The 70,880-nt window shown below is 48.5% G+C and overlaps 8 protein-coding genes across 8 annotated transcripts; 5 read left to right on the top strand and 3 right to left on the bottom strand.

Moving 5' to 3' along the window:
* Positions 1-37,725: 37,725 nt before the first annotated feature.
* Positions 37,726-39,293, top strand: PtA15_4A118 (uncharacterized protein; the record flags this gene model as incomplete). The annotated part of the gene is made up of 5 exons (XM_053167969.1): positions 37,726-37,797; positions 37,909-38,298; positions 38,428-38,587; positions 38,697-38,854; positions 38,946-39,293. The coding sequence occupies 5 exons, from the start codon at positions 37,726-37,728 to the stop codon at positions 39,291-39,293; spliced, it is 1,128 nt and encodes a 375-aa protein (XP_053019225.1).
* Positions 39,294-40,358: 1,065 nt separating this feature from the next.
* On the top strand, positions 40,359-41,103 carry PtA15_4A117 (uncharacterized protein; the record flags this gene model as incomplete). Its single annotated transcript, XM_053167968.1, has 3 exons — positions 40,359-40,446; positions 40,560-40,647; positions 40,713-41,103. The coding sequence occupies 3 exons, from the start codon at positions 40,359-40,361 to the stop codon at positions 41,101-41,103; spliced, it is 567 nt and encodes a 188-aa protein (XP_053019224.1).
* Positions 41,104-42,388: 1,285 nt separating this feature from the next.
* On the bottom strand, positions 42,389-46,228 carry PtA15_4A116 (uncharacterized protein; the record flags this gene model as incomplete). The annotated part of the gene is made up of 12 exons (XM_053167967.1): positions 42,389-43,690; positions 43,763-43,948; positions 44,024-44,104; positions 44,175-44,288; positions 44,369-44,392; positions 44,462-44,622; positions 44,699-44,733; positions 44,805-45,042; positions 45,131-45,519; positions 45,596-45,697; positions 45,919-45,939; positions 46,125-46,228. The coding sequence occupies 12 exons, from the start codon at positions 46,226-46,228 to the stop codon at positions 42,389-42,391; spliced, it is 2,757 nt and encodes a 918-aa protein (XP_053019223.1).
* Positions 46,229-46,572: 344 nt separating this feature from the next.
* On the top strand, positions 46,573-47,124 carry PtA15_4A115 (uncharacterized protein; the record flags this gene model as incomplete). The annotated part of the gene is made up of 2 exons (XM_053167966.1): positions 46,573-46,913; positions 46,956-47,124. 2 exons carry the CDS (start codon positions 46,573-46,575, stop codon positions 47,122-47,124), a joined length of 510 nt encoding a protein of 169 aa, XP_053019222.1.
* A 563-nt stretch (positions 47,125-47,687) lies between these two features.
* PtA15_4A114 (uncharacterized protein) lies at positions 47,688-52,203 on the bottom strand (the record flags this gene model as incomplete). Its single annotated transcript, XM_053167965.1, has 18 exons — positions 47,688-47,756; positions 47,837-48,499; positions 48,563-49,336; positions 49,417-49,554; positions 49,634-49,792; positions 49,883-49,903; positions 49,972-50,150; positions 50,219-50,300; positions 50,370-50,662; positions 50,723-50,791; positions 50,865-51,045; positions 51,102-51,212; positions 51,281-51,351; positions 51,412-51,516; positions 51,575-51,736; positions 51,810-51,834; positions 51,932-51,967; positions 52,087-52,203. 18 exons carry the CDS (start codon positions 52,201-52,203, stop codon positions 47,688-47,690), a joined length of 3,255 nt encoding a protein of 1,084 aa, XP_053019221.1.
* Positions 52,204-52,474: 271 nt separating this feature from the next.
* PtA15_4A113 (uncharacterized protein) lies at positions 52,475-52,759 on the top strand (the record flags this gene model as incomplete). Its single annotated transcript, XM_053167964.1, has 1 exon — positions 52,475-52,759. One exon carries the CDS (start codon positions 52,475-52,477, stop codon positions 52,757-52,759), a length of 285 nt encoding a protein of 94 aa, XP_053019220.1.
* A 7,521-nt stretch (positions 52,760-60,280) lies between these two features.
* PtA15_4A112 (uncharacterized protein) lies at positions 60,281-60,713 on the top strand (the record flags this gene model as incomplete). The annotated part of the gene is made up of 2 exons (XM_053167963.1): positions 60,281-60,566; positions 60,643-60,713. 2 exons carry the CDS (start codon positions 60,281-60,283, stop codon positions 60,711-60,713), a joined length of 357 nt encoding a protein of 118 aa, XP_053019219.1.
* A 5,333-nt stretch (positions 60,714-66,046) lies between these two features.
* PtA15_4A111 (uncharacterized protein) lies at positions 66,047-70,268 on the bottom strand (the record flags this gene model as incomplete). The annotated part of the gene is made up of 6 exons (XM_053167962.1): positions 66,047-66,118; positions 67,590-68,041; positions 68,130-68,183; positions 68,273-68,567; positions 68,630-68,856; positions 68,927-70,268. 6 exons carry the CDS (start codon positions 70,266-70,268, stop codon positions 66,047-66,049), a joined length of 2,442 nt encoding a protein of 813 aa, XP_053019218.1.
* Positions 70,269-70,880: the final 612 nt, after the last annotated feature.

The following is a 70,880-nucleotide window of genomic DNA, read 5'->3' as shown; positions in this document are numbered from 1 at the left end:
CAGGTGACAAAATTCACAATAGGTGACGACACACCCGGGGTGCGAGTTTGGATTTTGTCAGCGCGACAAAATCTGGCTTACGTCAGCCGTTTGCTGGCGGTGTTTATGCCTGATGTGTTGATTCTGACCACTGGGGATTACAACATTTCAACACATTGTAAAGCAGGGAATTGTAAAAATGGATACAACCTGAAATTTTATTACATTTACAATTTGTGTGGTATCAACACCACAATTTAAACTAGAATTTGTGTATTAAATTTTGTAAATCAGACCCAGGTCATCTGCAATTGGTATTTTTACAGTATGCCATGTTACAATGCCTATCACAGTGTATGCAAATATGTACATAACATACCAACAAATAAAATTTACCAAACCTTACTTGACAATGCCTATCAATCATAGCCCCAGAAAGCTTATATTCCTCTGGCAAGCTTATATCTTCAATGACCCAAGTAGGGCTAGAAATCCTAGAACCAACTATCATCCGCTTGGCCTGACACTGACACAGCCATCTAGGTTTGCGGCAATTCTTCACCAATTTCTCATATTTCACACATGTTTAAGCTTGTGTTCCCACACCATGAACCTTAATGACATCAATCACCTGCATCGTACCCAATAGATAGGCTACAAGCTTAATTTAATAATACATACCCCCATATCCAGTGCTATGACCCGTAAGAAGAGAAACCCAGGATCCACCAACTTCCCCAATCCCAACCCGCCACCCTGTCCTTCCACAACTTTGCCCCTCCCCCCTTTATATCTGCTCTCCCCACAACAGCTGATACCTACACCGGTGTGGTGAACAAAAGTTGTCCCTGCGTAGAAATGTCAGGACCCTGCCGCTCCAAGAAGATTCCCAGGTAAAGTTGGGTGATCTGGAGAAACTCTGCTCCACAGCTCCGCCGCGTTGTAGGGCTCTAAGTGGGACTAATAAAGTAAAGTACGTAAAACAATCTAGCTCCGCAAAAGTAAACACTAAAATAAAGCTCCGCCGCATAAAGAAGATAACTCCGCAAAACCCGCAAGGAAACAGCCGTAAAGCAAGCCCAACCCTAACAAATAAAGCAAGTCTGCAAAGTACGCAGAGTAAAAGAAGCACAACAATTATGCTTGTCAAAGTTGGAATTCATGCATGCATAAATGCGTAAATCATAAATTTATAAAAATTCTTTGGCTGGGAAAGCCAAAGATTACTTAAGCAGATTGGTGAGATCCCCTGCAAACAAAGTTTTATGAATTTATGATTTATGCATTTATACATGCATGAAATTCAACTTTGACAACCATAAATCCACAAAGTAAAGTAAAACCGTAAAAAAGAGAGTCTGTGGGGAGTATGATGCATAATCCTCCCTCCCCCACTGTGGTTTCATAGAGAAAAGGAAGAGAACTAAAAGATATCCTCCACTCGCCTCGGCGCCTCCCACGCAAGCCATCCGCTAACTCCGTTCACACACGCATACTTGTCATCCGCCAAGTGCTACACACACTTGCAAGTAATCCGCCAAGCTCCACTCTCACACCAACTCCTGTTGTCTCCGCCGTGAAACTCCTCTCTCTAGCTTCCATGCCCCTGTCTAGCCTATGATGTCAGGATCCCACACGCCGCCGTTCTGGCTGCCACGGCTTCCCCCAATCACCACCTCCGCTATCCAGTCCGCGCTGGCCTGCTTAGTCTGAGTCCAGTTCCGCCGTTGGACTCCGCGCTCCGTTGCCTTCAGTTGCGCTCTGCTCTGCTCCGTTCTGCACTGTTTCCGCACTGCCTGTGCGCCGTACTGATTGCTCCGTGGATAATTTGAAATGTGTTCCAGAATTGATCACCACACCGGCAAGACAAAGATATCCCAAACCCCTTGCTCCCATAATCTCAAAGGCTCAAATCTGGAGGCTCCCAATGAGGTCCTCAATTGGCAGTACCCCCTTGCCATGGGCCATGGATTTAGTACTTACATTGATCATGGCTGCAAGTTGGATAGAGATGGCCCCGCCACACCTGGGTACCCACGGCTTTTTTTGGGCAAGTGGGAAACCTGCACCTGCAGAGTGGGTCAGATGGGTACCTGCCCCTCAAAATCAACTGGAAGGATACCATTCTGGCCAAAGAGGTTTTGTAACCTCTCCAACTGAAAGGAATCTTTCCGGTGTGGTAACCCTGTTCCTGTTCATGCCACCACTTTCATATCACATAAACCCTTCCAAAATAAACAATTATTATTTCATATTCAGATTCTAAACCCCATTTTACCCCTAGTCACCACTCATTCTACCTAGGATTTCCAAATGGATCAGCAGTTATTGGCATTCACAGCGTTGGCAGGTATTTTCTTCATACATATCCTCAGTTTTATTACATACATCATTCATTAGTATCATAGCTACATAGGACTGCAGATTATTTCATAGATTCAATACACATCTTCCCTTCATATGATATCAGCATTACATTCCTTCATTGTTCTTGTAGCTATTACCAAATGCTCATCTTCCTTATCTACATTTCTTGGAACTTATATCTGTTACTTCTGCTCATCATTATTTCATCTTCTACATATTTAAATTTAATATTCACTCCTTGATCATTGTACCTTCATCATTACTGCTCATCTTCAGATATTGTTTACTATGTGCTCATCATGTATTACCCTCTTGTAGTACTTCTCACATACATAAACACCCATCTAGATGTTGTATCCCCATCATGCACTTTCTCCTACATCCCCTCTGTAGCACCTTTTAAATCACACTTATATGCACTTTCACCCACTACACTCTGTATGCACCTTCCCCCACATACACACTGTAGCTACCCTTTTACACACCCCATTTAGATACACTTTCATCACCCTAGAAATATATCTTGCTGTATATATCTCTTCACCTTTTTACCTCAGAGCCTTGACCCATCTCACAGTGTCTCAAGGGCTTCTGCCTTTTCCCCCTCATCTTTCACTTCTCTACTCTCCCTCAGTAGAATTGATATAAAACTAAACCCATTAGTGTTAAAGCCATCTAAGTCAAAGATATCATAGGCCACACCTTTTTATTTTTCTTAGTGTAAAGTCAAAGATATCATAGGCCACACCTTTCTATTCTTCTTAGTGTAACCCTCTCTCTATCAGCATTAGTCAAGAGGGCAGCCTCACCAGCACCTGTAGCCTCTTCTACATTATCAGTAGTGTAGTTGGCTATTTCCCCTCATAGCTCTTTCCTGATCTTTAGGAGTTCCACAAGTGGTTTCCCAACAGTGGCCTGATTAACTTTAGATTTTAGTACTAGTTACCTTTTCCACTACCACTTTATATTCCTATCACCTACAGAAATCCTTTCCACTCCATTCCTCTTCCAGTGCATCACATCCCAAAACTATAAAGCCCCATCAAAACAAGTTTCTTCAGTTTTCTTTCTCCCTTTTCCTTTTCCCCTTTTCAGAACTCTTCTTCCCAAGCTAATTACCTTTTGTAGAGACTGTAAAATGAATATGTGTCTGGTGAGATTCAAACTCACAAACTCAGCTATGCTGAGACACATACTACAGTGCTGCCTCTTACCAACTAGGCTAAAGACGCTCATGGCTGCCAGCTGGGTGGTTGGTTGGTAGTGCTCATGGGTCAATCCAACAGCCCTCCATACTGTGGTGATACATCATGGTAGCAGACTAACAGACAACTCAACACCTTTCAACATGTCTTTCCACTCCCAAGATGCTGCTCATCCTATCAGTAACAACCTAGGAGAGACTGCCAGTAAAAAGCCAGGAGAACTATTCAGCAACAACCCCTTTCCAAATGCTCCAGAAAACAACACGTACCCTATTGGACCAGCCAACCCCCTTCCTGAAGATCCATCCCCAGTTAACCCTTTGCTCCAACCAACCAACACCTTCAATCAGTACAGAGGCAGCACTGGCACCATGAATCCTCAGCTCCAACCCACCAATTCCTTCCATCAGTATAGGGACAACAGACCTGAATCTTCTGGAAGCTCTCATGCCCTAGGACTCTAGAAAAGGATCTCACCTGCTCCAATACACTGTATTGGTATTGGATCAAGTCACCAAACCAATCCAATACATGGTATTGTATTGCCAATACATTCTGATACAATTCAATACAATTGTATTGCTGGGAGGAGCCATTGGATTGAGTGTCAATTGCCCAGAAAAGGTGTTGTTTCTTTAGATACAATACCACCATATTGTATCTTTTTTTCAATACAATACATGGTATTGAATTCTGATGTATCAAAAAAACAATACAATATGTTGTGGTGCTCCATCCCAAGCCACAAGTAGTATTTTATTATCTTCTTTTACATATATTCATCATTACATTGCCTATCACCCCATAAAACTTCACAAATACTTCATTATCATTGCATATTCAGATTCTATGCCTCATTTCACCTATAGTCACTCACACATAGTACCCCTTTATCTTTACTGTTTCAATAGTTATAGAGAATATAAGATTTACAGAAAACCTAAAGTCTTCATTAGTTACAACACTCATTTTATTAGTAACTTACTTAAATCATTACAGTACATTCCTCTTACAGATATTTTCTCACATATTAAACCCTTTACATACATTGCTCATTATGCACTATCCCTATTGTACACATTACATCATTGGATCTGTGCTTACCTCTTTCAGTAGTTCTCATCATTACGAGTTGTTACTATGTTCACATCACCTTCCCTATTTGTACAGTCTTTTCTTCCCATAGCCAGAACCCTTCTCCATTTTTACAGTCTTTATTGTGAAGCCCCCGCGCGCCGCTAGGTTTCACAAGAGGTATCTGTAAGGGTCCAGTAGACCCTCACTGATGAGATGGGTAGAAAGGGCGCGGGGAGCGGGCTAGAAGCCGTCTGGGAGGTTTCTAGGTCCAAACTGTGGGGGACTGGATTTCAGGCTAGCCGGGAGAGAGGAGGAACTCTCTGCGTTAGTCTAAATACAGGCAAATCATGAAGAAGGAAATCGAGGAGAGAAGAAACGGGGTCGAGCTTACCTAGCCGGGAGAGAGGAGGAACTCTCTGCCGGACTAGGGAAGCGAGCAGCTCGGACTAAGTAATTCGATGCGCGGGGGTCACGTAATCCCGTGACCCTTCGTGTGGAGCCCCATTGATGAGGGGGGCTTCACAGTCTCCCCTCCTATATGAAGATGAAAATAGGAGGCAGAGTGGGAAGAACATTGGCGGGGACTGAGTCGGGGCGAGTGAATAGTGGGAGGAAATTGATAACCGTGAAAATCAGGAAGGGCCGTTTTGATAGAAGGAAACAAGGAGTATAGGCGACGGTGACAAAATGATTGGGGGTTTGTGGCATTGGGACCGTGGCGGCGCGACGTTGCCACCATTGTTGTCAGTTTGCGCGGTCGATCTTGAATGTGTCGTGTATCAGATGCGATGTTGGTCTGGCATTTGTCGGGGACTCTTGTTGAACGGGGAACGGGGTCGATGGTAGTAGGACAAATTAGAAAGGTGGGAACTGATGAGTGGAGGGGAATGAATAAGAGATCAGGGGTCTTGGGTCGTGGAGGAGGTATCGGTCGAGTCAATCGAAAAATCTGTGGCGGTGTCCGAAGGCCTGTGGGGGTGAGGACGCGTAAGCGTTGCCCAGCATGAAACTCATGAAGGCCTCGAGAAGCGGGAGCAGGGGAAGGAGCAGTGGAAGGGTTCACGTACTCCGTGGTCCCGTGGTTGTCAACCGGGAACCACTTGTCGAGGATTGATTCCACTTGGTTGTCGACTGCGTGTACGTCCATGAGATCGGACGTGTCGGTGGGTTCTTCCGGGAGTAGATGCGAGTCGTCGTCAGATTTTGGGGCTACTTGCTCTTCTTGTTTGATTTCACTGAGCGGATCATCACCATACGACAGTGTTGTTGCTTCGAGTTGGCCGTCGATCGCCGAGATCAGGGACACTTGGGACTGTTTAAATGGGGGGGCTTCATCCATGCCCGCTACCCCTGCCGGTTTGCCAGTGGGTCTGCCCGCAGCTGCGGGGCCGGGCTGCTTTTGGTGTGCGCTTGACCAGGCCCGTGGGGCCACATAGTTCGGCGGCTTCGGTGGGACTTGAAACGCCGGCGGAATGTAAACTCTAGATCGATCGGGGGGGCCAGGACAAGCCCCCGCGGGGTTGCCGCAGTGCTTCTTGCAAAAATGGCACTTCCCTACCGAGTCGAGATAAGCGTGCATCCGCCATAAATACAGGTCGGGGTCTAAACGGTTCTGGCCTGGTTGGGAACCAGGACCAGGAGGGCGAGAAGAGGTCGCGCGGGGTCTGGGGAGCTCAGCGTAGAATCCGTTTGTTCTTTGTTCGAAGTCGCCATAAACGAAAGGTTTTTGTTGAAGAAGTTGAAAGTCTTTGACCTTCACACGGAGTGCCTGTGGCAGGCCAAGGACGACGAATTCGGCTAAAGAGTAGTCGTCGAAGATGATCAGGTTTTGAAGCGTTTGGGCTCGATTACTGAAGTCTTGAAAGCTTTCATTCGCTGTCATTTCGAGGCGGACGATTGATTGTCGTATATCAGCGCGCCAGTCCTCGGGTAGACAGAACCCAAAAAGTCGGTTCTTAAAGTCGTTCCAGGTCTTGCCGAGGAACTTATGGGATTCATTTTCATAGAACGCCAGTAAATTGGTGTCGTCGATGAGAGAGCCAAGAACGAGAATTTTATCGTCGGAGTGTTTGACTCCTTTTGTTGAGAAGAATATCTTCACGCTGCGCATCCAGGTTGAGAGAGTTCTGCATCTTGTATCGGACCTTTAAAACGTGGGCCGTCGGATGTTCGGAACTTAGCGAGGTCAATGCGATTGTCAGCAGGGTTTGATGTGGCCGACGGTGTCTCTTTCTTGATTGAAGATGACAACGCAACCTTCTCCAAAGCCTTGATTCGTTCGCGATCCGAACGGCGCTGCTCCTCTGCTCTAATCTGGGCCTGCTCGGCTTGCTGTTGTGCCATCTGCAGCTGTAGGGCTGTCGTCTTCTGGATCGCCATCATGGTCTTAAGGCAATCAGCAATCGAGATATTGTCCCTCTCTTGGGGTGGAGGGTTTGGCTCGGCCATTGTAGTTCGCTGAAGAAACAGAGACGGAGGAGAGGGTGCTCGTGGAGCGGTCTGAGGGCTAGTGCCACGTGTGGGCGATGGTGGAAGAGGGACTGAGATAGGGTTTGGACTGGTGTGGAGAGCTTCAAGTCGAGCGCGTCGACGGGCCGCTCGAAGGATCTCTTCTGGATCTGTTGGTGGAAGGAGGGGCTCGTTAGCTCTCCTCGTGGTCATTAACCAAGCACGAGTGCGCAGACGATCGGTCGTCGGGGAGGAGAGGGGCTAAGGGTGTTGGCGCAGGATCAAGGGGTGGGGCGTATGGGTCCGAGGGCAGAGGGCGAAGACGACGACGACGAGAATCAGATAAGATCGAAGGCGTCAGGTCGCACGATCGAGTACAAAGGTACTAAAGGATGGCGAGGTCGAAGGCAGAGATCGAGGCTCCAAAGAGCGAGGGCGAAGGCGAGGTCAGAGGGTGCTGGAGCTGGGTGATGGATCAAAACTGGCGAGGTCGACGAGTCTGTGCGAAGTCGGTGATAGGACCACGATGGTTGGTTTGTTTGGAACAAGAAAAAAAAAGTGTAAGGGTCCAGTAGACCCTCACTGATGAGATGGGTAGAAAGGGCGCGGGGAGCGGGCTAGAAGCCGTCTGGGAGGTTTCTAGGTCCAAACTGTGGGGGACTGGATTTCAGGCTAGCCGGGAGAGAGGAGGAACTCTCTGCGTTAGTCTAAATACAGGCAAATCATGAAGAAGGAAATCGAGGAGAGAAGAAACGGGGTCGAGCTTACCTAGCCGGGAGAGAGGAGGAACTCTCTGCCGGACTAGGGAAGCGAGCAGCTCGGACTAAGTAATTCGATGCGCGGGGGTCACGTAATCCCGTGACCCTTCGTGTGGAGCCCCATTGATGAGGGGGGCTTCACAGTATCACAGGAACCCCATCCGGCCACGTATATCTTGTAGCTCTCATTTCCCCCTCCTAGCCGGCAGAGATCACCGCAACCATATCTCTCCCGGCTAGGTAAGCCGTTTCTTTCCTTTTCCCTTCCTCTTTACTTGTTTTCTGTCTCTTCCCATTTTTGTTCATGTACTTACGGAGAGATCACCGCGACCATATCTCTCCCGGCTAGATTTGTCCCCTCCTATCAGCAATACAGACCTGTGAACTAGAATCTCGCCTCGAGGTTCTCCTCTGTGTCCCCCACTCGACGAAAAGTGAAGGACTCCCCTAATTGGAGTCCTTACATTTATTCCCATAGCCAGAATTCCTCTTGACAGCTCATCTTTCAGATTAACATAAGAACTATCCTTCCCCCCTCACTTGTACATTATGCAGAAATTATAGTAGAAATTACTCATCACCTATTGCTCATTGATATCATTGCTGTTTCCCTTGAACCCATTGCTATTAAACATTACCCATTGAACCTCTGAAACACCCATTGCTATCAAATCATTGCCATTGCTTTCTCCTCTCAATCACTGCTCCAACCCTCTCACCCTCAGTAGTCAGTAGTTAAGCTCATATTACTAGTTCCTAAGATCAAGTAGAAATCAGCCACACCTTTTCTTCTTTTTCTTAGTTTTAATCTCATCCCCTCAGCATTAGTCAGGAAGGCAGCCTCATCAACACCCTTGCATAGCTTACATTAGTATGGTGTTGCTATACATCTCCCTTCCAAGCTCTATTCCCCCCTTTGAGTAGTTCCACAACGTACTGGCCAATATTGGTCCCATATTTTATTGTTTCACCGTTGTCAGACAGTTTGTTTCTTTTCTCAGAGGGGAGGCCATCAAGGAAGAAGTGGAACAAATGGAAGCTTACAGGATTCAGAACTAGGAGGACCTCAAGAAGCAACTACTGGACAGATATGGATCCCCACTTCCTTTGGTCAGATATACTAGGAGGGACCTCACCCAATTGGTCAACAGCTCAATCCAGGCTGGAGGAATCATAACTTCAGAGGAATTCAGGCTATTCAAAAATAAATATTCAGTCATCACTAATTACCTTTTGAGGATGAAGCAGTGCTCCCACCTGGAGGAGTTCAGAGAATTTCTATTTGATGCCCTTAGCCCAGAACTGGAATCAGCTGTCACCAAGGAACTCATCAAGTGCAATGAAAAGCTGGCCTCAGAGGATGGAGGAATGATTCTACCCCCAACATCAACCATCTGCTCCTTCATAGTCAGAGAAGTCGAATGTAAAGATTGACATCGGGACCCGGGTACCCGTGAAGGGTACGGGTACCGGGTGACAACTTTGCCTAAATCAGACACCCGGACCCGTACCTGTACCCGCCTTGGCGGGTACCGGCGGTCTCCAGGCGGTGTACCCGCGGGTACTTGCCCTCCATATTTACTCATAGCTGCTTTAGAGTTGATTGCTAGCATAAATATATATATATAATAAAAATTACCTATTCATCATCTAGATGAATCACCTTTTTTCTGGCCTTTAGGCTTTGATTTGCCCTTCTCCTTTGAACTTAACTTTTTCTCCATCTGAATCCCGCTCTTCCAATCAGCCAAGAGCCCTTCCTTGATCAATCCGTTCTTGGAATAGAACGCGACAGCCATCCCCCTGCTTAATGATCGAGCTGACAGTCGGTGTCTCTTTGCCGACACATAATCACGTCCAAGGGAGAAGGCCCTCTCGAAGTCAACTGATGTGGCTGTAAACTCGGATTGGTCAGTGCTGGTAGCAATAGATACCTTGAAATGTCGAACGTACCTGGACAGCTTAGCACATCCAGTGCCATTTGCACCAGGCCCCCGTGAGTATTTCCAGATCGCTTTTGGTCGATCCACCATTTAAGTGGATTTACTGGTCCGTCGCCTTCCAAGACTAGCCCCCCCGCAAGCCAGACATCCAATGTGTCCGATGAGCTGCGGCCAGCTAGCATAGTCATCTTGGGCTGATGATATTTCAGATCAATCATGGATGTTAGTAAGAAGAAAAATGGGAAACTGTCGGCTTGATTAAAGAAATTATAAACCTTGTTGTTTGAAAATGACAATGACGGTGTTGTAGAAATCGGTAAAGGCTTGTAAAATGATACCCACATCTCCCTGGTCAGTCAAATCGCTTTGTCTATCCACACCGGTTCCCAGTTAGCAAGCTTGAAATATTCATCCCTGAACAATGGGTGAAGGACTGAATTGAACGGTTTAGTTCAAGGGAAATTCAATGGACACATACTGAAGGAATAATAAAACCTACTAATAGCAATCCTATAAAGCGGTGAGGCATCTGTTAAGCTGTAATACTTGTTCGTAATTTTAAGTCCAAGTCTACAGGCATTGCGTAAGGCAGGCGGATAAGTCAAACTAGTAATTGCCGATGACAAGTGCTCGGTGATTTGATCAATAAAGACCACAATATTTGCTAATCAAGCTGAGCCAGTGACCGATAATTGAAGTGTTATCTCATAGAATATTTTCAGAACATCGGCCATGTCTTGTGCCAATTCAAAATCACACTGATCCAAGTAGTACCTACGCTCGACTCCATGTTGCTTATGACGCTGCCACTCAATACTTGAGGGGAGAGGAGAGAAATCAGTCTGACCATAAATATTGTGAACAGGAGATTGTGAAAGACTTACATTGCATCTTTGCATCTGATGATGCTGGCGAGTTGGGTGTAGGTTGAATTCCATCGGGTACAAACATCCCTTTTGATGGTATGAGGGGTGGCGCAGTCCTTTTCGCCACATATCTCAATGAAAAGCGCCTTTGAGTTGGGGGAATACCTAAGCTTTTTTGCAATCGCACGAAACTAGAAAAATTGAAAGCCAAAACAATCAGCTAGACTCCAATGATGCAATTGAAAGCTATGCCTCTCACTTTTGCCAAGCTTTCTTTGCAACAATCAGTTGTGTAGCGGTCGGAGGTTTCTTCGTCGCTAGCCTGTTTGATATTCGCCAGATCGAGTGATTCACTTTCAGAATCACTCTGATGCTCGTCCTCGCTTGAGTTTGATTCTTCATCGTCCGAGACTGCATCTCTCTCGATGGTGAAACTAGTATGAGATATATGAGATAAAAGCTCATATAAGTGTCTTGAAACAATAACCATAAGACTGCAGGTTGGACTTACGGTCTTATTTGCTCCACTGCGTCATCAGTACCTGATCATTCCAAGTCGGTTGAATCATCCCGAGTCGGAGCCGATGGTCCTTGGCTATTTGATTTCTTTGCTCCCTTCTGAGTTCCAAACGGTCGGAGTATCCCTCCGGCAATTAAGTTCAGCACATGGGCAAAACAACGTACCCACTGCGGTTCCCCGTTAAAGCAAGGCCACTTTTGCTTTTTAAGCTCCTTCACCATCACTCAATTGTTCGCTGCATTGTTGCTGACTATGCCGCATATCTGAGGTCAAAATTGGTTGTTGATCAGCTTGCGATTGAACAAAAAAGAAGAAAAAATAACAGAAAAGCAATTACCTTATCCTGAATACCAAACTTGTCCACTACCAGGCGGACAGTCTCTGCTAAGTACTCACCGGTGTGCTGATGGGAGAGCCGAACAAAGTCAAGAGGCATAGCCTCTAGCTTTATATCAACCAAGCTGAGATCGTCCAATCGGTACAAGACAACACCAAGGATGTTGAAACCATTTGGTGACTGCCACGCGTCCACTCCCAAGTATAATGCCCCAGTGTGCAACTAAGATATAAAAATGCAAGGTAATTCTTGTGTCAAGTATAAGAAAATTATGTATTTAAGAAAAAGAAATACTGATGGTAAGAACAGACTTGTAATTCTGTTGAACAGCAGTGTATAGCACATGAATATCCCTCGAAACTGTGCGGCTTGACGGTAAATTCTTGACAACGACTGGATGGAGGATAGCCCAATGGCTGTCATTGACTAGAGCTGAAAAGGGTCTGGCAGCCTAGGCACACCACACAGCACAGAGCTGTGGAACCTATAAAAAGAAAATATAGTCAGTTATCTTCATTTTATAGTTACTAAAACATAAACTACTTACCTCTTTGGGTTCAATATGGCCAGTTCCCTTGAATCCAAGACTTGAGAGTGTATGATTTTTGTTTTTTTTGTTTTTTTTGTGAAGACAATTGGCAGCATTTTTGATCGAGTTACTACAAGACAAGTCGGACGTTGAGCGATTGATTCTGATTCCACATCTGATCAATCGGCCGGATATCAGCTAGTCAGTCACAAACAAACATAGAGAAAGGCTTACGCTTTGCATGGATAAGCAATCATCCGGCGGCCATGCTTGTCCAGTTGCTGGGATAGCTCCGGTTTCATATACGTTTTATAGCTCAAGCTAATTGCTTTTTCAGCAACGGTGATTGCCTTTCCTGAATATATAAAAAAAAGAATGTTGGATTTCTATCTCACTTCCTTCTACCTCATGATCCTCAAACCAGCTGTCACTCCTATCCACACTTCAAGTCAACCACATCCTCTCCTTTTAGCTCAAGTCATGCCTCCCTCCTACCTCAGCTTGTGACCTCGATCCCTGTTCTGATGTGTTGTATAGCTTTCCTGATCTACTGTGTCTGTTATGTGCGTGCGCGCTCTGTCTGTGATAGTGAGAATGTCACCTGTTTCCCTTACCCGAGTTCCATCACTTTCCATCACCTTCCATTGTTTTCCTTGCATATTCATTGTGTTCCGAACCACAAGTCTGCCCTGTGTATTTAGCCTATATCTGCCATAGTCTAGTTCAGCGCAATCAACCTCATTGGTTCTTCCTCTGTTTTTTCCGCGCCCACTATCCGAGCCGATCCGGTGAGCACACTCCCCCTCACTGTACTCTCTCGAGCCCAAAGGCTCATCTCTGTGCCCTATTCGTACTGCGGTCTTCTCGTGAAATCCCTTCACGATTAACAGTCGAACTCCGCTCCGACTTTTCTTCAACCTCTTCCCACCATGTCATCAGAATTGGTCGTCCGCGAAACAAAGATCCTCCTCACCAACAAGAACTATGCGCTTTGGCTTCTTCCGATCGAGGCGAAGCTTCACAAACTCAAATATCTGGATGTTGTCTACAATACCGTCGCCATTCCTGACCCCGAAAAAGACAAGGACAACTTTAAGCTGTATGTCAAATACAACGAGGACGCCTACGCCGAGATCATCCAGCTACTCAGTCAGGAAGTTCTAGCCTATGTCAGTTCTTCTTTACCCGACACCGACAAGTTCAACGGCCAAAAGTTATGGTCACTCCTCAAGTCCAAGTATGCTGGCGACGACCTCACTGCCAAGACCACTGCTCTCAAACAGTTCCTTGCAGTTGATTACAACAATTTTCTCTTGTTCATGCCCTCGATTCGATCCGCCAATCAAAAGATCAATCTCTCACGACTTGTCCTTGATGATCAAGTCCGAACCATCCTCATGCTCGACAAACTCCCTCAAGAGTTTCATTCCTTCAAGACCAACATCTCGATGAATTTCAAGACCATTCGATCAAGTCCTCAAGAAGCTTGAAGATTTTGCCGCCCAAAATCAACTCAATACCAAGACTTCACCTGGATCGATCGCTCAGACCGCTCTTCACACTAACGCAACCGGTCCGATCTGTCCGCACTGCAAGAAATCCGGCCACCGACCCACCAACTTTTGGGTCAAGTTTCCCGAGAAGGCGCCCGGCCCAAAGACCGAGTCAGCCCACTTGACTGTCGACCAACCTCAAGAGGCCAAACCAAAAGGCAACTTCACCTGGTTCTGTACCCCCAATGGCGGACGCTACAACATCAACAACGTTGAACGTGAATTTTGAGAACGTCAGCTATTTCTGATCGCATTCTCTCAATCTCGAATCGGCCTTCTCTCCCTTTTTCTTTTCTTCTTCAACTGTCGACTCGATGCTCTCCGATCAATCTTGCCTTCATTCCTTCACCCTCTTCTTTCTCTACATCTCCTCTTCAATCCCTCAACTCTTGAAGTCAATCATCTCCTCAATCCTAAGTTCGATCTCTCTGCAACTTCGACTATTCCGGTCCCAGGTTCATTCGGCATCAGGAACGGGGGGTGTTGGATTTCTATCTCACTTCCTTCTACCTCATGATCCTCAAACCAGCTGTCACTCCTATCCACACTTCAAGTCAACCACATCCTCTCCTTTTAGCTCAAGTCATGCCTCCCTCCTACCTCAGCTTGTGACCTCGATCCCTGTTCTGATGTGTTGTATAGCTTTCCTGATCTACTGTGTCTGTTATGTGCGTGCGCGCTCTGTCTGTGATAGTGAGAATGTCACCTGTTTCCCTTACCCGAGTTCCATCACTTTCCATCACCTTCCATTGTTTTCCTTGCATATTCATTGTGTTCCGAACCACAAGTCTGCCCTGTGTATTTAGCCTATATCTGCCATAGTCTAGTTCAGCGCAATCAACCTCATCGGTTCTTCCTCTGTTTTTTCCGCGCCCACTATCCAAGCTGATCCGGTGAGCACACTCCCCCTCACTGTACTCTCTCGAGCCCAAAGGCTCATCTCTGTGCCTGTAAGGACTCCGTTTGAGTCCTTCACTGGTCGTCGTCGAGGGGCACGAAAGACAAGGCAAAAGCCTAAGAAACCGTCTAGTACCAACGTAGGGGCTGTATTGCAGGTATCTAGCCGGGAGAGAGTGAAGCTCTCTCTATGGTAAGTATCACTAGAACACCTAAGAGAATGAGAAGAATGGAAAGTAGCTTACCTAGCCGGGAGAGAGTGAAGCTCTCTGCCGGACTAGGGAAAGAGTAGGAGGAGACTAAGTACTTGTTTAGCTTATGTAATACTGTGACAACTCTTGTGAAAGGTTCTTGTAAGACTCCAGGGATGGGGGCTTACAGTGCCCTATTTGTGCTGCGGTCTTCTCGTGAAATCCCTTCAAAGAAGTAACAGTCAGAGATGGGAAGGAACCAGTCAATTGATCAATAACAGCAAATTACTGACTTAGCTCCTCGATGTCACTGGTAGGCCGCGGGGTTGGTGTGGGAGTTTCACAGTTGTCAGCGGGGGAGGTCTTTTCCTGAGTGGATGTTTGTGGATGGGATCGAGTTGGAGAGGATGGGACGGATGATAAAACTGAGCTGTTATGTTTTTTTTGCTTGCGGGTTGGGGCCATCGTGAGGTGAGTGGAATGTTGGATATGAGATGTGACGCCTGGCTCGGACGGATATATGTATGTACTCCGGGGGGGCAAGGGCCCCCAGGGGGCTTGAGGCGGGTGTGCAAGGCGGGCACCCGGGTCTGACCACCTTTGTCTGGAAAATCAGGCACCCGGACCCGTACTTGACACCGCCTGGCGGGTGCCTGGCGGGTATGGAGGGTACCCGCCTGACGGGTACCAGGTACCCGCCGTGGGTACCCGATGTCCATCTCTAGTCCATTGAGCATCAGTCATGGAAAGGAGGAAACTCTTCAAAATGGCATTGAGGCTTAAGTAAGCCGGACGGCCTCTCATGCACTGTACTGCGGACCGTTGATGACTTAGGTTTGAATCTCAATGATGAGACCCACAAACCCTAACGTAGACTATATATATCAACTTAGTTTCTCTCTGTTGTTCCTTATCATCTTCGTTATTGTTTTTCATCTCACAATTGCTCAATTCAAACCTCTCCACACCTTCCATCCTCCTAGGGATGAAAGTGGGTCGGGTCGACCCGGCGGGTACCCGACCCGTGTCGGGTCTGGGCACGGGTTCGGGTCGGCTTTTGCCTCAAAAACCAGTTTTCGACCCGACCCGCCACAGACCCGCTAGATTTTTGGGTCGGGTTCGGGCAGCCCTTTTGGCTGTCGGGTCAACCCGCCGACCCGATTACAGACCCGCGACATTTGGCAGGTGCCCGCCGGCGGGTGCAGGCCGCGGGCGCGACAAAAATACTGCGGTGCTGCGAATTTGATTAACCCCCGCGGGAGGCCAACACTCTAGTCCACGGGGGCATCAGCACTGAATTCACTCAGCAAAGGCAGTGTCTTACCGGTACCGGACAACTCAACATGCCCAGGACGCGCGCCCAATTGCAAAAAGCACCGGAAAGGCCCCTCAAGCGCAAGAAGCAGGTTGAAGCTATCTCTGACGATGATTCCAAGTCCAATGATCCGCCAATCAATCAAGGACAAGAAGGAGAGGACGAGTCGGATGATTCTGGATCCAAAACCGACGACCAAGACGATATCCAGGTGACCAGTCAACCGAATGAAAAAGAAAACCGTAGATATGCAACTCAAGAGAAGCCTACAGCCTCCAGAATCGATTCCACCCAAACCACGTCGGCCGGGGAAACCACTTCGACTCAAGGCCAAAAAAAGCAAAAAACGACCAGCGAGATTTGGAATCACTTTAAGCCTAGTGGCGAAGGTTTGTCGTTACTTTCTCATTCATCTGATATATTATATATTTATGTTGTTTCTTTTGTTTGAACGTTGACACAGTCGAAGACAAAAAAGCGCATTGTCAATATTGCCAAACTACGCTGTCCGCAAAAAGCTCGTACGGAACAAAACACTTGTGGAGACACCTCGAACGATGCAGCGGTTATCATTCCCGAAGCAAGCAGACTTTGCTGAAAGTTTCAAAGCTTTCCACTCCAACCAACTGGGTTTTTTCTCAACAGAAGTCGTGTGAACTCCTTGTAAAGATGGTTATTACGGACGAACGGTCATTCAAGTCGGTTGAAAGTAAGCTGTTCAAGCAATTCGTTGCTTCGTTACAACCTCAATTCAAGCTGTATAGTCGCATAACTGTCAAGAAAGACATCATCGAGATGTATCACTCAACGAAAGCACATATTGCCCTTGAGATTGCCGAAGCCAATCAAATTGCTTTAACAACAGACCTCTGGACGACTTCAAACCAAATCCCGTTCATGGTGATCTCGGCCCACTTCCTCTTGTCCGACTGGACTCTTAAAAAACAAACCATCTCTTTCAAGGAGCTTCCACCACCCCACACGGGATTAGTCATTGCGGAGCAGCTCTTCTCGGCCATCGTTGAATGGAAGGCTATCGATAAAGTCTCTTTTGTTACTGTCGATAACGCCGCTGCCAATGATGTTGCTGTTGCTCGAGTCAACCAATTACTTCAAGACAAAAGCCGATCCCCGCCACTGATGGAAGGAAAGTTCTTCCATGTGCGATGTGCCGCACACATAATCAACCTGATTGTGAAAGATGGTTTGCAAAAACTTTCGACGGCCATCACCAAGATCCAAGACAGCGTCCGATATATCAGAAGCACCCCTTCACGAAAGCGACAATTCCAAGAAGCTCTTGAGTTGACCAACATTGGAAAACTAGCGCAACCAATACTTGACGTTCCCACACGCTGGAACTCAACCTTTCACATGCTCAACTCGTCCATACCGTACCGAGAGGCGTTTGAAAATCTGGCGTTGCAAGATGCAAATTATAACAACTGTCCTGATCGCAGCGAGTGGGAGGAGATCTCAATGATGAAAGATTTTCTTTCTATATTCGACACTGGTAGATCCATTCTTTTTCGTCATCCCTATGCATTTCATTCTTACTGATGTTGAATCCTTCGGTCTCAACTATTCTGCTTCAGCCACATTGAAGCTATGCAAGACTCGTTATCCAACAGCCCACATCCTCTATGTTAACATAGTTAGAATCAACAGGAAGCTCAACGAAAGTCTCAGTTCTGGTCCAAAACAAATGTCCGATCTAGTTAAACCAATGCAAGCGAAGTACAATAAATACTGGAACAACCCTGAAGAGTCGGCTGCAGTTTTTCTTGTCTTTGACCCACGCTATAAACTATCTCTCATTGAGTTCCTTCTCCTCGAACAATGCAAATCTGACCTTGACAAAACAGAAGTTCAAATAAAAATCAATCACATATCAAAAAACCTGTACGACTTGTTCAACGAGCTAGCTTCCAGCTTGAAACAAGCATCTAAAGCTTTAGCAGCATCTCCAGCGTCTCAAGATGTCTTATCGAGCACCGATGACCGTACAAGGTTGGATTCTCAAAAGAAAACCTTTGATGATCTAGAGAAAAGCCGATTCAAGGAGTACCTCGCCGGTAAAATGTCAAAGACTGTTCAATCAGTAACAGCGACAGCAGAACTTGATCTCTACTTGCAAGAAGAAAATCTCCCAGTTGATACTCCATCGTTCGATATCCTTGATTGGTGGAAGTTCAACTCAGTCCGATTCCCAACACTTTCAAAACTGGCCAAGTACTTCTTAGTAGCCCCGATGACTTCGATTGCATCCAAGTCAGCTTTTTCAACTGGGGGTAGAGTGCTCAGCCCTTCTAGAAACCGACTGAACCCCGAAACGCTCGAAGCCCTTGTCTGTGGGCAAGACTGGATTGCATCCGACGAAGGCCTGTGTGACCAAGAGCAATCTGATGATTCTGAGTTTGACTCCGAATGATGTTTCCTTTCTTTTTTTATGAATAGTCGCTTTATTTTCCATTAAAAAAACATACAAGAAGCTATTGAGTAGATAAGATTTTACAGAAATGCATATTATGCATTGACCCGTTATCTGACCCGAGACCCGACCCGGCCCGACCCGAACCCGAATTGATCAAAAGCAGGGTCGGGTTTGGGCAGTGTTAACCAAAATGTGACCCGACCCGCCCCGACCCGCAATTATTTGCGGGTCGGGTCCGGGCACTGTTTTCCGACCCGAACCCGACCCGGTTTCATCCCTACCACAACCTGACAGAGGATGTTGCAGTCTTTCGAGCAACGTCTGGAGAAGAAGTTCACCAGCCATGCGCCTCAGCCGTCGGGCAAGGTACCTCCATCCGAGCGCGGCCCGTTGGTTTGTTACTATTGCCATCGCGAAGGCCACGGGACTGGGCGCTGTTTCGAGCTCAAGAAGGACAAGGAAGCCAATCTGGTCGAGCAGAAGGGCAACAACTTCTTCTTGCCTAACGGGGCACTCATCCCTTTCGATTCCTCGCGGCCCATAGGTCACGTGGTCGCCTCCTTTCAACCCCCTCCGACCGCAAGTGTAGTCACTCCGGAATTTCGCGCTACGTGTGGTTCTCTCGAGCCCTGGTACCCTCCAGTTGTCACGTCTCAATCTTTTTCTGGATCCTACGAGGCGGACCCGGCGCGAAAGAAGCATGAGGTGCCGAAGCCTTACAAGGCCCCTGCGGTTCCTCTTTCTGCTACCCGGAAGCCGGATAGAAGGTCTACGGCGCGCGCTCCTAATCCTAACGAAGAGGACTCAGATATGGAAGCTGAACTCTTTGAGAGGGTTCCCGCCTCTCCGATTGTGGATCCTTCACCTCCCGAGCTGTCTTCTTCTGAGCAGCCAGTCAAGCCTGCTAGCGCTGCGCCTAAGGTGCGTTTCGAGCGCGGTATCTCCAAGGAACATCCGAACGCCGTCGAGGGCGTGCTCAAGAAGATCTCTGGGCTCAAGGTTCCTGAATTGTCAGTCTCGGAGCTCTTAGCGGTGTCCCCGGCTGTGGCGGAGGGCATGAAGCGATGGGTATCGCGCAAGCGAGTCGGGGTTGGTTCGGAAGAGCTTGTAGCAGGGCTACAGTTATACAGGGAGACATAGTCCCCCTGTACGCTCACGACCACGAGGAGACCACGTGGACTCCTGCCGGTCGCAGGAGGTTCGCCGGCTCCCCATGACGCACTACCGGGTTCGGCCTCGCCGGCTCCCCATGACGCACTACCGGGTTCGGCCCGGAGTTACGATCTGTATCCCATTCTCTCGTCATGTTTTAGCCGCAGGGGCTTGGCGCCCCTTGTCTAGTTGTTTTGTCTAGTTCAGTTTCATGGCCACCATTTAAGGTGGCCTCTTTTGTAGGGGTTCTCCCCAGTTCGCCCTGTCTCTTGAAAATTCAGAGATCAGTTCGTTTTCCTTTCCTTCGCGCCTCTTTTCGTCTGAGCCTCTACCAGCCTGAAGAGCCCCGCTTCAGTGGTAGCGAGAGCTAATATTACGATCCAACAAAAACCCTACTCTTATAAACAATAGAAATTTTTTTTACTCTTTTACATTCCACACCCGTCGCAGTTCGCTTTCCGATCATTTCTTTCTCGGAACACTTTCTCGTCCCCGGCTGCGTACTCTTATCGCGGTTTAATAATTCGACCCCACCGCCTTACCCTCGGTTAGTCGAGCTTTCCTTATCCCACTTTATTAGTTCGTGTCCTCCGTGGCCAAAGCGGCAGCGTCCCGTTGTATCAGAGAAGTTCTACCTGTTTGGAGTAGTCGACCAGTTAGTGGTTGACACCTCTGGGGTTGAGGCTTAGAATCAAGCATAGTGCTCTAAGAGAACATATAAAAACAGAACATTGGCTTACTTTTGTTCGTGGTTTTTTTTGCGAAGTAGATGTCGAACCTAGGAAAGGTCGCACATAGCCCGAAGGGCAAAGGAACGGCGGAACCGAAGGCCGAAGTCGAGGCTAACCGCCCGAACCCTCCTTTTAACGGCAGTTTTTACACTGGCGCGGACGTGAAGGAGATGTCGGACCAACAACGTCAGTGGCTCGTCGACCATAACTCCTTGTGCGACCAGTCAGCGTTGAACCTGTTACAAAATGGCGAGGGGAATTCAGTAGGTTCCTCCTCAGAGACCGTTGGGAAGTTGGAGGCAGCCCTGACGACCGCCTTTAAACAGATGAAGGTCGACCCACCTCAAGAATCCGCGCCGCCCGACGCTCGAGTCGGGTCCCAGGCTCAGCCCGCCCACCAGTCGGCAGGCAACCACCAAGAATCCCTTGAAGAGGGCGACGAGTACTTCAACGACCTCGGAGAAGAATTGGTCCTCGAGAAGGACCCGATCAAGGCCCTCAAAGGATGGCCCGAGAAAGATAACCCCGTGTTCACGGGTGGCCCGGGTGAGAGTGGCCCTGACTGGTTAGAAACCGTCGCGATGCTGCTCGAAGACCGCTGCATTCACCCCGCTATCTGGCATCGAGTCGCCGGCCTTCGCCTCAGTGGCAAGGCTTTTCGAGATTGGCGGGCTGCAGCGTCAGCCGGGACCCGTCCTAAATCCTGGGCGGAGTTCAAAGTCTGGCTGCTTCGCCTCAACGCAATAGGCGTTACCCCGGCGATGATCGCGGCCGAGTTGAATAGGTTGAAGCAACAACCGAACGAGGCCGTCCAGTTGTTCTACGAGAGGTTCTGCGAGTGGCAGACCAAGGCGAACGCTATCGGCTTCGCATACGACGAGCAGACGGCCTTCATCCAACGTTTGAACACCGGCCTAAGTCGAAAGGTCTCAGAATTCGTCAGCAATCAGTTGATCCTCGGCACCCTGATCAACATGGACACTGTGTTCATGCACGCGGTCACTCACGATCAGCGATACCGCGAGTCGCAAGCGGCGCCAGTAGCCGGCGGTTCGGGATCGGGTAAGCGCCGAGCCGAGGGAGACGGAAACTCGTCCAACAAGAAGAAAGGCGAGTTCCCTTGTCATAACTGCAAGGAACTCGGCCACCGGGTCCAGAAGTGCCCAAAGCCCAAGACCGAAGCCCAGTTGGCTTGGGAGGCTAAGAACATAAAGCCTAAATTAAAAAAAGAGTAGTCGGTGGTGAATCGTCTCTCCCACCGACTTTAGCCGTAGTTCCTTCTCTTTCTTGCAATTTAAACACCATTAAGTTAGAGAGAGACCTACCTGAGCCTCATTGTGAGCAGAGCCACCGTGAGTTAGAAACAGCTGAGATTGCTGATCGCCCAGGCATGGGGACAGCCGCTTCGGATGAGTTGGAGCCTGCCGGGGAGCCGCCGGGCGTCGCCACCGATGTTGTAAGTGATTGCCTGTGTCTTGATGGAGACCACGCAATGGAGTTGAGCAGCGTTGAAGCCCAAGGGGTCCGCGCTGAGTTCCATCATAGAATTGAGGGCCGTTTGGCCAGGGTCCTCTTGGATACGGGCGCTGGATCGTCCTATGTATCTGCTTCTTTCGTCACGGACCTCGGTTTACTGATCAGTCGTTCTCCCGAGTCCTTTAGGGTTACCGGAGCCTTCGGGGATCGGATTCTTGATGACAGATTAGCTACTGTCCGTTTCGTTTTAGCGGAGATCAGCTTCGCGGTAGTTTGTCGACTGGCACCGTTGTCCAGCTACGACATTATTTTAGGCCGAGATTGGATCGCGAGCAATGTCGTCTCAACAGACTGGCGTACCAATACTTGGAACCTACAAAGCCTGACAGGTAACGTAGTAGAATTTAGCTTAGCCTCTTCGTCATTATGTAGCACGTTGACTCACGAACTTGCCGTGATGAGTGACGACGATGAGGTGCTCCTCCCGCGATCGATCCGCCGCCACGAGTTCTACGAGGGCGCTAGGGAGTCGTTCGTCTGTCTCATAGAGTCAGAAGGAGTAGAAGGCCCAAGGGATGAACAGCCAGTAGGCTTACCTACGGCGTTCGGAACCGACGCCCAGTTATCAGAATCTTTGCAGTTGATAGTGACTCGCTTTGCAGAAGTCTTCGGACCAATATCGAAAGTCTCGGATAAGCCGAGGACAATCGAGCACCTCGTCCATACCGGCGAAGCCCAGCCCGTCCACCAGCCGGTGAGACAATTGTCCCCGGCGTTATTGGGTACGCTGAAAGAGCGGCTGGCCGGCCTCCAGGAGGCTGGTTTTATCCGCCCATCGACCTCTCCATGGTCGTCGCCTATAGTAATGGTCAAGCACCCAACGTCAGGGAAGGTGCGGCTGTGTGTGGATTACAGAAAGGTTAATTCCCTTACCAAGAAAGATCGGCACCCGTTGCCGATAATCCAGGAGTGCTTTGATGCGCTCAGGGGCGCCAGGTTCTTTTCGAAGATAGACCTACAGCAGGGTTTTCATCAAATGAAAATAGCTGAATCTGACGTACCTAAAACCGCTTTCGGAACCAAGTACGGCCATTTCGAATGGTTGGTGATGCCGTTTGGGCTTGTTAACGCCCCTAGTACATTCCAGAGAATGATGACGCAGCTGCTCCGAGAGTTTATCGACGAGTTCGTTCAGGTATACCTCGACGACATCTTGATTTACTCGAAGTCGGGAGCTGAGCACATCAAGCACGTCGAGCGAGTTCTAGAGGTCCTCCGGCGTGAGGAATTGAAATGTAGTGGAGCGAAATGCTCCTTTGGGTTGAGAGAGATCCAATACGTCGGCCATGTTATCGGATACAATTCGATTCGGCCGATGGACGAGAAGTTAATTTGCGTACGCGAGTGGCCCAGACCTCAGACGGTCTTCGACGTGCGCTCGTTTTTGGGCCTCTGTGGGTTCTACCGCAGATACGTGAAGAATTTCGCTAAGATAGCGGCCCCGTTACACGACCTAACAGCAGGCGGCGTAACAAAGAAGCAACCAGTTCAGTGGTTCCCGGTCCAAGAAGTGGCTTTCAAGCAGTTGAAAGAAGCACTCACGAGCGCACCGGTACTCCTAATGCCGGACGTTCTCAAGCGCTTCATAATGGAGACCGACGCCTCGGATTTCGCCGTGGGAGCAGTTCTGTTGCAAGACGGAGAGGACCTTGTCCTCCACCCGGTAGCGTTCGAGTCTTGTAAGCTAAACAAGGCGCAGGTGAACTATCCGGCGCAAGAAAGAGAATTATTAGCGATTATCCATGCCTGGAGGAAGTGGCACGTATACCTGGACGGAGCCGTAGAAACGACGGTTGTTTATACTGACCATGCTTCGTTAGCCTATCTCTCCACGCAGCTCCTGCCGACGAAACGCCTCCTTCGCTGGATCGAGGAATTCGCCGAGATGGACATAGAAATTCGCTACAAGAAGGGAGCTGATAACATCGTCCCTGATGCGCTCTCACGAAGGAGTGACCTGGCGCTGATGGAGGAGGTCACGGATAAGCTGCACGAATCCGACTGGCCCCTCATCATCCCGTACCTGTTAGAAAACAGGGACTTACCAGAAGGGATCCCAGAGCGATTGGTGACCCGAGCAGAACAGAATTTGAAGTTCTTCGAGTACGATCCCGCAGCTGAGACCTTGATGTATCTGGGCCGGCCGGGGTTGCCAGAAAGATCGCCCTTCGTGGCGTTCGCGTATCGATTTGATCTTCTTCGGTCTGTCCACGACGATCTTGGCCACAGGAGCCGGGATTGCACCTTGCAGATCCTGCGGGGTCGGGGTTGGTGGCCGAAGAGGTACGATGATGTTCAGAGTTACATCCGTACGTGTGAGTCCTGCCAAATTCATGAAAGGCCACACCCAAACCAAGAAACTGCCCTGCAGAAGCCTCTGCCGGCAGTCCTTCCGTTCGAAAGATGGTCGTCAGACCTAATCCAGATGACGGAGAGTTATAAGAGCCACTTTAAGTGGATTCTTACTGCAATCGATCATTGCACTTCATGGCCGGTAGCGGTCCCTCTGAAGGAAGCCTCAGCGGCTGAGATCGCTCAAGCAATTTTTGATCAGATTGTTACCCCTTTTGGGGTACCTAAAGAGTTCCTCACAGACCGAGGGTCTAACTACCTCTCGGCAGGATTCCAGAAATTCCTGGCAGCAGCCGGAATGAAACCAGTCCGAACGTCAGGGTACCATCCACAGACAAATGGTAAGAGCAAACGGTTTAATGGCATATTAGAAGCCGCTATCTTTCGCTTGAACAAATCCGGGGACCCTTCCAAGTGGGAAGACGTCCTCCCGGCCGCCCTGTTTTCCACTAGAATTCACATTAGCGATAGCAGCGGGTTTTCCCCGTTCGAGTTACTCTACGGAGTAAAGCCGCGACTGCCCCAAGATCGCAGGCGTATGATCGCTGCAGAGCCAGCCATCCCAGGCCAGAGCGAGCTCAGAAACCGTATTGAGCAGCTCAACAAGACCAGAACGGAGGCAGCCGGCAACACTGCCGTGCGCGCCTCGAGGAACAAGACAGCCTTCGATGAGAAAACCCATTTTGCACGAGACTTGGACAGTCTTGTCGAGGGCCAAGCCGTGAAGCTCCGAAATGAGAAGCATACCAAGGGAAGCCCGAGGTGGTTCGGACCATTCACCATCACTAAAGTATTAGACAATAATGTTTACATCATTGCTGATCACGACGCAGTCGAGTACCCAAGACCGGTTAACGGCAACAGTCTACGACCGGTAGCACTCCGGTCGCTCATTGTCAATGACATGTGGGCCGCGCCACCCGCTATAGCTCAGCGGGAAAAGCGTGCCGATGCCAAAGTGGCTCGGGACTTATTGAAGAAAACAAAAGTCTTAGCAAAGACCAAGAGAAACACGTCGGCTTCTGCCGAGGTGACGAGTTCAGCTACCCCAACACCCCCGGCTAACCCGCCGGCTCGGAGACTCAAGCTCCGGTTGGGCCCACCACCATCAGGGTCCGGGACGGCCCCCGTTTAGAGGGGGGGATGTTGTAGCAGGGCTACAGTTATACAGGGAGACATAGTCCCCCTGTACGCTCACGACCACGAGGAGACCACGTGGACTCCTGCCGGACGCAGGAGGTTCGCCGGCTCCCCATGACGCACTACCGGGTTCGGCCTCGCCGGCTCCCCATGACGCACTACCGGGTTCGGCCCGGAGTTACGATCTGTATCCCATTCTCTCGTCATGTTTTAGCCGCAGGGGCTTGGCGCCCCTTGTCTAGTTGTTTTGTCTAGTTCAGTTTCATGGCCACCATTTAAGGTGGCCTCTTTTGTAGGGGTTCTCCCCAGTTCGCCCTGTCTCTTGAAAATTCAGAGATCAGTTCGTTTTCCTTTCCTTCGCGCCTCTTTTCGTCTGAGCCTCTACCAGCCTGAAGAGCCCCGCTTCAAGCTGAAGGTTTCGTCAGGTACTTTGGCTGAGGGCGTGGATTTCAAGGCGGGCGGGTTCGAGCCTCGTCTTTACTCGTGCCCGTTGGGTCACTTGCCGTGCCTGGTGGGAGACGAGGAGAGTAGTGCATCTCCTTTGGTGGACTCTGGATCCCAGCTGAATCTTATCTCGGACGCGATGGCTAACAAGTTTAATATTAGCCCGCGTGTCAATTTTAGTTCAGCAGTCTATGGGATCGGCAACCAACCATGTGAATTGGTCGGTGTCGCTGAGAACGTCCCGCTTCGCATCGGGAAATCCATTGTGGGCACGTGCCATTTCTGGATCACTCGAATGGTTGGACCCATGATCTTGGGGAGGCCTTTTCTCATGGATTTCGACGCCACGCTCAGCTTTTCGGGAGAGGTTGGCGAGAGGATCTTGCTCCCGGATGCGAACGGGAGAAGGATAGAGGTCTCCCTCTGTGCGACAGATTCGGGACGATGAGAGCGCGACTTCCCTGGAAAGGGAAAGAAGGCTATTCTGACGCGCTCAAACACGGCGCGCGACGACCCGGTCGAGGGGCGTCATTTTTTATGAGTAAAGTTGACCCGTCGAGTGGCCGTGTTAATCTGGGATCTCGCCCACGCGCCGCTGGGTCAACTCATCACCAAGAGATTCACCAGTCTTGCTTTCCTTTCTCACTCAATAATCAGAATATCAAATCTGAAAAACATGAAGAAAATACAAAAACCCTCAAATACACATCATCAGATTTCAGTTCACTTCTTGTTCCCGCCTTTCTTGGCGCGCTTTCTCAAGGTTCCTTCCTGTTCTCCGGCGCGGCTCTTGGCGCGTTTCTTTTGGCAACGGTTTAATGGCGCAGGGTGGAATGGAGGATATAGGGAATCTATGGAGGTTTGGGAGACAGGAAGTAAGTTCCTCCCAGTTATGCACCTCCCAGGGCTCTACTGCATCGTTGTTAGCACTACATGCCACATCTGTGAGCCCCACTGGTTATTTGCCCCGATTTTTTGTTCCAGATGGATTTTCAACCTCTCGACCGCGTCTCCGTGAAGAGAATAAACTAGATACGTCCTATGGCGTCCTCCGCAATGAGGGTAATCTAGCTAGACTCCGCAATGAGCCTAAACTCCCGAGCCTCCGCAACGAGGAAAAACTAAAGATCCTCCGAAATGAGGTGAAACTAAGGTTTTCTTTGGATTGTGAGGAGGGCGTGGTGGAATTCGGTGTCCCGTGGAGGCAATTGGGAATAGAAGTAAGTTCCTCCCAATGTGCACCTCCGAGGCGTGATGCTGCGCAATTTTTTGAAACTCTACATCCGGCCACACTCGTGAGCGAAGCCCTTCCGTTTGGTTTTACGTTTTCAGATAAGGCGGCTTTTCGAGATCGCGCGGAGCATCGCACGTGGTGTTTGATGGAGCACGGGCTGCGTTATCACGAGCAGGCGGCACTGGTGGATGCATGGACGCGTGGGGAGTTCCTTTCCTTCGCCGCGAAGTACAAGCCGGTGGCGCGCAAGATCAAGCCGGTCAACCAAGCTATGCCTCAAAATCTGAACCCTCCTCTACAACGCCCGCCTCTTTCGCGCGACCCGTATCGCGGCCTTCCCCGTTCGCTAGCCTGTCCTTTTGTTCCAAAGGGGCGCGTCACGGAAGAACGGCTTGCTGTTGTCAACTTCGGCCCCGAAGGCTGGCTGTGGCCAGCTGAGTTGGATTTGCTCAAGAATGTTTTGGCGGAACGGAATCTTTCGATAGCGTTTACGTCGGAAGAGAGAGGTTTGCTCAAGGACTCCTACGGGTTACCATACATCATCCCCGTCGTGGAGCACGAGCCGTGGCAGAAGCGCAAAATTCCTATTCCCGCAGCTAAGTTGGATGAATTCATCAAAGTCATCCGCAAGCGTGTCGCCACGGGCCTCTATGAGCAGTCGACGTCAAGTTACTCCTCCCCGGTCTTTTGCGTCCTCAAGAGCAACGGCAAAATACGCGTTGTACACGATCTTCAGCCACTGAACAAGGTCACAATCAAAGACGCCGGCGTTCCACCGGCCACTGAGGAGTTTGTGGAGTCATTCGCAGGCCGTGCCTGCTACGGGCTAGGTGACATTATGGGTGGCTACGATGAGCGCGCGTTACATCCAATCTCTCGACCTCTCACCACTTTCGACACCCCTCTTGGTAGGTTTCAGCTCACGCGGTTGCCCCAGGGAGCAACGAACTCGGTTGCGGTCTACCAAGCGCAGATGGTTTGGATTCTCCAGGACGAGATTCCGGATCACGCGGGAATCTTCATCAATGACGGCGGCATTAAGGGCCCCGTGTCTGATTATGGTGGCGAGGTTCTTTCGTGGCATTCCGGCATACGCCGCTTCATCTGGGAATACGCCACCACTTTGGAGCGCATTCTTTTTCGAATCAAAGAATCAGGGCTGACGGTCTCCGCATCCAAGCTGGCGGCCTGCGTGCCTGCACTGGAGATTGTAGGACACGTTGTGGTGCTCCATTGGCGTGACAATGCCAAAAGCACATTGCAGAGGTATTGAGACAGCATAGATACAGCTATCATTCATTATAAGAGGAGGAAGTTATATATAATACAAGCAGTGTATGTGTTGATGGGAGGAATGGATTCATTACAGATACAGACAGATGGATGAGGGATAGTGTTAGCACGGACGGAACGGCAGACTAGGATCATGTAGGATGGACGGCGTGATCAGGGATGGAATGGAGGACCATGACTAGGTAGGATGGCAGGGAGGTGGAAGGATGTTATCAATAGAAGAGGTGGAAGGTATTGGGAGCACATGGCTCAACCAGGAATGGAAGGGAGGATGGTGTGGTGTATCAAGTAAGGCAGTGTTATAAGGGTATATTACTTGTGTAAGGGTATATTATCTTTATAAGGGTGGTATATTACTTTATAAGGGTCTAGGATTCAGTATGATGGGATATGGATGTAAGTATTAATTAGGGAGGAGGAAGAAGGAAGGATGGAGCAAGGTGGGAGGAGAGGCTTTGACCCCCAATATTCTGGATGGAAGAAGGCAACAGCTGGACATGCAGGCATATGGTAGGTTACGGAAGGTTGTTTGGGTCACCTAACAACACATGATATCATGCAGTGCAGCATATGCAGGCAGATAAGGTGTTCAAGGAGCCTGCCTGCAGAATCAATTACATCATTCTTTGGCAGGCAGTGCAACACATGCATATATTGCTGTGCAACTGATATCCCCTCCTGCAGAATCCATTACCTAATTGTTTGGCAGGCAGTGCAACACATGCATATCTTGCTGTGCAACTGATATCCCCTGCAGAAAATAGCCCTCACAAGGACTTCCCCTGGAGCTAAATTCCCTCACCCTTCAATATATAAGGAGGCCTCTTTCCCCCCCTCATCAGATCTTTTCCCCATCAGCCTACAGAGGTTTGGTCACAGTGGTTAGTTTAGTTACAGTGGTAGTTTAGTGGTATTTTAGTGGTAGTGATAGTGGTAGTGGTAGTGTTAAGTTTGAGTCAGTAGTAGTAGTAGTAGTCAGGAGCTCTAGTAGTAATTAAAGTGCCTTATCAAGAGATTGTTAAGGAAGAGATTATTACCAACTTCATCAACAACAATTATAACAAGTAGTAGTAGTGTAGTAGCAACCAGGAGCTCTAGTATTGATTAAAGTGCCTTATCAAGAGATTGCTTAAGGAAGAGATCATTACCAACCTTCTCATCAACAACCCAACATCAACAACAATTGTATTTTACATAATTGATCCCACTGGATTACATTATCCCTCCAGCATCAGAAGTTGTAACAGATCTGCAAGAATAGTGATTTGAGGAATCTAGGTCTGATAGAGATTACTATACAAAAGTAAGATCTATCTTGGAATCAGCCACATCTTTATAAATATTGATTACAAGACTCTTAGTTATTTGCATAGTACCATTAGAGGGGCAGGTCTTTCAAACCACCCATAAGTTGTAATAGCCTTTCAACCTATTAGCAATTTATTTCCCCCTCAGAGGATATTTTCACCAATAAACATTTAGTGTCCCACAAGAGTCCCTACAACGTTGTGTGTAAAGAGGGTCGCAGGATGTCGAAGAGCAAGGTGAATAAAGTTCTCTCCTGGCCGACTCCCATCAATGCATCAGAGGTTTGCGGCTTTCTTGGCGTGGTAGTCTATGTCCGGATATTCATCCCTTCCTTATCCGAGATCTGCCTCCCTCTCCGGCGCCTGACGCGCAAGGATGCAGAATGGATCTGGGCGGCGGAGTGCGAAGAGGCTTTCCAGAAACTCAAGACCATCGTGGGTCAGGATATCGTCTTAGTCAAGATTGCCTACGGACCCGACGCGGGCAAGATCAAACTAGCGGTGGACTCCAGTTTCCACGCCGCCGGAGCCGTGCTCACTCAGGAGGATTCCAACGGCCTGGATCGCCCCGCTCTTTATGAGTCCTTGCTGTTTTCCGACGTGGAGTCTCGGTACTCGCAGCCCAAGCTGGAGTTGTGCGGCGTAGCACGGGTCCTCAAGAAACTTCAGACGGTCCTTTGGGGACAACACTTCGAGCTTCAAGTTGATGCACAATCCCTCATCCAGATGATTAACGCCCCGAGTCTACCCAACGCGCCGATGACGCGCTGGGTTGCATTTATTCAGTTGTTTTCCTTTGATATCGTCCACCGCCCGGGCAAGTCATTCACGATGCCTGACGGCCTTTCGAGGAGGCCCATGGATGAAGATGAGTCCATTCCAGAGTCTGATTTCGATGAAGACGAGCCGCACATTCGACCTTTAGCCTTCTGTCTAACTGCTGCTAATGGCGAGTATTCAGGCTATCAGCAGGGATTTTGGAGACAACTCGAGCAATATCTCTTGGATCTCGAGGTACCGGATGGCATGCACATCGATGACTTTCGGGCACTGAAGCGCTGTGGAACTCCTACCGTGCCAGGCGGTAGGCAGAGCGTCGAGGGGAAAGGTGCTGTTGAGGCTGCCCTCGTGGTGGTCCGGATGAAGAGCAATGAGGATCAGAAAGTGATAGCGTTGGGGGGGGGATTTTTGAGAGACGACGGGGATGGAATACCGTTGGCGGTGGTTGGTTTGTTAAGGATCAGACGATGATAAGGGATCAGGATCAGAGATAAAGGATCAAGAATAGTGCTGGGGATACTGCCAGCGGATCAGAAAAGGGTGATGGAATTTCTCTTGGATCAGAGCAAGTCCCATGCCGTCCCATCCTCCAAGTTCGAACTCGAACTTGGACTCTGGGGAGTGACATGTCACAGGACATGTCATCACATCCCTAACTACAAACATCAAACAAGAAAAGAGGAAAAGGAAGAAACACCACAACACTCAAACAAGAAACAAACCATAATAAGAAAGGAAGAAACCAAGGAAAGGAACAGAAAGAGCAAAGGAGAAAAACAAACAACACAAACAACCAAAACAAAACCCACATGACTCATGTGTTAGGACCAAGAAACATGAAAAAGAGCATAAAGAAAAATAAGGGGAAAGAGATCTTGAGGATGAATCTTGAAGGATATTGAGAATGAGGGGCTTGATGAGAATCTTGAGGCTGAAGAGTTTTGCTGTTGGGATTTCTGATCTTGATGGATTCAGGATTTTGATGATCTTGAGGGCCTGTACTGGTTTGAACACCACAGCGCAAGTCTGTCAATTTCTTTGTTCAGGCGGGCTGTCTCATGAAGCGGGCCTCCCCGTGCCCGCGGATTGTGATCACCATTCCTTCAAAGCAAGACGAAGTACTCAAGAGTTTGCACGAGGGTTTGGGCCATCGTGGCGAGGTGGAGACGTATCGACTAGTCTCGGAGAGATTTTGGTGGCCGTCTTTGAAGAAGAGTGTGGTGCGCTGGTGCAAGAGCTGTGAAGCATGTCAGAAGCGCGACCTCCGTCGGCCGATGGAGCTTCGTGGACCTACTGGCGAGAATTCCGTGTTTGGGCGCGTCTCCATGGATGTCATCCATATCAAGGCAGCTGGCGCGCAGTATCTTATTGTGGCGCGCGACGATTTTTTGGGTTGGGTGGAGGCTAAATTTTTGAACACCCTCAGCTCTGAGTCCGTAGCCACGTTTCTCCACAAAAATTGGACTATGCACTACGGTTTGGCGCGCTCTTACTCGACCGACGGCGGCTCTGAGTTCGGCGGGAAGCTTGCGGAGATGCTGCAAGAACTCCCAGGCCAGCACCGCGTCTCAACTCCCTATTATCCTGAAGGTCAAGGAATGGTCGAGCACGGCCACGGTCCCCTCAAGGCCGCCCTTGTCAAGCTAGCCGGCGAAAGCGGAAAGAATTGCAGAAAGTACCTTCCCCTAGTCTTGTTTGCCGATAGGATTTCAACTAAGCGCTAGACTGGTTACTCCCCGTACGAGATCGTCTTCGGCCAAAGGGCTGTCTTGCCCATTGACCTTGAGATGGAGTCATACCTTGGGATCGATTGGGATGAAGTTCAAGGTACAGCGGATCTTTTAGCGGCACGCTCTCGACAATTGGAGCGTAGCGAGGAGGTGCGCGAGCTAGCGCACCAGAAGATGATGAAGGCTCGTGAAGAATCCATCAGGTTTTGGGAAGAGAAGTCTGCAAGTCGCCTCAGGAGGCCGTTGAAGCCCGGCGACATGGTGCTCGCCTACAACTGCGCTCTTGAGGTTCAGTGGGGCAAGTTATTCGCAAATCGTTGGAGCGGCCCCTTTCGCGTGGTTCGGCAGGTGCGCGGCGGGTCTTACATTCTGGAGGAGCTCGACGGAACACAGTTGGCGCGGCGCTTTTCAGCGGACCAGGTCAAGAGGTATTACTCCCGCGGAGGCATAGGAGACCAGAAGTAAGTCCTCCCAATGTATGCATCTCCGGGTAGCTACTACTGCTTTTCAAACCCTACTCTATGCCACATTTGTGAGCACCGCGGTGGTCCTTGGTCTTTCCTCTTTCCTGGCTTTCTTCTGGATCTTTAGGCGCGGGTTTTTCTCTCAATTTCGACGGCAGGCGCGGAGCAGTCTAGGGACAGACTGCATTTGGGGAGGAGATGTGGTGCGCTATCTGGTACACGCGGTGTCAGGATCAAATTGGCGATGGCGCGCGGCTTGGCGCGCAGAGGTTCTTTTCCTCTATGTAGTGCGGCAGTTTTTCTTTGGTCTCTTCCCTGTCTCTTCCTTGTTGCTTTTCTTTCTACATTTGTCTGTTGATTTTGTTTCTTATCTGCGCGTGTTTGGAAGGTTTGGTTGTGTGGTGGGTTGGTTTTGTCTGAGTTTTTTGGTTTTGTTTTGGTTTTGTTCTTTTTTTTGTTTGTTCCTTCTTTCTGTTGAGTTTGTTGCGCGCGTGGGTGTATGATGAAGGTCCCGCTGTGTGCTGCGCCCGGAGTCTAAGTTCTGTTCGAACTTGGACGATGGGACGGCAAGGGAGACACTCTGAACCATATTTTCCATTGGAATTTTATTGATCTTGGCTATTCATTGCGATCTTGAGGATTCTCTGAGCTTTATCCATCCCGCCGACTTGCGGGACTCTTATCACGCACGTGGCGTAGCTTTGACAATCCCTCCCCTCTCTGATCCCGCCTTCCGGCGCTCCTCGACGATCTTCCTCGTCCATCCCAGTCCTCTTCCCTTTCTTTCAACAAACTACCCCGCCGACGCGCGCTCAACGCCGTCGTAAATCAAACACCCCATACCTCATCGCTCTCAGATCCCCCTCTCTTTCTGCGACCATTCCCGGAGGGCATTTCCCCAAACCTTTTCCCCTCCAACAACTGCCGCCGCCTGGCACGGACGGAGTTCCACAACGCGCGCAAACTAAAAAAAAAAGAAAAATAACAAAAGTTGAATGAAAAGAAAATTAACAGGAAAACAAAACCATCAACAAAAGAAACAAGGAGAAAGAAGGGAAAAAAAAAGTGGGAAGGGAGAAGGCCTGAAACGTCTTGAGGATGCGCGCCACGCCGCGCCATTGAAACTTGAGAGAGCCTTGAGGGCTGAAGTCTTGAGTATTGATGTCTTGAATCTTGATGTCCTCTGGCGCGCGCAACGCGCAAAAAACTCTTGATCCCCACGCGTGTACCAATCTGTCCACCACAATGGCCATCTCTATTCTGGGTTGCCAAAGGGAGAGTTCAGCTAATTGTAGGAAAACCCTTCTTAATGGATGCATCAGCAATAACCAAATACAATGGAAACAGGGAGTAATCACTATCTGTTGTGGACACAGGACAGACTTACTTGGTACCAATCCTCCTACCAACACCGGTTCAATAAGATACCAGTAACGGTAATGTATTGATATTGTATCAATTTTTGGTGCGTTATTGTTACCGTTACCAGTAACGGCAGCCCATTACCAATATTCAGTTTGAATTTTGGATTTTTTTTTCAAGCCGTCACAATATTGCCACTGATATGAAGTCAATATTGCCGCGGTATCAAGATTTTTTGGCTCTTTTAGCCGTTTCTTTGCTCTAATACTGCCGTTACCACTTTATCTGTGTTACCATAACAGTAACGGTATGGTAACACAGATAACATTTCGATACGTGCAGTGCGCAAAAAAACTTGTTACTGCTAACGGTAACGGTCCAATTAGGTAACAGGGATCAATTCAATACAAAATTTGGCCCAATATTGTATCAAATTGTATCAACCCAGTGTTGCTCCTACCACAAATGGGAAACCAGCAATCTCCGCAAACATGCAGATATCTGTTCATATCCGCATCTCTGGGACTCTTGGATCAACAATATATGGCTTGATCCGCGGGCTTTTACCAGGCATCCTACCTCGCTTCCCGGATACCCTACAGGGGACATCTAAGGCTGTGACCCAGGGTTTGGGTTGCATGAGTGCTCAGCCTGCACCCTGAACCCCGTATGCTCCAAGGTATGCACCAATCCCCACACTATGAAAAAAACTTGAGAAACTGTTGTCAGTTGACATGCAGTTACCATGCTAGTACTTTGATCAGTACCTGGGTTCTTCCAGGGTACTTCCAGCTTGCTTCCAGCCTAGCTCAGCATGGCCAGGTGCCAAGCCACAAGAAACAGCTGCTCAGTGCTCAATTTTGAGCACTGTGCCTCCAGGTGTCCTCAGACACTCAGCCTTGACAATGGACTGCACAAGTCCATGGTGCGACCTCATGGATGCCTCCCTCCCAGCAGAGAGGCCATCCACTTGGGTAAAAGTGTGAAGCGCGTTGACCGGGAGCTGTAGAGACTGTAAAGTGAAGATGTGTCTGGTGAGAGTTGAACTCACGACCTCAGCTATGCTGAGACACATACTAGAGTGCTGCCTTTACCAACTAGGCTACAGACGCTTGTGGCTGCCAGCTCGGTGGTTGGTTGGTAGTGCTCATGGGTTGATCCAACAGCCCTCCATACTGTGGTGATACATTATGGTAGCAGACTAACAGACAACTCAACACCCCCCCCCCCTTGCTACATGATGGGAAGTGGGGATTGACCCCAAAAGAGAGTGGGAATGAGACCCAGGAGATATGATCAGCGTAGGGATTGAACCTGTGATCTAGATGTAGGCTTTTAGGGGTTTTTGTGGTCTTACAAGTAAGCATTCACAAATTCATCAAGTCTCTATTTTAAGCAAGTAGCGCTCAGGTAGCTCTGGGCTCATAACCTGTAGAGACTGTAAAATGAAGATGTGTCTGGTGAGAGTCAAACTCACAACCTCAGCTATGCTGAGACACATACTAGAGTGCTGCCTTTACCAGCTAGGCTACAGACGCTTGTGGCTGCCAGCTGGGTGGTTGGTTGGTAGTGCTCATGGGTTGATCCGACAGCCCTCCATACTGTGGTGATACATCATGGTAGCAGACTAACAGACAACTAAACAAGAGCAACCCCCCCAGTCAAGTCCTGTCATCGAATGGGTCACAGTGCTGGTCATTGAGAGGGTACACAACCCACTCAATGACCAGCACACACCGGTTATCAAGAGGGTACACAAGCCCTTGATGACCGGCGCATGCCAGTCATTGAGTGGGTCTCAATCCACTAGACGACCAGCACAGTCCGGTCATTGAGTGGGTACACAACCCACTCAATGACCCGCACACACCGGTTATCGAGTGGGTACACAACCCTCTTGATGCCGGCACACACCGGCCATTGAGAGGGTAAACAACTCACTCAATGACCGGCACATGCCAGTCATCGAGTGGACTGAGACCCACTCAATGACTGGCACAGTCCGGTCATCAAGAGGGTACACAACCCTTTGATGACCGGCTCACACCATTCATTGAGAGGTACACAACCCACTCAAAGCCGGCGCACACCAGTCATCAAGAGGGTACACAGCCCACTCAATGATTCTGCCGGTCAGCAAGGGGTTGTGTACCCTCTTGATGACCGGACTGTGCCAGTCATCGAGTGGGTCTCAGTCCACTCAATGACTGGCGTGTGCCGGTCATTGAGTGGGTTGTTTACCCTCTCAATGGCCGGTGTGTGCCGGCATTGAGAGGGTTGTGTACCCACTCGATAAACGGTGTGTGCTGGTTATTGAGTGGATTGAGACCCACTCAATGACTGTCTTGTGCCAGTCATCGGGTCTCAGTCCACTTGATGACTGGTGTGTTGTGTGCCGGTCATTGAGTGGATTGAGACCCACTCAATGACTGGCTTGTGCCAGTCATTGGGTCTCAGTCCACTCAATGACTGGCATGTGCCGGTCATTGAGTGGGTTGTTTACCCTCTGGATGACTGGTGTGTGCCGGAATCAAGAGGGGTGTGTACCCACTGGATGACTGGACTGTGTGTGCCAGTCATCAAGTGGGTTGTGTACCTCTCAATGACTGGCTTGTGCCGGTCATCAAGTGGACTGAGACCCACTTGATGACTGGCTTGTGCCAGTCATCAAGTGGACTGAGACCCACTTGATGACTGGCACAAGCCAGTCATTGAGAGGTGCACAACCCACTTGATGACCGGCACACACAGTCCGGTCATCCAGTGGATTGAGATCCACTGGGTGACCGGACTGTGTGTGCCGGGTATTGAGAGGGTTGTGTACGTAACCACTTGATGGCTGGATGGTGATGTCAACCAGGAAGGATTCCTCCTGGTTGACAGGTGGATGTTGTTCAATGTTGGCCTGGAGGTACTGCCCCCAGCCATCTGTTGTATGTTGTTGTCTACATGGTTTCCCATTGGTGACGGGAGGCATTCCACCCGGTCAACAAGGGTGTGGTCTTGTTGACCAGGCAGGAGGGGCTGATACTGCCTGACAAGCCCAGTTTGGCAAACCATATCATGGATCTCCTGAGCATTTGCCTCAGAGACCATGGATCCCAGCTGAGCAATTGCCTCAGAGCTCAGTCTTGTCTAGTGCGCCACTGCACTAGAATGATGTTCAGCAAATCCCAAATATTCCAGGCTGTTCTAGCCTGGGATTCATTTGTATGAACCTGGTTCTAATTGAGTATTGACTCAAGTATGCCGCATGTCAACTGGCAGCAGTTTCTTGAGTTTTTTTCATAGTGCCAGGGCATGACTTTTTCTCCATGACGGGTTGGGCCTGGCCTGGCCCGGCAATCCAGAGCCCTTGGAGGAACCCTCCAACCACCCAAAAAAAGAATCTGAAGGCCGGCAAAGCCTCCCCCTTCCTTGTTTAGGCAAGTTCACCGGCCATCTTGGATGGACAAGTGTGTTTTTCGCCTTCTCCACTGATTTTTAGGCAACCAACCTTGATTTTATCCCTGCTAAGTTACCAACACAACATGCGAATGACACATGGTCATTCCTGCATGAACACTTGAAGTCAAAAAATTGCACAAATACCTGTCCTGAGCTACCCATCAAAATGCCATGCCCCGGGGTTCGGGGCATGTCAGAGCGCCATACCGAGCCTTGGACCCCGGGGCATAGCCTCGGGGCATGGGCTCGGGTTACAGCCTTAGGGACATCTGCTTTAAGGGTTGAAGCTAGGGCATTTCGATAAAACAAAGGTCGATTCTCGAGTCTCGGAATCATGGGCTTTGGTCAGGCTGTTGTTGGCCCACCTGGCTCAGGCAAGACGACGTATTGTTGGGGATTGCAGCAGGTGTGTATGTCAATTGTTCAGGCCCTCTCCCCTCCTATCCACCAACCACGACCATGCAACCAAAACTTTGGATACTAACCGCAGATTTGTGGGTGTTTGTGTTTTTTAAAGTATTTTAAGGCGATTTCTCGGCCGATCCTGGTGGTCAATCTTGACCCGGCAGCCGACCAGCTATCGTATGAGGCAGCAATCGACATCCGGGAACTGATCCGACTGGAAGAAGTGATGGAGTTCCACCGGCTGGGCCCGAACGGCTCGATCCTCTTCTGTCTCGAATTCCTGGAGAAGAACTTCGATTGGTTCTCAGAAAAACTTGCCGCACTCACCTCGCCCTCATCAACCTCATACTCATCTGCTGCTCCAGGTCCATCATCACCATCAGCCACTCCTGCAGAGGAAATCGATTACATCGTTCTCGACTTACCCGGTCAGGTCGAGATTTCAACAGACCACGAGAGCTTAAAAAACGTGCTCCATAAACTAGAGAAGCTAGATTGGAGAGTAAGTCCCCCCAAACGCACTCTCTTCTTCAATGTACCATGATTGATTGCCCCGCGATTAGATCTTTCCACTGCCCGTGATGATGACACGATTGGGTCGGGATAAATGATTGACGAGTCCCTTTTTTAGTTAGCCGTCGTCCAATTAACCGATTCGACTCATATTGTAGATCCCATCAAATACATCTCTATCGTACTCTTGAACCTTAAGACGATGTTGCATCTCGGCCTTCCTCAAGTCAACGTCCTGACTAAAATCGATTTGTTGAAACACTTTAACGAAGATTTCAGTCAGTTCATCTTATTCGGAATACGTGTTCCTTATCTATACATTTCCGGCCACTTTTTATTGCTGGCAAATTATATAAAAACCAAACGTGAAATGATTTTTTGCCCTAGAACTCAAGTTAGAATTTTACACCGACGTGCAAGATCTTTCGTATCTCTTACCGATGCTCGAGAACCAAATCTCGCCTAAATTCACTAACCTTAACAAGGCGATCATTGAATTGATTGAAGATTTTAATCTGGTTGGGTTTGAAAGTTTATGTGTAGAAGTAAGCAGGAAGTTTTTTTTTTTTTTCTCTTTCGTTAGCTGAAAAATCCGAGGAATATTTACTAAAGAGGGACGATGTTTTGAGCATACAGGATAAATCATCAATGACAAGACTAATTCTGACGATCGATAAAGCGCTAGGATACTATCCGAGTCATCGACCAAGCCTGACGAACGACAGGAGTCGTCCGCTGAATCCGGAGTGTGCACCGCCTGGCGGGGAGAAAGGAACGGGAGAGCGGGATGCAATGTCCATAGATGGCGAGCTTGGCTCGTCTTCTGGCCTGCTCAGTGAGATCCAAGAACGGTGGATCGATTATCCAGAATTGTATGACCAATTCCAACGCCAGCTCTGGGCTGATGAATCTGAACTCGTCCTCCAAAGAGCCTCTCAACTTAACCAAATCAACGCTATTCAACAGAATAAACAACAACCTTAATCCCGTTTTTCTTGTCTTTACCCCCTTTTTCTTCTTAGATTGTTCGTACTGATTGAGATACTCCTCCCAAAAATACCAACAGTGTCTTGTTGCGCTCCGTTCCTGTAATCCTTAGATACAATCATCATTATCCTGTCATCCATCTCTTGACATTTTATTGTCCTTCATCTACATATCTGTCCTATAATTTCCATGTTGATTTTACTTTTCATAGGTGAAGTGTGATTTTCACTTTCCCTTCTGTAGGATACTGGCAAATTCCATTCATCTATCAGCTAGCCAGGGTCCCATTTTTTATTTATATCTACTGGCCCCTTAAGGCTACCGCTCGGCTACCTTCTTGTTCGGAAGGTATTCCTTCCGGACAGCGAGGTGATTATTGTGCAGCCTCGTTTCCCGGCAGGCATTTCTTCCGGATTACACAACCTTCTCGTCCGGAAAGGATTGTTTCGGGAGGACAAGGCTATACAGGGATTTATAACCTTGTCGATCCCTTCCGGGCGACGAGACCCCTGTTCTATCTGAAAACAGCGATGGTAACTGCCAGGCGGTGCCGGGTGTGGTACTGTCAGCCCTCAGCCACTTCAGACAGCGCAGAGAGCCAACACGGAGCCGCAAACGTGTTTCCTCCGGCATGAAACGCGGCACTGAGGCTGCAAATTCTGGGCAAGTCAGCAATAGAGCAGTGATCATGGACGAGTTCAACTGTAGTTGAGCGGACACTAGTGCACATACATATGCCCGCTTACTAGCGGCCAAAAGATTGAAGAAGGCACAGTCTGAGGAGTATCCAGACGAGTTACTGGGACAAGGAAGCAAAGAGTCAGCCTGCCCAAAGTCACAATCCGTGTGCCTTTGGCCTAGTTCTAGTGGACGGTCAGCAGAGATGACCTGGTTGATTTCAGAATCCTGCTCAGCACATGTGTTCTTTGCAATTATTTCTTTCATCCCATCTGCTTCAAATCCCTATTCTCTTTCCTCCTCACAATATCACCATACATATTTTCTGCTCCTTCTCATCCATCCAAATCCTCAATTCTTCCAGTTTCATCCAACATAATCCAGATGGTGCTTTTCCTTCCGATACCCTCCCATCTGGTCTTACCCGCCCTATGTACCACCCGCAATAGGCAACCCGCCTACATTGCTCGATGTGGCTACTACGACTGACCGCTTTATCAAAACCACCAATTTTTATTGTAGGCCTGCTCTCACATCCCATCAAACACCCAAATGTGCTTGCTTAAAATTCTTTTGATTTAACAGGTCCATCGATGATGCCTGTTGATTCAACTCCACTCGCTGAGGCCACCAATTCAATGGTCAAAACAAGCCTCTTGTCCATCACAGACCGGTAAGTCCTTCGATATTGATGGCTATCTGAATTTCCTTGCACTTTTTTCCTCAATTCTGATGCAGCCCCACTTGTACATGCACATCAGAACCTTTGGCTGCTGTTCTCATCCCCGAGATAAGAGAGCTCATTCAAGCAACGCGCGCGCAAACCCACGATGCCCTTGCACTGCAGAACGAATGTCGTGCCAACAACAATGTCATCCTGGCACTTCGGGATGAATGTCGTGCTAACAACCGAGTAGTTATGACCCGACTCGGCACTGTCGATACCCGACTCGACACTATCGAGACCCGACTCGACACTATGGAGACCCGACTCGGCAACATAGAAACCCGCTTGACTCGAATTGAAGACATCACCAAAGCCCAGGTCAGCCATGCGCGACAAATGGCAGATCGATTTGTCATCCCAGCTCCCCCCCAACGAGGAAGGCAGGGAGTTCAGCCTATGTAGCCTGTTCATAGCCATCAGATCTGTAATCCCTTTGACCTCTTCTTTTCGTATCACCCCCATCCTTTTTTTTCACCTCTACTTCTTCTGTGGTCACCTTGATCCCGGCCATGGACCGCTCTTCCAGCGGCATGCACTTTAATTGGAGTCTGTCCAGCCTTATGTGCCCGCATCCGCACTTGATACACAGGATCTGCTGTACATACTGCCACAAACCCTCTCTCTTGCCATCCACCAATCTGATGAATTCAATCAAATTACAACTGTCTTCGCGTAAGCTATCCGTCTTCTCCAAGCTGAGCTGCACGACTAGATAGTGCTATCCGCGCTTACACCGGGTCCGGACGATAGCATGTGATGCTACATCGGTAGAAGCATCCGATACAACGGCCAACCAATCTTGCATACATCAGGGAGAGCCAACGAGCACCTGTATGCCCACTTCAGTCAGAAGCTGGGCTAGTCCCTTGCAGGGTGATGATCGTCTCCAGTGAGCAAGGAAGGGTGTGCAGGATGGACTGCAGATCCAATCACTGAATCCCAAGGTGGTCGTGCTCACCACTCCCCTCAGGCTATCTCACCAAGACTGGCTTGCAATACCCTCGATCAATCGGATCATCTCATCTCCTGGCTCCCCGCTCTCAATCGGGTTTAACGGCTACCTGGAAGCGACAATCAAGCAGTAGGAGCTCCGGGGAGCTGCAGGCAGCATGAAGGAGAAACATTCGGACGGCAAAGAGAGCGGGGAGAAGGCTTTAAGCCGGATAGCCGTCCAGGTCAACGACTTTGCCCCGATCACCAAACGGATGACCCTGGCATCATCATATGGCACATCAAAGGTCCCCGGGATAACACATATTTAATTGACGAATGAACGCCAATGGGCGAACGAACTGCGACTCAAAACAACACAAAAACCAAAAACGTTTCTCGAAACAACGATACTTGAAAAGATATGAACATGAGTATTGGGGGCAGGAGATGGCAGACATAGGAAACAACTGGACAATGTCTTTAACTGATAAAAAAAAAGATAACTGATGATAGCTTAATGTACCTAATAAAGAAGTGGATTAGCGGAGAAGGAGAAAGAAATGTGCAAGAAAGACACAACATTTTTTTTTTTGGGGGGGGGGGGGGGAGGGTGGAAGGAGTCGGATGAATTAATGATCCAACACACATGACACGAGTATGAGAGAAAGAGGGAAGGAGTAAGGACGGAAAGGAGACCAAGAAGGGAGGAGAGAATTAGGTCGAATGGTGGGTGAGTGAGAGTCAAAAAAAGTGATTAGTCGGACTTCTCAAGGTCTTCGATTCGTTGCTTGTTGTGATCAAAGGTGACGGAGCGGGCCTGGATGACGAGGATCCTGCCTTCCATTTGGGAGGCGACGAGGGCAGATGAGACGTCGCCAAGACTCTTGCGGACGTCGGAGGAAGCGACGATGCCGAGCCGGTGAGCGAGATCGGAGGGCTCGCCGAGCTTGTCGCCGGCGCGCTCCTTGAGATACTGGCTGAGCTCGGAGGCATGGCTCTCGCCGCCCTGTCGGGACCGACCGGTGACGACCATCAGTTCGGGGCCATGGGCGGTAGCGTTGGCCCGGGCGATGATGGTCTGGAGGGGAAGCGAGGTCTCGACGGTCTCGACGGCCAGCTTGCCGCTCCGTCCAGCCATCTCCTCCGCCGTCGCCCAGAGCAGGTTGTCGGCCGTCTCCGACTGCAGGTTCCCCGCGGGCGTCGTCGGCCCGTAAAGCGTGTCCCCAGGCCGTAGCGGGTTGTTGATCGTCATCTGGTTCAGTAACGTCTCCGGATTCTGCCCGGTCGTCGACTTCAGCTGTTCGACTAGCTGTCGGTCATCTTCGCTCGTTGGATCGGCTGTGCGGACTACCCGCAGGACACTCGCAAACACGTTGGAATGGTGCGAGAGTTGCATGACCAGTGATAGAGCTGCCCGGTCATCTGGGCCACCAACAAACACACAGAGAAGATGCTGCTTCCGGTCGCTAATCAGCGTCGCAGGTCCGGCGTTCTCCTCATGCGAAGCCAGTCGGAAACCAGAGTCGACGAGCACGGCCACATCACACTCGACTCTTTGGAAGATTGCTCGAACTAGGTTGGCGTACTGAGGACTAGATTGCATCCTGCTGGACAGCATCTTTTCAATCGGGTTGACACTGGTCGCAGCCATGTGAGGAATCCGATCCGAGCTGATGTACCAGGGAAGGATGACCAGCTGGGGAGAAATCCGGAAAGTTTCGGCAACGATTTCGCCCACGAACTCTTCTTCCAGTACGATTGACATGTTTGTGTTGGGTACCGCTATCCCGTTCAAGAGAGCAAAGGTGTTGAAGATCTTGAGGATTGGGTCGTACTTTTTTGTCTCAACAACATCACTTGCTTTCATTACATCGGAAGTACGCTGACTGAGCTCCAGTAGACGAAGTGCGGAGACTTGTGGTAAAAATCCTGGGGTTTTGGCTGGAGTGGCTTCAATCGAGCTGTCTTGCTTTTCGGAATCGATAGCAGACGGACCTGGTGCGTCGATGGCTGCGGGCGTGCTCTTGACAGGTTGCTGTAGCAACTTGATGAAAGACTACGATGGAGTGAACGTTTTTTTGGTTTAGTCTATGATTTAGAATGTGCGCGAGAGGGAGGAAGAACAAACCATAACACTAGGCAGATGCTCAAGTTGACTGAGTACGACTAGGAAGCTGGACTTTTCTGAAGCGTGGGCAGAAAGCTGAGAGGCGAAAATCTTGCTACCGTTCTGCTGAGCGATTTCAATGCGCTTGCGATGGTGGTAAGATTCTGGATAGAAGAGTAGGGTGAGTGGGGTAGTTACGAAGGTGGTCTGTGAGGGTAAGACGACATTGGTTAGCGACAGAAAAGATGCAAGGTAGAGAGGAGAGGTTTGAGCTATACGCACCACTACCGCCATCAGTACGAACATAGCGAAAACCTTGGTGTTTAGAACTCCAGCCTTGAGCCCTATGTTCAAAACAATAAGCTAGAAAAGATAAAGGAGAGCTAGTGAGCACTTGGACAAGCTCGGGAGAAATTGATCACACAAAACATACCTCCACCAAGCCTTTGCAAGCCATCAGACTTCCAACGGCGCCACTCTCTCTCCAGTCCATGCCACCCCATCGTGCCATTAGAAAACAGGGCACAAACTTCGATACTTCGGCGCTCTGGATGATAATGAGATGGAACAAATATAAATTTGAAACCTGGGACAGGGCATTCGAGGTGAAGAACATGATGAACTGACGATGAGTACGCAGACTGTCCAGCCCTAGATGTGTGGAAGCAGAGGTTGATATGAGTAAGCGAGATCAATGGAAATGGGTGCGAAGTGACATACCCAAAGGGCACCATCGTTAAGCTGCGTGAGATCAGTGGAGAGGCCAGAGAGGGTGAAGTAGAGAGGCAAGAAGAATACGGTGACGAGGTCTTCGATCTTTGCGACCAGCTTGTTAGCAAATCCACCGTCATGGGGCATGATCACTCCGATGAGAAAGCCGCCTGTGGGAGGTAGAGAGAGCAAGGGTATGAGCATGGATAACTTGGGTGAGAGGAGAAGGAGCGAGGGGGGCCGAACCGAAAATGGAATGGACACCGATGACCTGGGTGAACCTGAACAAATGATAGGTGGGTTGTCAGGCAAGGGAGGGATATAAATTGAACGGTCGAAGAGAAGCGCGTACCATGCTGAGGTGAAGGTCATGAGGAGAACAAGACAGGTGATTCCGGGTGTGGGGCCTTTCTCGAAGCTGCCGGACCGTCTGGCGAGGAAGATGAAGACCGGACGGACGACGAAGGCCAAGAAGACGATCCACGCGGCAACGGTGAGCATGACGTAGAGTGCGGTGAGGCCGGCGCCAGAGTTGACGAGGGTGACAGCGAGGGCCAAAAGGATCCAGCCGATAACATCGTTTGCGACTCCTGGAGAAGGAACGGACAACCAGGTCAGGAAAAAAAACAAAAACAAAGCCTAGATATTTCGATCGATGGGATAGAAGATGATGTTTACCGGCTGCGAGGGTGGCGATTCCGACGGGGTTTTGGAGTAGCTTGAGTTCGGTGAGGATTCGACAGAGGACGGGGAAGGCGGTGATAGCGAAAGCGACACAGATAAAGAGCAAGAAGTGGCCGAACTCGACGGTGGAGGCGTCGACGAAGCGGTTGTAGATCCCGGCGGCGACGGCGGCGCCGATGCCGAAGGGGATGGCGAGGCCAAAGAAGCCGATCCCGGCGGCCGAGCGCCAGTTCTGCTTGAACAGCTTGAAGTCCACCTCCAGTCCAATGATGAATAGGAAGAGTACCAGGCCGATGTTGGCTACTAGGGAGAGGAACGGGATCGAGGAGGTCGGGAAGATGGTGTGGGAGAAGTTGGGGATCCTTCCCATGGCCGTTGGGCCCCTGTTGCACCATAAATTAAGTTATTAGTATGAGCCGGTGTTTTTTGGAAATTATGGCCGTTTGGGTGGCGACGTACAGGATGATCCCCCCAATGACCTCTGAGATGACTTTGGGCTGGCGGATCCGCTTGAAGAAAAACCCGATGATGTTACAGAATGAGATGATGATAACGGCTTGACTGGGGACGATTGGGAAACAAAGTGGTCAGCATCGGCGCGCCGGGAGTTGGGAGACGCGCTGCAGCGGGATGATTTTGGAGGGCGACACGGGGACATTTCATAATTATGTATTTATGTCACGTTGGCTGGTTGAAGACGCGCAGCTGCATGAATGCGCGCACTGGACTGGGTGGAGATGGATAGCAGGAGAATGATCGATGGGGGCAGAGAGCGGACATACACGATAAACAGCACGAGTGGTCTGCGAGTGTGGCCAAACGCGTTCGGATTGATGATGGTGATTGTAGATCGGGATGCAGCGGCGAGTTGATCGAAGGATGGGGTGTGGAAAGAAGACACCGGTCAACATGAACGCCACAGATGAGGCTAATTAAACACGGATGTGCGGGATAAACATGCTTGTCGGGATGGACTGCGGGCACTGACTCGGTAGGATCAAACGCGAATGGGTCCTTGTGGTGGGGGTCGAGTAGGCTCTGGCTGGCGACTTTGGAGGTGGAGCCTTCGCTTGCGGAGCCGTTGGAGGCCATTGGATTTACCCTGGCGGAAGTGGTGGTGTGGGTTGGAGGAGATTCAGTCGACGAGCCAAGCCAGTTAAGTACTGTTCTGTGCTCTGCTGGCGTAGAAGCTGGAGCAGCGCTGGTCGTCCTGGTTGTGCTGGGGAAGAGTTGGCTGGCAGTATCTATAAGTATCTATGCAGTTTCTGGATCGGGAGAGTTGGATATATTTATAGTCATACCCTGCAGTATCTTCTATGTACTGAACTCCACTCCGGAATAATATTTGAATACTGTGTGCGAGACTGGGCTGAGCCGAAGCGGAAGGTGCTTGGTGAAATGCTCATGAAGCTGGCCATTCAGCCTGGCTGGTTGGGATGGACTGGCTCTGTTGGAAAGCGCAGGAGAGTCTGCAGAGTGCCAGAGGGGGTGGGCTCAGACGCCAGCCCGCCTGGAAGCGGAAGCGGGACTTCTTGGGTCGGATACACTGGCTCAGCAGCCATCGAGCTCGACATGGCTATCCACTTCCCATCATCACCTCAACCATCCAGAGAACACATAACCACCCCGGCATCAATGTAGATGTCCAGCCAACATCACTGGGTGATCTCTTCAGGGAGTGTCGAGACACATCCTGGGGGAGTTCCGACTCCCAAAAGAGAACAGAAGAGGCGGCCGAACGCCGCTCGAGACCCGCACTCGGCCGTCCCCCGCTCCCGTGAGCCAGATCCCTGCAATCTTGTCACCTGACTCGGGCCAGTGCAAGGCCATCCAGCCAAGCCCCAGCTGACCCTGGCACGAGCTGCTCGATTCCATCACGGGTTTTCACAACGAAGACCAGGAAGAAGTGCACTGGTGGACCCGCGGCGGCAAGAACCAAACTCAGACACCATCCCACGAGCCCAGCCTCCCGGAAGGGTGTCTCTTGAACTGTTGTACATCCAGATACATATTCATGATTCGCAACGCAAACTTTACGAAGTCCCTCAAGACTTCGGGCTAAACTTGCCGAGCGAGCCTCCGTCATAAACGCTCAACTCGAATAAATCCCAATTAGAAAAGGCATTTATGACTACCACCCTCGATGGGATTCGTCCAATGAAGTCTTTTAGGTGCTCTCCCTCAGACAAACATTGTGAATTGCAGCTCAATCTCATCGAGCATCATGTAAAATCACTGGTAATAACATGTTGGCCATCTGATTGGCTTCAATTGCATACGTGTATTCAGGAGGTACAATCAACTTCAAAATAACGCACATTTAATCTCCAGTCAGATTGATAAACAGTGCGCATAAAACAAAAGAAAAGAATCCTTGAGATGATTAATCTCGTGTGAGGCAGATAATTTTTCTCTGTCACAGTCATATATTCTGTTAAGCGTTTTAGGAACAAGTCTTGAGTAGTCATCGTGCATATTGAGTCGGCCTACGGCTTATCGTCCGTCACTGACATATATTCTAATACTAATAGGGGCTTTAGGAAGATGATTTTTATCTTCTTGAGTAGTTATCTTGCATGTTCAGTCGGCCTACGCCATAGTCATCCGCTTGATTGTTTCTCTGAGGAACGGATCCATTGCTCAGTTAGAAATTTTCTTTTTTTTCAGCAAAAACCTTGCAGAGAGTCTGATTGAACTTACATCGTATGAACGATCTTCTTGACCACCTTGATAGGCTGATTGATAGCCTCGATTTTGCTCAGGAGACCTGTTTCCTTTATGCTTATCATGTTTATGCTTGTTCTTTTTGCTGCCGTGACTATCGTTAGAACTCTTGCTGTCTTTACTGGCGCTGCGGTGATGTCGATTCGCATGCTTATCCGAGCCTCTGTGGCTGTAACCCGAGTCTTCATGACGTCTACCTTCGTCGCGAACGGGATTTCCATAATTGGATGAAGAGTGGTGAGCAGGTTCAGTGCCACCCGAATAAGTGCCGTATGTCGATTGATTGGCGTGACCACCAGTGCTTTGGTAGGACGACTCGTAACCGCTGTGTTGGGCTTGAGGAAATGAAGGGTTGGCATCATAATCATTGCGGCGCCCAGACCCAGTACCACTGTTATAGGAGCCACCGGTATGCTCATCGCTGTACCCGTAGGTCGATTGACTGCCGCTGTTATGGGCTTGCGGAAAGGCAGGGTTGGAATAGGAATCAGAATCCTCGCCATGCCGACGGTTCTGCGCAGAGCCATAACCTGAACCGATTCTACCGCTACCGAGATCATTATGGTCGCCGTAGGATGTTTCCTGGTGAGGTTTGGGGAATGCGGTTCGTGAGCCGCCATACTCGGCTTGGGAAGTTACCTAGATAAATGTGGTCAAAAACGTCGGCTCCAAGTCATGAGTGAACAGTGCGCGTAAACTTACTTGGCCAGAATAATCTTGCCTTTGCCCAGATCCTACCGCGTAGTCATCTTGTCGTTGGTAAGTGTGGCCAGAGCTAGGCTTGACGTTTTCATGTCGAGCAGAAGGCATCTGGTAGCTGCCGGAATTATTTTCCTGGGTGGTTTGGTGCGACACGCCGAAACTTCCAGTATCTCGGGAGTAGTTGTCGCGTCCGTGCTCTGCGTGGGCCGACGAGACACGGGATTGCGAATGAGAACTCTGCTCGTGCAGGCGACCAGGAGAGTAATTGTCTCGATCGTTTCGCTCGCCACGAGATGGATAAACCTCAGTCCTGTCTCCGGAGTGGCCACTCGATTGTGGGTTCTGGTGGTGACCCGACCGACCATAGTTTTCTTCGTTGCGTCCAGACGCGCTCTCGTGTTGCTTAGAAATCCCATAAGCACTTTGGTTTACAGAACTTTGGTGTCCGTAGCCAGATTGGGCGCTACCAAATTGGCCCTGGGACTGACCATACGAAACTTTGGATTGCGAACTGTTATGACCTGGGGAATTGGAGCTACCGTAATTCCCTTGAGACTGAGAACTAATTCCACTTGATTTATAGCTCGCGTTATGTTGAGCTTGAGACTGAGAGCCAACGGCCCCATATTGACTTTGCGGATTGGCACCTCCGAGCTGAGAAGCTTGCTGATAGGCAGGATGTGAATGCCCATGGGAAGGGGCCCCACCTTCGATACGCGGATCAACACCGCCTTTCGTAGTTTTGCGCTGATTCCGATGGTTCCGAACACTGTCCTACAGATCGAAGGCGTTGAAGCGTAGCTCTTCAGAAAGCATGTGGCACAACGGTGTCGAGCCAAAGGAAAAAAACTAACCTTTGTCAGGCTATTGATAGTCAATTCTCTCTCATCTCGGTCCATCTCGTGCAACCATTTTTGCATATACTCTATCATTTCCCTCTGAATCTTGGAATTTCGATTAGCGAAATTGGGGTGATGGATGGCTTCCAGAATCTGTCGAGGAGAATACCAGATTGGTTACTAATTAAACAATATATTATGTTTTTGATTTCTGATAGTTCAGCAGCCTTACGCTATCGATGACCCTGTCGGGGTTTTCATCATTGCTCCAAGCCTCGACCATCAGACCAACAGTGTATTTGACAATGATAACCGAAACGTTTCCGGCAGGATCATTGAGAATATTCGAGAAATGGTCCTTCGCCAAAACACTGTGAGTGGGATCCGAAGCCTGTGAAATTCAAGAATGTGCTTCAATAAATACCGCTTGGGAGTGGTGGGGGATGTGAAAGCCTAATCACTATTGGGGAACCATACTAACATTGGGATCGTTGAAAACAGTCTGCATCAAATAATAAATTCATGTCAGTTTCGACAGGAATTGGCAGGGATCAAATGTTTTGAACAAACCCATTGATCGTTGCCTGAGATGACGGCCTCACTCCCTTGTCCAATAGCAGCACTTGCTTGTAGAAGGATCGGTCTCACGAAGGGATCAATTGTGACCATGATCCACTGCGCGAGGGACAAAGCCAGATTGTCTAACATCGAGCTCAGGCCGGGAATTCCTTGGATGAGCTCCTCAATCCCTATGATTGAAGTTGCGGATAATGTTAAGCTGGTTTCAGGCCCAGTTGATACATACATCAGCACTTACGACGCATCAAATTATCACGGACTTTGAAGAGCTCCCAGATTTTTGCTTGAAGCTCCTCTGGTGCTAGTTGATCAATGCGGCCCTGTTGCGTCAAAGATCCCAAGAAATCACTCAATATACGCATCGTCTTCCCATTAAGCCCTGTACGTACATCAAGATCGAATGCATTCTTTTTCTCATCCATTTTGTCCAAATCGTTCTGGACGTCTGAGTTTCCCCCGCCTAACGGAAGCTTGCTCAGCAAAGACTTGATAACGTTCAGATTGATACCCCCAGGCTTCTTATTTGCATCTTGGGCACCATCTAATTGCGCAGTCAAATCGGCAATGGAAGCAGACGAAAGTTTGTCGCTAGCCTCGCCAAGCATCGAAAAGCAAAAATCAGCTCCAGCGAATGTTCCAGTCACCAAGGGGGGTACTAGACCATCGGGACTGTTGACTTTTACTATAATAGATAATGCAGGTGTAAGCTCATGGAAATTGTATGGACGTGGAAGAAGCATACCATTCTCTCCGACGTGGGCAAACACCTGCTTGTGACCAAGCTTTTGCAAGGCTAGCTCGCACCAATTACCTAGAAGACAAGAAGGATAGGTAAGACTCATGAAAGCTCGTGCCAAGATGTTATGCAATCGTCAAAGACTTACTATGAGCAGAAAAGTCTTCCAATGTATGAAGACCGGTACCAAGCAAGCGGAAACTTTCAAATTCCTTCTCTTCATTTCCTTCTCGTCGGGCTTGGCGTCCAAGCTCAATACATTGTCGGAACACTCTGCGAATACAAGCTGTGGACGTGTCGAATCCTTGGTCTTCCGATGCGATGTACATCTGAGGTGAAAGATGGATGAGCCACCGGAATGACTTGCCAATGATGAAAGCCTCACCTTCATGCCATTTCTTTCGTCGACTCGGAGTTCACGCGCTTCATCGACTGGAGGTCGAAGGCGGGGATCGTATTTTCGTGGATCTTCTCCTTCAGCGTATCCTTTTGGGTTCTAAATACGACGAAACGTGAATGCGAGTTGAGTGAGAGACAAGACACGCTGTCGAAAGAACAACTCACATCAATATGTTCTGTGAGTAAATAAACTGAAAGTCGCTCTCGTGTCACCTGGAATTCACGGGTTGCGTAACCTAATCAAAAAGATCAGATCAATTAACCTTTAGCCGACGACTCGTTTTGAACAGACTTACCAAAGCTTAAGAAGCCCATCGTCATAATGCATATGACCAGCGATTCCGGAGTCATCGCTTTGAATCCAGCTATATCGCAAACTTGCGAGAGATCACGCAGCCAGTCTGATACGAGGGATCAGATAAACCGTTGGAGAGAGGAGATTTACAACAGCTTGCTCACTTCCAAAATAAACTCTCTTGACATCTAAGCCCGTAAACTTTTTCCCTCCTTTAGATCCACCCCCGATCTTGCCTGAAGCTGCTCCCAAGAGAGCACTAGCAATCGCACCGACAATTGCACCCCCGCCCTGGCCCGCGACTTTGACAAGACCTTCCAAGGAGTCTGTGATTAGGAAGAGAAGATATACATGTCAGACTCCAGTTTCGATCATTAGGAATGCTGGTTTTTGAGTCACCTTCAATGTCTCCATGTCTCCAGGCCTTTTTTTTAAAAATGAAAATCAAAAGAATCAGGACAAAACAGAGTCAGAAGATTGATCAATCTGTTTCGTCAATTATAGATTAGAGACCAAGCTACCTTTCCCTTGAGATAAGCCGCGTCGGGGATGTTACCCTAGACAAATAAGTTAAGAATGATCAAGGGTGAGCAGATGGACCTAGTATGCAGAACCAGGAAGCACGGGGAGGTTCCTGGTGAAAACTGCAGTCAATTCAAACCGAAAATCCACTCACTGAACCAAAAGCGGAAACTGAAGGTAAACAGGAGACCAAGCCAATCACGACGATCGCATAGAACAGGTTGGTTGTCATGCCTGAAATCTTTGACTTGCAGGATGTACAACTGGCCATGATCACGGGTCGTTCTGGGTACGTAAACAAGCTGTACGAATTCTTAAATTCTTTCGTGAGTTGATGATGGGTGTGAGGTTGCGTAGAGATGGTTTACTGTGACCGGCTGCGAGTAGCCGACTTCATCTATGTATTTATATCTCCTTTTGCCTGATGTCAGCATGGGCTTGGCGATAAATTCGAGTTTAATCTTAAGGTTTCTGCCACCATGACGTCATTCCAGGGAGGCCATCGATGACCATAAGTACGGCGAGAGTGGCAACAAGACAAGATGGTCTCACATCAGGCTAAACAGGAAAAGCTGGCGCGCAAGCTGCTTCCCAACCATTCGATTCGATCGGACGAACAGGAAGTATCATCTCATCAGCGTCGGCGTCCTGGCTCCTCTTCGTTGCCTAGTTCTGATAAAGTGGAGATCGAGTGGTTCGATTGGTTCGTCATCCTTTCATCTCACTTCCCATACTTAACGATGCCTCATGGGCTTGGGGCTTTCGCGCTCGCGGTTCACCTTCCTGACACGATTCTCAAGTTCACAGAACACCGAAAAGAAAAATGAAGACTGCTTGAAAACCTTATTCGAGATACCCGCTCACCACCATTCACCAGCAGTCAAGAAAACTAAACCAGACATCCTCCAACCGAATAGGCTTCGATTCAATAATTGGTCTATCAACTAGGCTGACAAACTCGATCACGAAAAATCACGTGAATTATCTCATGTCCAAGGACAATCCACATTTTCTTTTAGGACTCAATTTGCCTTAAAATATCTTGAGAATTTGAGAATTAGTGTGATAGAACTTAACGAATCAATTGATAGAAGGCACTATGCCAACAAACCACAAGAAGATGACGAAAACGAGTCCAAGCGTGATGAAATCAAGAGTGACGCGATACACGACAAGGCCATATGGGAGCCACCCGATATCAACATCTCAACCATCCTCAGAGACTTGCAAATAATCTGTCAGAATACTGATTTGGTAAAGCAACCCGCCAAGAGGCGCAGAGGAGAAACAGAGCCTGATGCTAAGAAACGTAAGCAACAGTGTTTCATCCCTCCAAACAGTCACACCAAAACAAGCCACAAGCTCGGTAGCTAACTCCGAGTTTGTTTCGCAACAGCTACAGCAGGTGATGCAGGCAACGACACCCTGAGGGTACAAGCCACAGCCGGAGGACACGACAACTCCAGGTCAGTCTTGATTCCAAGATCTTCGCTCTCATGAGTACTTAAAGGGCCTGAGCCCCGGCGGAAAGAACAGACACCAGACTAATAGCTTCATCGTCTACACAGTTCTTTAAGCCACAGAATAACCAACCGCCCAGCCAGCCTCACCGCTCGTATAAGTCTATCGACCGACGAGTGAGTCCACCTTTAAGTCCTAGTCAGGCCATCATATGATTGAGACTGACCAAGATGGACCTTTAGCCACAGCCTTAACCGGAACGACTTGTTGCAATCATAAATCGTCACCACAAGCGTGCAGACCATAAGAGACAACAGATCATTCTCTTTGTCCAAAGCCGATCCCTTCCTTTCTCGTTTCTCCCCAAGACCTCGTGTTCTCTCCTTTCTTCTATTTCTCATATAAACTCAGAAGCACGGCAAACCGGCCTGCTCTTAGGTGAATAATCTCTTCACTCCATCTCTATCAGATCATGAAAGGATGAACTTTCCGTTGTACATAGCCTCAGCTCATTCATCTGACATGAAATCACATTATCTTAGTTGTCCCAAATTTTACAGATTTACAGTCTCGACTGCTCAAGCAACCTCATTCATCACCCGCAGCAACTAGGAGCAGGATCGAAAATGCCGACCGCCACCCGACAAGGATCTCTTCCTCCAATCAGCATTACAACTCCTGGAACAGCTGTCACCAACAAGAAGGAAGAAAAGGAAATTATTGTGATTCCAACCTTCAACGGCAGCAACTATGCCAATTGGCAGAATGCCATGAGTGCGTATTTGGAGTTCAAGAAGTTATGGCCTGTCGTGGAAAAGGACACAGCCGAATCGAATGATGACAAGATCAAGGAACAGAAACTTGAGGCATGGCTCATTCTCAATTTGAAGATCGTTCCCGAAATCCTCACTAGCTTATCCAGCACCTGTGGACGCGATCCCCACAAGATATGGAACCGGTTGAAAACTAACTACGCCACAGCCACGATCTACGGTATGTACCGCGTCTGGTCGCAATATGTCCGAATCTCTTACAACGATGATCTCCTCAAGTACATCATCAAAGTGGAGGCGTCCCTGGCTGAGATCAGCACCATTGGGCTCAGCGTCATGAACGAGCTCATAAGCGTGAGCATCATTGAAACGATCACTGAGAAGAGACCTATAATCATGGAAAGGATCTTGGGCGACATGGAAACACTGTCCAACCCATTTCTCCTGCTCGACAAGCTCAGATTAATCGCCAACCATGAGCAAGTGACGAGAATGAAAACGATCACTAACGGACCAAATCCACCATCAGGACCTCCTTCCGGAACAGCTCTCGCCACAACCTCCAGAAAAAGGCCTTTCATAGCATGCAAGAACGGGAGACACAACCCTGAAGCGTTGCATGAGGAGCACCAGTGTTGGACTCTGCACCCTGAACTGCGAACAGCCTCGACTCAATCAAAGAAAAGAGCCACCAATCTTAACACAACAGTCAGAAGCAACCAGCAGGATGATGGCGAGCAAAGCTATGCATACCACATCACGTCCGGACATGTTGAGAAGGACTCAATTATTCTTGACTCTGGTGCGAGTCAGCATATGTTCAACTCTTTGGCATATTTCACCGACTCGGCTCCCACTAACGTGTTTGTCGTGACGGGAACGGGTGCCGAAAATCCCGAGATGGTGGCAAGAAAGCGAGGCACGGTCAAGCTTGAGTTTGAAGACAACACTTCGATCATACTTCGTAATGCTCTTTATGTTCCCAACCTGTCTACGAACCTGATTTCTTTCGCGCAACTCATCAAGGAAAAGGCGGAAATCTTCAGCCAAGACGGTCAAATGACAGTAAGGCTTAACGGGAAGCACTCCATGATAATCAACATGACTCAGAATCTCTTCAAGGTCGAAGGCGTGAAGAAGCCCAGCACGGTCGCCTTATCAACAACAGTCCTAGCCCCAATCAACACCTTTATGACCTGGCACCAACGACTGGGCCATGCAAGCGCAGCCAGGATCAGGACGATGCTTGGACCGATCGATCTGCCTAGAGAGAAGACCTCATGCTCAGCCTGCATGCAAGGAAAAATGATCAAGTTGCCGTTCAAAGGGAGATTCTCTCCAACCGAAGCCTCGCTAGAAGTCATACACGGTGACATAGTTGGACCGATTCGACCAGCAACAAACAGCGGCTGCCGTTACTTCCTAACCATAGTCGACCAACACACCGGGTACATCCACCTTAGCCTCCTGAAAGAAAAATCCAAAGCAGCCAACGCGATTCTTGATTTCAAAAGCAAGTTCGAAAAACAGACGGGCAACGACGTCAAGAAAATCGTCACCGATGGAGGAGGCGAGTTCTGCAGCAACGCACTGGGGGAAGTTCTTCAGCAAGAAGGGATACAGCACAACATCTCACCACCCTACACTCCGCAACACAACGGAATTGCCGAGAGAGCTAATTGCACCGTCATCGAAATGACTCAATGTATCCTTCTGCATGCAAACATGGCAGCAGAATGGTGGGGTGAGGCCGCCTTAACCGCTGTTTCAATCACCAACTCCCTACCATCCTTAGCAAAAAGCAGAACGCCCCCGATCACCTTGCTTCTAAAAATCAGACCTAGCATGACCTTCTTCAAGCCATTTGGTTGCCGAGCATGGATCCTCAAGGACAAGGTGAAGAGGGATCGCAAGTTTGATCCTATTGCCTGGGAAGGCACCCTCTTAGGATACGCCAATGACTACTTGGCATACCGAGTCCTGCGACATGAAGATCGTGCTATCGTAATCTCAAGACATGTTCAATTCGATGAGAACGTATTCCCGCACTGCGCAGCTGTAAATAGAAGTCTTGATACATCTTCTGAAGCAGAGGAAGCGGTCCCAATCTTCAAATCCGATCCAATTCTCCCATTCAAAGAAGAAAGCGATCATCCCGAGGCAGCACAAGAAGACCAGGATGAAGAGCAGGATGACTTTGACAAGTCGCCAGTTGAGGATCACCCAACTAGCCCGGAACCAGGAAAACGATGGGTATACGTCAACAACTTCACCCCAGCCAAGAAGATAACAAGCAATATCAATGAATCCAACATTATTGAAGGAAAGCGTCAGCAAAAGCAAATATGCTACATAACCATCTCAGCTGATCCGAAATCGCATAATCAAGCGATGAAAAGTCAAGAAAGGTTGCACTGGATTGAAGCCGAGCTGAAAGAAGTGAACAACATGAAGAAACATCAAGTCTGGATCGAGAGGCAAAGAAGGTCATCAGACTCGCCAATAGCCTCAACCTGGGCCTACAGAAAAAAGCTCAGACCAGATAATCAGATCGTCAAATACAAAGCAAGAATATGTGCGCAGGGTTTTCGTCAAACCTTTGGAGTCAACTTCAAACTGAAATACGCTCCCACCGGCAAAGCCGCATCCCTAAGGCTGTTACTATCCTTCGCCGTTAACTGTGATCTCAAAATACACCAACTCGACGTCCGCAGCGCCTTCCTGACTTGTCCACTGGAGGACACTGTGACTCTTCTTCCGCCGCAAGGGTATGACTGCCCCACAGGCACCATCTTCGAACTCCGGAAGGCCATCTACGGTTTAAAACAGGCATCGTTGGCCTGGTACAAGCGTCTCAGCGGCTACCTCATCAAGATCGGTTTTGCCGTGTTGGTCTCGGACCTGTGCGTCTTTCACCGAGCATCAGCACCAGCAACATGGCTCTACTGTCATGTCGACGACATTGTGATAATCAGCAGTGATCCACTCGTATTCAAGTCTCAGATGGAAGAAGAGTTCGACATCAAATATCTAGGGCGTGCCTCATTCCTACTAGGCATGAACATTGACAGATCCGACGACTTCCTACATGTACATCAAACCCAGTACATTGAACGCAAGTTGAACGAATTCGGTCTTGAAAATGCACGACCAGCGTCCTGCCCCATGAACCCCAAGGTTCACCTAAAGGCTGCAACAGAGAAGGAAGCTGCTGAGTTTGCCAGCATGAACATCAACTTTTGCGCTCTCATCGGTTCCCTCAACTACCTCAGCGTGCTCACACGCCCCGACATTTCCTACGCCGTAAGCGTCCTATCCCAGCACCTCGAGAAACCAGGTGTACAGCATCTCCATGCGGCACAGCAAGTGTTTCAGTACCTCCTCGGTACGAAACAAGTGGGCCTTGTGTTCAGAAAAGCACCCAGCCTTGAAATCCGCGCTCATGTCGACTCTGACTGGGGCAATTGCCCGGACACAAGAAGATCAGCAACAGGCTATGCAGTGATGACAAAATCGCAACTCATCTCATGGAAAGCCTGCAGACAAGCAACTGTCTCTCTCTCGTCGACCGAGGCCGAATACAAAGCTCTGTCAGACCTAGGAAGAGAAATAGCGTGGCTAGTCAGTCTCATATCTGAAATCAACCTCAACTACAAACCAGAAAAGCTGTTTGTAGGTGTCGACAATCAAGGCGCAATCGACTTAGCCAAGAGTGAAACGTCGCAGAATGGGTTTCGCACCAAGCACATGGACATTCGACTCCACTTCGTGCGGGAACTTGTCACATCAAAACTCATTGTTCTACATTACATTAGAACCATCAACAACAACACCGACTTCCTCACCAAGCCCACCGGTCGATGTACCATTAGAAGATCGCTAACTGCGATTGGAGTGACCAATCCTCCTTCTGCCTCAAGCCTAGCGGCTCGATGCAACCCAGCCTGTCAGAATACTGATTTGGTAAAGCAACCCGCCAAGAGGCGCAGAGGAGAAACAGAGCCTGATGCTAAGAAACGTAAGCAACAGTGTTTCATCCCTCCAAACAGTCACACCAAAACAAGCCACAAGCTCGGTAGCTAACTCCGAGTTTGTTTCGCAACAGCTACAGCAGGTGATGCAGGCAACGACACCCTGAGGGTACAAGCCACAGCCGGAGGACACGACAACTCCAGGTCAGTCTTGATTCCAAGATCTTCGCTCTCATGAGTACTTAAAGGGCCTGAGCCCCGGCGGAAAGAACAGACACCAGACTAATAGCTTCATCGTCTACACAGTTCTTTAAGCCACAGAATAACCAACCGCCCAGCCAGCCTCACCGCTCGTATAAGTCTATTGACCGACGAGTGAGTCCACCTTTAAGTCCTAGTCAGGCCATCATATGATTGAGACTGACCAAGATGGACCTTTAGCCACAGCCTTAACCGGAACGACTCGTCGCGATCATAAATCGTCACCACAAGCGTGCAGACCATAAGAGACAACAGATCATTCTCTTTGTCCAAAGCTGATCCCTTCCTTTCTCGTTTCTCCCCAAGACCTTGTGTTCTCTCCTTTCTTCTATTTCTCATATAAACTCAGAAGCACGGCAAACCGGCCTGCTCTTAGGTGAATAATCTCTTCACTCCATCTCTATCAGATCATGAAAGGATGAACTTTCCGTTGTACATAGCCTCAGCTCATTCATCTGACATGAAATCACATTATCTTAGTTGTCCCAAATTTTACATAATCAAGTTTATCATTGTTCTCAAACACCACTAACACCTTTCTGTCATCAGTTTACTCTCAACCTTCGTCAACGAAACCAATCAAGCGTTGTAAGATTTAAACTTTCAGGAACAGACCACTCGGAAATTCATCGAGCTAGCCGGCTCACCAGTTGGCCTGAATCCACCACTGCTCGAGAAATTCAACGTCCGGAGACTGTCTTGCTTCGCCATTCTGGTGTGTTACACACACATCTTTCTGATCAAAATCTTGCGTAAATGAACATAGCAATCTGATTTTTATTAATTTGCCACGTGTGAAAAACCGTCTGGTTGTTGTCTTAAGATTCTGCGCTGGGTATAGAACGACTGTGCAATTTCTTCACAACCTGAGGCTGGAGGGCAGTGTTCCATCCTTTGCAGCTTAGTACTTCCCAGGTGTCCAGATCAATATTTTGTCTTCGATATCAATACACTTCCAACATTTCTGGCAACGAGCAATGTTTGCCATATCATTTTTCCCTTGATTTGGCCAGGCCAGATAAATTCGCAGATTATGTTGCTTCTCTCCTACTCTTAGCACGTATTCTTTGCCTCTCCCCATAAGATCTGGTCACCAATGGTTTTGGTGATTTGCTCGATCCCCACATATCACCATTTCTGCAATTAGTATATCTTATTTCTGCATGAAGTATGTCAAGAAACGTGCACTGGGTTTGCGGGACCCGGTCGCTTAAAGCGGTGGCCAAATTCCGAACACGAGGTGGAGAAGCTTATGGCCGATGGGCGCTCGAAGCAGTACTGGATGCAGATGTGGATGATGAGTGTCAACCCTTTGTCAAGCGAGTGCATTATTAAGATATCTGCCCAATTACCTTCACCAGAGCTCTGCCGCACAGTCCCCCACCGATGTGCGCTAAAACAAAGGGGCTTATGAAAACCTGTGGAAGCCGAACGCTTGTGCAGATCTTAGCGTCTTTGCTGGATTGAGTTAACAGAACAAAGGCATCATCATCTCCACAAAGGAGGGACAAACACGACTTGGGCCACTCCCCCATCCGTTGGTGTCCGTTGGTGGGGGTTCCTCCGTGCAGCGGAGACGTTATTTGGGCTGAGGATACCCATCAACGGCGGTGGTTGACACACCTTGCATCCCTTCACGCGATCTGCCGATCTGGCCCGACGTGAGTCCGGTACCTAAATATCAGGAAATAGCGCCGTTGGACTCATGAGCCATCTTTTTTCTTCAGCATAGACGGCTGGTTATTCTCGATCCGACGGGCAGCCAAGCTGGTGTGTGGTTATGAACAGTCCGCTCTCCAGCCCTGCCCCATCATCCATCTCCCACTCCCAATAGTAGCTCCTCAAGACCTTCCTCGCCACCCCCGCAACTCCCGCTCTCATCATGTCACCCATCATCATCGACCACCTAATCAACCTCGAGCACTTCAAGCTCTCCGTTGCACGACCCCAAGCCTTATATGAATCCTCGCCAGCCAAGCCACCGGCTACTCTCGTCACAGCAAGGACCGCCGTGATCTTAATAGACCTGATCGTCGTCGTCCTCATCGCTCTTCTACTGCTCTTGGGCTATTATCTTTATCGCCGTAAACTCAAAAGGAAAAAGAACCTCGCCAGGTCTTGCGAAACCTCCGAGGAAGAAAAGCCTTCAGGATCTTATGATCGAGCAGGTCAGTCTATACTACTCCCCATTTTGAAAAAAAAAAACCGAGTGTGCTGATCTCCCCTGTGTTCATTTATTCCTAGCAATTATGAATAACCACTCCACATCTGCATCGACCATCGCAGAAAAGGAAGAACCAACCTCCAAAATCTAAAAAAAAAATCCAACCCAGGTCGCAGATTCGCCACCTGCGGACACCTCTCGACTGTTTTACCTCGTTCTTTGTGACATAATTTTCTTACTCTTGCTATCCAAAATTCAAAATACACGGCTTGCTCGTCATTCAGAAATTATTTCTGGACAAAAGATCCGTCTCCCTAATTCTTTATCCCCTCTCCCCCTTCAAATAAAAATCCTAATCCCTAATGCTCAAAAACCACATTCGTCCTTACCTATTCAGGTTCTGCTCTCCTGATTTCACAAGTTGACTACCGTGCATTGGAGGACTTCCCGTTGATCTGGAAAGTCAGATCTGAGCCACCAGATATCAAATTTCGCAGGGAAATCTGGGTCCCCGAAGATCCCCGAAGTGATCCAGAGTTCCAGATTCCAGATTTCCCTGCGAAATCTGAAATTCCAGATCTGTTCAAAAGTGACGGGAAGTCCTCCATTGATGTATTTGATATTTTTGTTGCCACAACAATATATGTAATAGCGAATGAGAAAAGCCAAACCGAATGCACCTGGCTAGTTCTGATTAATTAAGTCTGAGAGTGGATGACGGATACGATCGGAAAACCATTCTGTTAACTAGGTGTGGTGTTTTCGTTGGAAGCGGCTGTTGGGCCTCAATCTAAATAAATATGTAAGTTTAATTCATCACAAAGAGACTTTCATAAGCGCTCGAGGGGGGGCTGGGGTAGTGGGTGTGATGTGTTGGTTTGCTGTGGTTTCCAGTCAGAGAGTGATTTTGCTGACCAGGGCGGCTCGTCGACCCAATTGTGAGTTCGCAAATCGCGCCCGCCGTGTAATAGGTGTGGTCACTCTGCTCATCAGAAAGAGGTTTTGATAAGCTTGGGTGGGAGGCTACAGCCATTCTCGAAAAGCTTGCAGTTGGGTAGTGTGAAGGCCCGCCTACTAATCTCTTCGCTATATGGCTATGAATAAAGGTGTAACCCGGGGTTCGGGACGGGTGGTCATACCCATCCCGACACCCGTATCCGAATTCACCCGGGTGGACACCGAACCACCCGGGTGTTTAGGTTTTTTTTTCAGTCGCAGCCAGCCGGCGCCCGGTGGCATCATCATTCATGTTCCGACCCCTCCAAAAATAGCAAGCATGAAGAGAAAGCGAAACACAAACAGAAGCCGCGGGGAGAGCCCAATCACGCCAGATCCAACACTACGGTCTGTCATTGAAGTTGAGGACAACAGCGACACAGGCAACACCGGTGACATATCAAAAACGGATAATCTACGCCGTAGCTGGGTTTGGAATCATTTGAAAGTCCAGGGTGACACCGCTATCTGTCAAGTCATCCTCAAGAATGGCAAGATATGTGGTTCTAAGTTGAAGAGGGATAAAAGTGCCAGCACCAAGAATTTCCACGAGCATCTGAAGAAAATCCATTGCCTCGCAGACCCGAAGCTTGTGAAAAAAGCTGGGAACGCACAGATTGATTTGGAGAAGTGGGTTAAGAACTCAAAGTTTGTTCCAAAAGTAAGATACTCATGGAATTTGTCAATGCCAGCTTCATGAATGCTGAGTGGCTGATTTTTTAATAGGTCCAGCTGAACAACGATACGCTCAAAACTGCCCTGGTATATTTCATTGCAGATTGTGATCTTTCTTTTTCTGTTGTTGAAAAGAAGTCTTTCGCCAATCTTATGTGACTCGTGAATGAAGAGGCAATGCCCTTGATGGACAACACCTGCCGAACTGGGATTTCAAACCATCTCTCTTGGATACATATGGCATCACAGGAGAATATCAAAATGCGATACATATCAAAACAGGATTATATCTCATTTACCGAGGATGCTTGGACAGCCCCAAACTACACTGCGTACATGGCGATAACGGCACACTTCATCGATGAGAAATTCGAAATGGTAGATTTAACAATTGCAATTCCCAATGTGCAAGGCATGTTGTGTTTTCAAGTTATTTTTTCTTGTTGTTTATGGTTTAATAATCCTTTTTTTTGATTCTAGGCAGTCATAGTGGAAAGACTTTCGCTGAATTATTCTATGAAGCGGTCGAAAAATACGAGTGTAGCGACAAGATACACACAATCACAGCCGATAACGCGACTACAAACAACAAGATGGCGAAGGACCTTGAGCTTCAATTTCCGGGCTTCAACACTAAGAATCAGCTCCTTGGATGTATTGCACACATCATTAATCTTGGAGCTCAGGCAGGATTAAAGGTCCTAGGAACTGGCCTTGAGGACAAAAACATTGAAGAACTCTCAACCTCGGCGATGGATTCGGGTGCAACTGTAGATGAATCGGAGAACTTAGAGCCTGAGGAACAACAACCAGCTCGGTCTGTCATGTGGATCACCAACTTAACCACTTGACCTGATGGAATTGGCATCAATATGAAAACCATACTCAAGCAAATCCACGGGATTTCATAGCCTATGAAACTATCTAAGAAGATAGTTCGCCGGATGCTAGACTAGTAGAACTAGGATTTTTATGGTTTATAGTTTTTGGTCAAGTAGATAAGATAATCTGTTGATCGTTTGTTTGTTTTCGTGAGAATGAATTACTCAGATAAGATTTATGATGATGAGAAACTATAAGAAAGAATATCCCGATAGGGAGAGAGAGAAAAGAAGGAAGGAAAGACAAGAACCAAAGAGAGGAACATAAAGACAAATTCCGCTTGACTCCGATGACGACATCGAAAAAACAGATACGTCATAGCTCCACGTAGATCGAATCTAAATGATCAGTCTTGCCAAGCTGATCTGCATGATTCACAACTATGGTGTTCAAAATTGCATAAGATGTGTTTACATAACAGCATAACATGTGATTTTGGCTGGGAGATGTCAGCGTACATAAAACTTAAAGTGACATCTCCCAGCCAAAATTGCAGCTTATGCTTTTATGTAAAAAAATCTTATGCAATTTTGAACACCATAAACCTACAAAGCCGGATTTAATGCAATGCATACGACAAACAATTTATTTCTATTACCCCTTTTCTATAAATTTTTGATTCACTTTTCTTCAGATCCTGAGCTGGTACAACAAAGAAAAACCAATCATCAATTTTTCTTTGTATTCCAGTTTGATTTTTTAAGGGGGTTGAGAATTTAAATCGACTCCCAAAAATTAAAAAATCGACTCCCAAATCGAGTTTACGTCGCGCGGACCGCCGCGCGACGTCTGTCCTGGGTCCCCATGACCCAAATTTGACCCGGGGGCATTTTGGGAGTCGATTTTGTAATTCCGCGATCCCAAACGGGAGTCGGAATTTTAATTTCGCAAAAAATGCCGGAAAATAAAGAAAAATTTATACCTCCGCACTGGGGCACCCAAAGCCCCCCAAATTTTAGAGCACTCTAAATACACTCTCTAGAGCATATTTCAAGCTTCACGGCATTAGCACACCTCAGGGAGACCCTGTGTAGCCGGGGGCAGATTTGGCGGATTTCCTACTAACGCAATGCGCCATGTCCTGAGATACGGTGATCCAAATGCCCCCAAAATTCTACAGCACTCTAAATACACTCCCTAGAGCATATTTTAAGCTTCACGGCATTAGCACACCTCAGGGAGACCCTGTGTGCAGCCGGGGGCGGATTTGGCGGATTTCCTACTAACGCAATGCGCCATGTCCTAAGATACGGTGATCCAAATGCCCCCAAAGTTTTTCTGCCACATAAATACACTCTCTAGAGCATATGTTAAGCTTCACGGCATTTGAAAACCTCAGGGAGACCCTGTGTAGCCGGGGGGGTGGATTTGGCAGATTTCCTACTACTTATCCTCACTTGAACCCTCTATATCTTCTGATCAAGAAGAGATAAAAAAAACTGAGTAAGCTCAAAGGATTTCCCGCCCTCCTATCTACAATTACCGATACAGACCGCAAAAATATTATCTCAGGACATGGCGCATTGCGTTAGTAGGAAATCCGCCAAATCCGCCCCCGGCTACACAGGGTCTCCCTGAGGTGTGCTAATGCCGTGAAGCTTAAAATATTCTCTAGGGAGTGTATTTAGAGTGCTGTAGAATTTTGGGGGCATTTGGATCACCGTATCTCAGGACATGGCGCATTGCGTTAGTAGGAAATCCGCCAAATCTGCCCCCGGCTACACAGGGTCTCCCTGAGGTGTGCTAATGCCGTGAAGCTTAAAATATGCTCTAGAGAGTGTATTTAGAGTGCTCTAAAATTTTGGGGGGCTTTGGGTGCCCCAGTGCGGAGGTATAAATTTTTCTTTATTTTCCAGCATTTTTTGCGAAATTAAAATTCCGACTCCCGTTTGGGATCGCGGAATTACAAAATCGACTCTCAAAATGCCCCCGGGTCAATTTTGGGTCATGGGGACCCGGGACAGACATCGCGCGGCGGTCCGCGCGACGTAAACTCGATTTGGGAGTCGATTTTTTAATTTTTGGGAGTCGATTTCTCAACCCCCTTTTTTAAATGGTTGAGCTTATCATGGTTGGTTTTAAATACAACCCATACTGCTTAGAAAAAGATGAAAACTTGTTCATAAGCAAATCATTGGTTTTAAATACAACCCATACTGCTTAGAAAAAGATGAAAACTTGTTCATAAGCAAATAAATTTGGAATGAGGGAGTGATCCTCAGTTAGGCCCCATTTCTTAGCATTATCATTGAATGTGATAAATTCAGATCAATTCTGTGTGAAACTAAATTTTTTAGCAGGAATGATTCTAATATTTCACAAAACACCCATTATTTATCAAGCTTGATTATAACACAACAAAGGCAGTCTTAATATATCAGGAATCTCAAGACTATAGCCCTAGGTCACAATGAAACAAGAGAAATTTCATGTTGGTTTGCTTGTACATCAACTGTGCCATTTTGGGCAAGTTTGTTTTGCTTTGGTGCTACTTTCAGCTGAATTCAATAATGGCATTAGAATGATGCATGTGCATTTGCTATTTACTATAAGAATAGCAATTTACTATAAGAATTGCAATGTTGCGCCTTAGAGAATGTCAACTGTTACCCGTGGGGCAGTACCCGGCACTGCTTGGCAGGTATCACACCCGCCGCGCACCCGCGCAGCGGTGCCAGGTGCGGTACCAGGTACATGGTTTTGGCCGGAAAACTGTTTGTCTAGTGAAGTGCTACGTGAGCTGGTACATATGTACAATTCACCTGAGAGACCGGGTGTTGCTTGGCAGGCTGAACAGCTCTGATAGGTGCTACGCCGGAGCGGATTATTTCCAAAAGACAAAACACAAAATGCCTGATTTTACACATTGCCTACATATGTGCAAAGTTTTTAAACTCAACAAGGCGGTCAGGAATTATAAAGAACAAACTATCAATGGCTGAAAGCATCAGGAGACAAGAAGAGGCCGTTGTGGAACTGAGACAAAACTGGAGCACAATGGATCTGAAGTAAACAAAAAGAAAATTTTCAAATAGCACTATAGCTGAGCAATAGATGGAAGAGAAATTGTGTTGAATTTGCTAGTAGGAGGAAATCAATTGTCAACTTTGAGTTAATATGCAGCTTAAAAATTCACCATGAGATGCTGAGATTAAAAAGCAGACCAATCGTGCTTACATTTCTTCTTAAGTTTCATAAGTCTTCATCAGTATCATCATCTTCGCTATCACCAACGTTGTAAACGCTGCGCTGCGCTAAAAAAAGCTGTCATTTAGCGCAGCGCAGCGGTCACACCGCTATGTCCCAGAGGCATGTAGTGGAAGCTGTTGAAAAAACCGCTGCGCTACTCGCTACGTGCAGCGGTTGACCGCTACCCACCCAGGGCAATTAGCGTTAGCGCAGCGGAAGCGGAAATCCGCTGCGCTATCCGCTAAATTAGCGGATAGCGGAATTTAATTGCATGTTAAACCTCTTTTAACATGATTTAAACCATTTTCTTTCTTCTTTTTCAAACTGCTGCGCTACCTCTGAAGCGCAGTGATTCAGCGCTACGTGACCGCTTTTTTTAGCGCGCTAAAATTATCTTTTTTTTCCCAGGAAAACAAAAAGCGGTAAGCGCAGCGTTTAGCGCAGCGGCAAAAAAAAAACGCTGCGCTAACCGCTTCGCTGCGCTAAAAGTGTTGAATCCTCCGGCTGTCAGTCCTAGTTGAGCGCCCAACGCGCACCGCGCAGCATATCGCAGCACACTGTAACAACTAGGATTATCATCAACCTAACCTAATCGGACTTCCTCATCAACCCAAACCTGCTCATTCCCCGTCCTCTCCTCATCGATCAACTCACCTCCATCAAAAACAACATCAAGACTGATCTCTTCGGCCCTTACGGACCGACCTTTCTTATTGCTCTCTTGGGACAGCCTTAACTCTGGACAGCCTTTGTGGCTCCCAACTTGGTGAGAAATGCACCTGCATTTCCTTGTCGATCATCTCTCCGGCTCCAATCCTTCCGCCATCGACATCAACACTAACCTTCCTCCATTTCTCCAGTTCTCAGTCTTAGATCGTATCACCTCGTTCTTCCCTTTGATATTGTTCTTTCTAGTTCCTATAAAATAGGGTTTGTTTCTTTTGCTCATCGTGTCTCCTCCTTATTGATCCACTAATCACTCTCATTATTATCTCAGTTCTCTTCCGACATCTCCTACTCCACCACAATATCTTGTCCATCTCTCATTATCAACTATTGCTCCAGGGTTTGTTTGTATTTCATCTTTTCCTCTCTCTCCGGTCCATGTCTCAATCAGTGTTCTTACCTTTATCTGTTTAGTTTCTGGTTTTGGTTCTTAGTAATAAAGTCGTAGTTCCTACAAAAAGCAACGCAGCTGTTACAACGTTGCTATCACTGATGACCAATCGCCGCTTCTTTGCAGTGCGCAGGTGATTGCTTGCACTATCGCAACTTGGTGTCTTACGTTTCTTGCCCCGACCCCAAGATAAATTAGAATCGGAAAACTTCTCCTTGCCTTTTGGTATGCCTTTCCGTAATGCCTTTTTTTAGCTGGCTTCTTCCATTTTGATCCAGCCCGCACGACCGTTCTTTCCTTGTCTGGAGCACCCGAGTTCCTTGCACTGTTCCCACTCGCATCACTGTCGCTGTTGAGCATAGCCCCACCGATAGAAGCAAAGCCATTTTCTTCAACTTGAGGTACGGGTGGGCCTGTTAACTCAACCCATCCTTCTTTTAACACCATGAGGATTCGCTTTAGGCGTCTGTTCTTCATGTCTGTGAGTCGGCCACAAAATTCCTCTGGTGTGACCCCACAGGGTTTGTTCTTCACCTGCAATATAACATCCAACTCGGAAAGAACATTTTTCGTATGGGTTCCCGGCAAACCTTTATCATGTACACCATGGGTAGCATCATCTGAACCATAAAGCCAATAAAAGGAATATATTTTTTCAATACAAATATCACAAAATCAGCCAAAGTCATGATGTTCTTTGTTGCTCACAAATTGCTTTTGCCAACTGCTCACGCACTGCATCGAGATTAGCACATTTGTCACCTGAACATATTTGTTACAACCATCAGCAAGAAATAAACAAACCACAAACGAAATGAGCACCGAGAACTAAACTAAACAGTTTAACTCACCGTTTGAATAAGCATCCTCTGGGTTTTCGACTCCTTTCTTTCCTTGCTTGGAAGTTTTCAAAGTCTTTGATTGGACTGGGGCGGGTGGTTCTTTTCCCGATATCTGCTGGATTGCCGCCTGACCACTAACAAACGAATAAAAACTTGGGCAAGGATTGGGAACCCTACAGCTAATCATGTCGACAAACTGGTCCCCTAGCAGACTACCACCAGTAACAAGCAAGCCGGATTCTGGGTCCCTTGGTACAATTACGAAAAAGCCTTCCAAGTTGTGGGCTGTACTCAAGTTTTGCATCTGTGGAGTCCAAACCACATTCAATGAGATAAGCAGAAGAGAATGTCAGATAAACTACTCACATCCTTTTTCATCCTCCTGGCCCATTCATGAATTTTGAAGTGTGCCTTCCTTTTCAGTGGTAAGGAACCAATATCGTCAGGCTGAGTTTCAGTTTCCGCTGGACTGAGTAGTTTTTTCTTTGCTTCAACAAATTCCCGGTCTTTCCACATGTCCTGTGTTTCTTGGTCGAGCTCATCCCAAAGCTCTAGTCCGCATAAGCTCATGCGCTCGTTGACGTGGATAGAAGCTGATCAATACTATAGTTAGCAAGCACATTTGTTCAGGTAGCAATCACCATAAAATAGATAAAAACTTACAATCGGTGAATGTTTTGCTTGCCACTTCATCATACTTGCAAAAATTGTTGTAACATGTCGATCCTTTGATCCGAGAGAGTAGCCCTAGATGCTCAAGAGGAGGATTTACATGGAGTTTTCGCTTGCAGATAATCAAGTAAACTTCCTTCTGATATTGAAAGTATGCTTTACTCAACTTGATCCAATCATCAGGGACAAGACGTTTATAGTGAGCATATTTCACGGCCCGGCGACGCAGCTTGTCCAACTCTAGCTTTTGAAGCTCATCCATAATGTGAGGCTCAAGCTGTTGCCTCTCAACAGGAGTATTTTCGTTGTTTGCAGGAGTATCTTCGTCGTTCTCGTTGTCTTCCAGGTTATTGAAAGGAAGGAAAGATGTGTTCTGCGATGGCGTCTCTTCAACTGGGGAAACCCCTCTGCTGCCAGTATTCGAGTGACCACCCCTGCCTCTCCCGCCTCTTGAACCTCTGCCGCCTCTTACTACTTTCCCTCCTCTGCTTCCTCTGCCGCCGCGCAATCCTTGGCCTCTACCCCTACCACAAGAAGTAATTCCGCTGGTGGCAGCTGTGAAACTGTTGATTTTGGACAGAAGATCAGCTTCTAATTTGTCTGCAGTACGGGATGGGTTCTGGTGGTTCGACTGGGAATTTTGCGCGGAATCTGCTGTTGGTAAGCTGTCTGGCTGGGCGTGGGCGGGAGGAGGACAATACCCAGTCTGGATTTTGGACTGAAAAAGCGGTGTGGTGTCCGATGTTGGTAATTGACCTTGGGTGCGTTGGAGTAGAGGGTGTGATTGAGTCTGGTTGTGCTGCGGTACATTTAAGCGGGATGAGTTTGGGTTGTTTGACTGTGAAATTTGCGTCAATGCTGGGGTGGGTAAGTTGTCTGGGTTGGTGCGCGCCGGAGGGGGACAGTATCTAGTTTGGTTGTTGGACTGATGATGGTGTGTTGTAGTGTCCGATGTTGGTAGATTTTCTCGGGTGTGTATGGGTGGAGGATGCAATTGAGTCTGGTTTGGCTGTGCTAGATCTATGTTTGTGCTACGATGAACGTGATAAGAAGAATCTGCTGGTTGACCGGTTCCTGGAAGAGGACGTTGAAGCAACAAGGGAATAGCACGGGACTTGGAAGAATAAGAAGCGGCAGGTGGTGCTCCTGGGAGAAGGGCAAGTTGACCATCGGCATGGCGCGCAGTAGGAAAGAGACCACGAGAGCTAGGCGCGGGTGAAAAATGACCCTGCGAGCTAGGCGTGGACGGAAAACGAGCTTGATGGTTGGCGGCTGGGAAGGAGCCAAGGGGTGGGGGTGCGTTAGATTTCCAGTTGAATCCGCCTGAGTACATTTTTGATTGGGTAGGTATCCTGTGCGGAGTGATGGATTCATTGTAGTGTCAGCTTATGATAAGAAGCGGTGGGTGTGGTGCCAAATTGATACATACCTTGCGTGTCGCGGACTTGAGCTGTTGTTGTGTCGAGGATGGCCGAGTGGCAAGTGTCGTGTTATAGAGGTGTGATTTCGAATGTAAGGGGTGTGATGTGTAGTGTAAGGCTTGTGGGTGGGGGTACAACGTTATGCATGTAAGCTAGGGACTGGCGGGCGCACTGGGTGGGGGACTTGGAAAATTTTCGGCGCTGGGGGACTGCTGGGGAACCCGAGGAGCCCAGGGATCCCCTAACTTAACAAAGTCCCTCCTCTGCGGGGCTGAGTGGGGAGCAGAGTGCCACCGACCGCAGGGAGGGACTTACGACTTATGTCGGGGTGCTCGCCTGAGAGCATCTCGGAAACTCTGGTTGGCGTTCAAAGGCTTGTAGCTCACTAGGACCCTGGCAACCCCCTATAAATGGGCGGCATGAAAATGTATGAATTATTTGGCAAAATCACAAAATGGTACACATGAAAATGGTATGAATGCCTTTTTTTGCTATTTATAAGGGTAGGCACCTCAAATGTATAA

This window comes from Puccinia triticina, chromosome 4A, assembly GCF_026914185.1.
Source record: "Puccinia triticina chromosome 4A, complete sequence".
NCBI classification, from domain to species: domain Eukaryota; kingdom Fungi; phylum Basidiomycota; class Pucciniomycetes; order Pucciniales; family Pucciniaceae; genus Puccinia; species Puccinia triticina.
This window is presented reverse-complemented; position numbering and strand designations above follow the sequence as displayed.